Genomic DNA, 60,948 nt, shown 5'->3' with positions numbered 1-60,948 from the left:
TTATGGTTCACATATTCTTTGTAACCCTTTGAGTGGTTGTAGCTGGCACATCACTGTAGAACTTTATGTACTAATGCCCTGACGGCTAATCTTCTATGCATATTTCTGCGTGCAAATGTGCAAGAAGTCCATAATTGGATATGTATAATTATTTATTAACATTTAGTTGTAAATTATGTTCTTGTTCTATATTGTATATACTGTAAATACAAATGAATATTATCGGTAAGTGATAAGAAACAAAAATCTATCTTATTTACCAGAGCTTCTGAGAATTATGATACAGGTATGAATTATTTGGGAGTGTCTTGAGAAAAATCATGATATAGTGATACTTATTAATCATACATTGCAGAAGAAAAAAAATCGTATTTTTTATCAGAAGTATTTGTATCCCTCTTTAGAAGCCTGGTATATGTTTTTATAAGACTGTCATTAATGAAAATAAAAAAAAGTATCCACTCCTTGTTTTTTTATATAAATCCTATCTTTACAATGGACCATTATCTGAGTTTATGGCAGTTTTCTCACTAGAAATATTGTTTATGGTCAATCCTTTATCATTCTCCAGTACAAACTACAGCCAACTTATTAAAAAAAATTTAAAATCCAGTTTATATTTCATCACATGAATAGCAAACCTCAAAATAAAAGACCTTTTGTATGCAGAAGATGCAAAATCACATCTATATAAGCCAATCATTTAGACAAGGAAAGATTTCTAAACCTCCTCTTTACAGATACCTATTTACCATCACCAATTTTGTGTATAATCCTGGTGCCGTATGTGAATGAAAGGCATGGCAATGAGTCTGAAGGCTTGGGGTCTGAATTAGGGAGCCAAAATTCCAAAAAGGGGGACTTACAGGAACATGTCCATGTGCATCCTACATGTAAGCAGAAGCCACCCATATATTCTCCTAACAGGATGACTGAAATGACTGTTGTCATTCTGAGATGGGTTCAACTTTAAGATGACAACTGGTTTCAACATTTGGCAGTGATGCCTCATTACTACTAGCTACAAGCCTAGTTTTCTTACCCTGTTAGAAAAATTAGAATGAGGCCTCTCCTTTTGGAGGAGGAGAATTTACTACATGAACAGCTGGCAACTGCATGGTGAAGGATGGATGAAGTGACATCAAAGGCAGGAAGGGAGGAGTAATTGGCGAATGATGATAGCTTTGATTTTGAGTAAAAAATTTCATATATCTCTCCAAGACACATTATGCTTTCTGCATGTATTTAACATAACCTTGACATTATTAGTCTTGGGTTCATCTATCTCATCAATGAAATTACCTGGTGTAGCTCTTGAAATACATGATACTATACACTGTACAGCATATGATGGGTTGGCTTAAAAATGGGTTGATAAAGTATAGCAAGTGACATCAGGTATTTCCCTCATCAGGTGGGCTGGATCCCTAACCAACATGAGATAAAAAAAAAGGTTCTCATGGTTTTTGATATACCAAAAACTGATGGACAGTGGCCACAAAAATGCCAAATTATCTGTACTTCAAACAATTCAGCACACAAATCTTGCCATTACAAACTAGATTATGAAACTTCTCACACTGTTTTCCCTACCAGAATTTTTCCTGTGACTATAGATAATGAGGGCATTTAAAAGTACACAACTATAGGAAAGTGACATTAAATGTTCCAGGCATTAGATAAATTGTCTGTGCTAAATGAAATTAGTAGAGACAAATCTTAACATCAGATACTAGATTACAAAATTACTCCTATTGTTTTTTCCTTCACAAAATTCATCCTGAGTTTGGATAATAAGTGGATATTTCCCAATTCTAGATCCAAATTAGCTCAATTAGTACCACCCTGGGAGTTCATGATCCCATTTGTTACTAAGATATGCTATTCTGCATGTTCCATGACCACCATGGTACCACAAGACTCCTACATACAGGCTTAACTACGAGCACAGAATCCAGGGAAGGCCTGAATATGATTTCAAGGATATGTACTATGCAAACAAAATGGGAATGGGATCACAGACTCTCAGATGAGGCCAGTCATACAAAATTGGTCTTATCACAGAAATGTTTTAACATCTAGCTCATAGGACTATCCTGACAAAAGGAAAGATTTTTCACATTTCAACACACCATTTTTATGTGTATTTGGTATAATGCTGTTCTCATTAAGGCCAATAACAACTAATCATAAACAGCTGAATGTATGTACTGATACATACATTTTCAATCTGTAATTTTCATCAGAATGCAGTCACATACTGAAAAAGGGTTTCACTTCACCTGTGTATAAAGCAACAGATAATGCATATAGCAAGAACAGTAAAAAACAGAGCAATATTTACTATGGTATGCACATACATGTATTATATATCTGATCATTTCATCATGATTCCTATATGGCTTTTTTATCAAGCAGATTTGACAAGGATATACCAAATACTTATGGTATTTGATTTATCACAGTATATGCTAGAAGCAGTTCTTGAATGATTATTAGCATCTTTTTCATTACACAATAATTTCAGAGTGTCACATGTCAATGTGATGCCAGTGAGGATATGACAGCACATGCCAATATTTGTAAAAAATGATGTTTGTGTGCATGTAATAGCAATCATGTGCTCAGGACCAATAATGCCAATAACATAAATCAGTATACCTGCAATGCCAAGAATATAATTCTGTTTATGTGCAGAACCAACTGACTTTCTACATATCCATTTACAAAAGTATGCCACTTTCCAGGAGGTGGTTCAAGAAAAATATTCATCTTTATACAAATTACTACAGACAACAATGAAGCGAAGTGCAATGCCATACTATCATTGTCAAGTACACTTAGAATATTAATTCATGTTGATGACCAATCTCACACCCACACTCCCAAAACACTACTTTTATACCTAAGAACTGCCTTACAAGAATAATTTCATAGTGTAGAATCTAAAGTTTAGATTCTAGACAGTGAAATCATTATCTGAAGGCAGTTCACTGGAATAAAGTTTTTTTGTGGGTGTGGGTGTGAGATTGGTCATAAAAGTAAGACCCTAAACCATGTCATAATCTTATTGTATTAGATGAATAAATGGAAGGCATACCAATATGCAGTATTCAAATAATTACCATTTTCATCAGTATAATCTTAGATGACAGGCTATCAGATCAACTATCCCAGCTGATGTAGTCAATGGAAGACAACATCACAGTTTTTTACCACTACATGGGAGTATATGGGTAAGCCAGTAACAAAGGCCTTATGGGTAATAATGAGGTTATCTGCTGGATGGAGACAACCTTCTCCAGCCAACATTCTCTCCAGAACAGAAGATAACAAAAAAAAAGCTGAGGAAACATCATAAACTGTATAAACATGAACAATGAAATGTGGGATACAGGAAAAGGTACAAAGATCTTTAGCAGTGTTAGGCTAATTACAATACGAGATTAAGATGCAAATTGTGGTGCTGTAATGTGATTGCATCATGGAAGTTGCCATGTACATCATATTATGGAAGAACAGAGACAAAGTTAGACAGAGATTGGAATGACATAAATGACTTATCAGAAAAGTGATGATTAGGAAGTACACATGGGCCAACATTCACCATGAATATTTGAACAAATCATCTTGTGAAGGAGTTTTAAAAGGAAGGATACATATAAACATTTGGATCCTACCTTTTAAAACTCCTACTTCAAACGCAGTGAAAGGGTTAATGGTGAAAGATATATATGTATATCAACAGATAAGTAGCAGGGGGTCACATTTAAGAGTTGTTTTCCAAAGAGTGCACTCACCATACCTTGCAGTAATCAAGTGAATAAAACCAAAAACCAAAAAACAAGAACCTTCATTTAAATGAATTATATCTCACTTCCTGTTAATCAGATGAGGCTTACAGCTTCATCTAATACCATGAAGGAAGGGAACAGAAGGTGGGAGCAAATTAACCAAGAGCAGGTATATCCAACCTTCAAATACTTGATCACACAACCAAGGATATAGTTGTTAGGCATTCCTTTTGGTTACATGTGCACAAAGCATGTAATATCTTTAATTAACAGGTTGTTATTCTATGTGCTGACTATCAAAAGCACGAAGTGTATGCAAGGTAAATACTCGTATGATCATGATATGCATAATAACAAAATTATATAAAAACACATGAAATTGTTTAAGAGAAGGGAATGACAGCATTTTGAATACTTAAATGATGCAGTTTTCTGGGATGGAAGAATGGAGGAGGAAATAAGAAAAAGGATTGCATTGGATATGATTTAAGGAGAACTCTATGAATATCAATATGCAGGTGAGGCTGCTGGAAGTACACTTGCATTATGTGTGTCCTAGATAAGGAGGACGGACTGTGGAAAACAAATGGGTGAAGTGGTGTTTCATAGAGCAAGATGGTCATGCTAAGGTTGTATGAGGTTGTGGGATGAATGGAACAGTATTTCAAACAAAAACTACACATAAGAACTACATAACATGGTGAAAGAGTAAAAGGAAGGAGAGTGTAAGATATGATGTAATTACAGTATGTCAAGATAATTCTGTATGGACCACACCAGTACTGCACTCTGAAATGGCAATATAAGACAGGGAAAGGTCAGCCAAAAAATATCAGCACTATATAAAAACTAAAACTAATAACCAAAGTTTATACACCATAAGTATCTGACTAGACTACATATTCATACAGTACTGAATACTTAAATAATAACACTCTCATATTATTATTATCATTATCATATATATATATATACACACACACACTTACAGTCAGTAGTCAAACAGAGGAATGAAATCAATTTTCCAGGGCTTTATCCTAATAATTTCAAGTCCACACAGATATATTTGCACGTTTTAGCGTTAACAGCCTTTTATGAAATTGCACGGTTTCAGTTATAATGGCCTTTTATGAAAAGCATAAGTTCAGCACAATCTAGTTTTCTAAACACATGACTAAAAAGGTAAATTTTCACATTCTACCTCTACTGAGATATTGCTGAATCAATGTGCTTAACTACATCCAGTACAACATTTTACTCAAGCCTATCTATCAATCATCTTTTCGTCCATTCCCATTTACATGGGGTAGGTCAGGTGTATAACAATGAGCACTTATGCTTTTAAGAACTGATCACTCTCATTTTCTCCATAGCAATTTACCCATGCTAAATCAGGTGCATACAGCTTCTCTCTGAAGCTATATGTATCATTTATTTGAATAATTTTTGCAAACTGGTGGCCCAGCCCCTAATCCATATGCAGAATAATACTGTTGATACATACAGCAGTGGACAGTGATATTAAAACTTTAAAGAGGTATACATTATGAAGAAAGAATATAAAATAAGGTAAAATTCACTACCGCATGTCGACACATTTTTTAGCCATATCTAATAACATTAATAACTTTAAGATGCCATAGCAGCATTAATGTCCAAACTAAAACGTGAGAATTAGCAGTGAAAGTAACAATAATCCCAAATTCCTAAACTGTAACTGAATTACCTATGCAATAACCACTTTGTGACAAATGAAAAGGGTACCAAAATTACTTGGTAGGAGTTATGAAAATACCTCTGAAATGATCTCCTTTTGGGGAATAAAGTGGTCATCTGTGCATGAGGTTTCCTTGACAAGATATGCAAACATACATTGCAGGAAATCTTTTTTTGACAAAACTGATAAAGTTATCTTAACACCAGGATTAGTTAGCAACATAAGTACATTTATCTTTCTAATGACATCCATGCCATGTGATGAGTAAGATATACAAATGTTTGCTGTGATCTTTCTATGGGACTTGAAAATACCTAGGCACTGCTATTCCTTAGCAAATATGTACATATTCTACCTCTGAAGTAATCTTCCTGCAAAGAGAAGAAATTATCAGGGTAAAAGGATCCCATAGCAAGATAATTTACCTGTGAAGTGATCCCTTCGTGAATACATACAAGATTATCAAGAGACCATTGTCCCTTTGCAAGATACACAAATTCATCTCTGTATTGACTTTTTTGTGAAAATTCAAGAGGTTCCTTAAACATATGAAACCCTTAGCAAGATAAAGACATTCTACTACTAATACAATAAAAGTTCTAAAATAAGCACATAAAAACTAAAAAGCTCTAAGGAATCATAAGTAATTTTGGTGTATCTGTTCTATTAATCTCAGCAAAAAATACAAGTTTACTTAACAAGCTGAAGCACAGCAGGATTATTTTTCAGTCAAAATACAGAAAACTAGAGGATACAAAAAATAAAGACATCAGTAAACTGTTCCTTTCAACAAAACTTCAAGCAACATCATATTTCATGCAACTGCTTAGCTTGTAACAATCAGTAGGAAGTTTGATACTCATATACACTGGTCAGCCATAAAAGCTCTTCATTCAAACTTGCTGGTTTCTCTTGGTGTAAACTCACATCACAGATCAAAGTTGGATACTGTGAGATGCTGGATATTGTTGCGAGCTGAAAGTTTATGAGGAAAATAATTAAGGCTGTGGAAAAACAATATGTTGAAATACATCAATAAACCTAACAGTACCAACTCCTACAAAGATTATACAGTACACCAGAGAACAGTTCTAATCACAATAACTGTCATATAAAGGAAGTAAATCTCACTGATTAGTCTTCAGTGGAAAACTGAAGGAAGGCTAATTTTCTTGATCTATCATGTTATTTTCAGTGTTTATAATAAAACCCATAAAGACTCTATTCCAAACACCATTAACAGAATAAAGGGACTCATGCAGCTACATTTTTCACCTGGTATATATACAAGGCTAAGAGATGGGGGTAGCAGTAGTGTGAAAATCCATGACACATAAATAAAAATCTCATATTCATGCACAATCACCTCACGTATATTCCTATACATTTTGTCTCTACTTGTCACATCATTCTTTACTTGATCTACTCTCCTAACTATTTTCTACTGAAAAACCTTTGCTTGTGGGCACTGGTACCCTTATCAAGATTGGACCTGTTGAAGGGGTGTTGTGGGATGACCACCTACACCTCAAAGGAAGATATATGAATGCAAGAAAAGTATAAGTTAAACACTAGAAGAATACAGGCAGGCATTGAAGTGGTTACTGCTTAAATTACCAACATCCACACAATATCTGTGGTTTTAGGCCTACTGGGTGTTGCGTGACCTTGCTGAAACAGGAGGATCACAATCAGCCACCTAGTCACACACACAAATCTACTTCATACTAAAATCAAGGTGTTACTGAACTCTGCTTGAAATCATACTGCAAGTGAAAAGTCAGCTCTGGTGAGGCTATATCATTAAGAGTACAGACTTATCGAAGAACTTCTCACTCCAAAGGAATCTACATTTCCACTTGGGCTACAGAAGCCTTTAGATACATCGTGGGTAACACCAGGACTCTTTCACAGAAAATGGTCCTGAGGTTACTTAAATAATAATAACAAAACTAATAATAATAATAATAATGATAATGGCCATTTCTTTCGTCTGTTTCCTTGCGCTACCTCGCAGACGCAGGAGACAGCGACAAAGTATAAAAAAAAAAAAAAAAAAAAAAAATAATAATAATAATAATAATAATAATAATAATAATAATAATAATAATAATGATAATAATATATCTTTTATACATAATCACTGTTTCTTGCATCAGCGAGGTAGCACCAGGAAACAGACGAAGAATGGCCCATCCACTCATACACACACACACACACACACACACATATATATATGAGAGTTGGGGTGAGAAAGTATCATTAAATTTTAGGGAGAATAAAAAGATACTTTGGAAGGAGGTAAATAAAGTGAATAAGACAAGAGAAAACAAATGGGAAAACTGGTGAAGGGGGCTAATGGGGAGGTAATAACAAGTAGTGGGGATGTGAGAAGGAGATGGAGTGAGCATTTTGAAGGTTTGTTGAATGTTTTAGATGATAGAGTGGCAGATATAGGGTGTTTTGGTTGAGGTGGTGTGCGAAGTGAGAGGATTAGGGAGAATGATTTGGTAAACAGAGAAGAGGTAGTGAAAGCTTTACGGAAGATGAAAGCTGGCAAGGCGGCGGGCTTGGATGGTATTGTAGTGGAATTTATTAAAAAAGGGGGTAACTGTGTTGTTGACTGGCTGGTAAGGATATTTAATATATGTATGGCTCATGGTGAGGTGCCTGAGGATTGGCGGAATGCATGCATAGTGCCATTGTACAAAGGCAAAGGGGATAAAGGTGAGTGCTCAAATTACAGAGGTATAAGTTTGTTGAGTATTTCTGGGAAATTATATGGGAGGGTACTGATTGAGAGGGTGAAGGCATGTACAGAGCATCAGATTGGGGAAGAGCAGTGTGGTTTCAGAAGTGGTAGAGGATGTGTGGATCAGGTGTTTGCTTTGAAGAATATATGTGAGAAATACTTAGAAAAACAAATGGATTTGTATGTAGCATTTATGGATCTGGAGAAGGCATATGATAGAGCTGATAGAGATGCTCTGTGGAAGGTATTAAGAATATTATGGTGGGGTAGGCAAGTTGCTAGAAGCTGTGAAAAGTTTTTATCGAGGATGTAAGGCATGTGTACGAGTAGGAAGAGAGGAAAGTGACTGGTTCTCGGTGAGTGTTGGTTTGCGGCAGGGGTGTATGATGTCTCCACGGTTGTTTAATTTGTTTATGGATGGGGTTGTTAGGAAGGTGAATGCAAGAGTTTTGGAGATTGGCAAGTATGCAGTCTGTTGTGGATGAGAGGGCTTGGGAAGTGAGTCAGTTGTTGTTTGCTCATGATATGGCACTGGTGGCTGATTTGGGGGAGAAACTGCAGAAGCTGGTGACTGACTTTGGTAAAGTGTGTGAAAGAAGAAAGCTGAAAGTAAATGTGAATAAGAGCAAGGTTATTAGGTACAGTAGGGTTGAGGGACAAGTCAACTGGGAGGTAAGTTTGAATGGAGAAAAACTGGAGGAAGTGAAGAGTTTTAGATATCTGGGAGTGGATTTGGCAGCAGATGGAACCATGGAAGCAGAAGTGAGTCACAGGGTGGGGGAGGGGGCGAAAGTTCTGGGAGCATTGAAAAATGGGTGCAAGTCGAGAGCATTATCTCGGAAAGCAAAAAATGGGTATGTTTGAAGGAACAGTGGTTCCAATAATGTTATATGGTTGCGAGGTATGGGCTGTAGACAGAGTTGTGCGAAGGAGGGTGGATGTGTTGGAAATGAGATGTTTGAGGAGAATATGTAATGTGAAGTCATATCAACATATACATACATATATGCAGACATTACATACATACACATGTACATATTCATACTCGCTTGCCTTCATCCATTCCTGTCGCTACCCCTCCCCACAGGAAAACAGCAAACACAAAACATTGCCCTCTGTCTCTGCTGTATATCTAGAGTAAATCAAGAATTGAACAGATTGACCCAGATGATAAGCTTACCTTCAAAGTATGTGGTGTCCATTGCATCATCTGGTTGAGGGACAAATGGTGCTTGAATATCTTTCAGACTGGCCCAGTCAATGCAAGAAAAAAGGGGACTAGACTTGATGGACTCAAAATCTGCACGTATTTTTGGATCATATGCCAAGAGCTTGTCTATAATCTCAACAGCAGCTGCAGACAGTGCTTCATCACCCTTTGGCCAAGGAATGTCTAAGGTGGTATAATGGAAGTAAAGAGGATATTCAATTAGAGACCATTTGATATGACTTTCACAGCCAAAAAATTCAGGAACCGATAAGAATATAAAATCTTTAGAGCTAACATATCATGGAGGATTCAGTACTTCAATCATAAAACATAATATAAAGATGCTTACTGTAAGCACTGAAAATAGGCAGTTCTGGCAGGAAAAGGATATTGTATTGGGGACAACATAGATTTCATCTATCTATCTATGTCTCTGATACCTGTTCCCTTTAGGAATTACCCCAAGGGGGTGGCTAAAGCAAAAGAGTCACCATAAGTGGAGAACTCCAGTGGTGCTTTTTAGCCTTTAATGCCTCTCCCTTAACAGGCCACAGGCAGAGGGCAAAAATGCCTAAATACACTTAACAAACACAAATACTGGTTCTACCATCCACATATGTGCAAAATGTTACTGTAGGAGAGATGTTGCTTTATGAAATCATGTATGATTAGGCTCACCAAGAGGCAGGGATAACACAAAACACAAATTGATATGAACAGGACACAGAGATATAACTACGAGAAGTGAAGCCAGACAAATGACAAATTTTAGGCATAAGGGAACAAACCAAGGAAGGAGAGAATATGAATAGAAAGAAAGGACTCTTGATGCCCTATACAAGATGGTGGAGAAAATGAAAACCTGCAGCCTAGCACAACAGGTTTCTTCTGTCACCAGGTGTGGGAAAAAATGTCGCTCTCTTTAGTATTCATACAAAATCTATTACAGGTACAGGTGTATAACATCCACACCCCTCACTCAGCACTTTTGAATGCTCATCTATCTATCGTTTCATAGATTTTTTTTTCATTTTCCTTTGAAAATGCACATGAAGACAGACATCGAAAACAATACTGTTTTGTAAGGTTAAGAATTGTGGAGTCCTGTCTCAATCTTGCATACCTGGTTGTGAACAATCTTTCTATGACAGTTCAACTTAGTCAACAGTTTCTGCAGTTCTAATACTGTGTCTGCTACTAGAGCCATGTCATAAGCAAGGAGCAAGCAACTGACTCTCCTTTCAAGCCCACCCACTCCCAACAGACTGCAAACCTGCCCTGCTCTCCAAGACCCTTGTGTTTATCTCCTTTACCATACAATCTATGCACAGGTTAAACAGCTGTGGGGTCATCACATACCTCTACTGCAGGCCCATCTTAATCTGCAACCACTCACATTCCTTTCTTCCTACCCTCACACATGCCTTACCCTCTTGATAAATACTTCTCACTGCTTTTAGCAGCTTTCCTATACGTGTGATGAATGGTGGCATTACTAGACTCCAACTCCATGAGGTTATGCTATGAATGAAATGTCACTTTCAACAAGGTTGTAGGTATTGTCGTCAATGAAAGAAAAATATAAAATCTTGTTCAGGAATCTCTACCTGCAAAGGAGTTAAAAATTTTTCTGCTACTGGATTTTGCTCAGTCTTGAAACTGCAAAAGCCCAGTAAAAGGGATCTGGAGGTTTTACAATCAAATCATGTTATGATCGCTGAGCTGTAAAACAAAAGGTGACACAAAAAATACTATCAGTATGTTACCTCGTTGCAAAATATTATGAAAAACGGCTTCTGGTGTTTCATCATTAAATGGTGGAATGCCTGTCATGAACTCAAAAAGGCACACTCCTAGAGCCCACCAGTCTACAGCTGGCCCTGTCAAAGAAAAAGAATCAAATATAAAGTGAACAGAAAAAGCTTAATCATAACTCTACCTGTTTCCGGCAAAAGTCACTAGCACTAAGTGCATATATCTATGCACTAAGTACATATATCTATCATAATGATGAAACTTCATATGTACTTTCTGGGATATCTAACATGGAAAACAAGGTAATCTGGGATGTGTCCTACCTAAGGCATTCTAACCTAATAAGTGCAATTTTTCTTAGCTATCTTTAGACTGAACTCTTCTTAAAATAATTCAAATAATCTATGTACTATATCTTAAAATGTAATAGCACAGATAATCCCAGAAATTTCTCATACTCACATTTTCTAAGAAAATATGTCATAACCTGATATAGAAATGAGAAGATATCAAGAAAACAAGAAGCCTTTTATCACAAAAAACACAACACAAATGATAAGCATAACACTTAAGTAGTAGGGATTAGGGTGCTGACAATTTACTGGAAAAAGCTATGAAAGGCTTTATATTCCTTGGCATATCACTGTAACTCTCATTTACCCTGGGACCCACTTGAACCCACAAAATCTATATCTCTGATTCAGTTTGCAGCCTCATGAGCAACATCAGCAACAATGGTTTTCATTAGAGATCTTGTAAAATCAATGAAAAGTTCTTTAAATCTTCTCTCTTTTTTTGCTGAGTGTAATATTTCCTACATCCTTTCTCTTCCATACATCAAATATTTTCCATAACATGGTATTCTTCATTCTACACTGATTATCCTTTCTAATGGTAGCAATATTTTAACTGTGTTGGGTGTTGTGTCATTGTTTATGGTACTGTCAATAAAATCTCATTCCAATTATTAACAGTAATTAGATCATCAATCTCATTTCACTTCATTTTGTTGAAAAAGAAGTTAAAGTTGCTCAATCTGTTAATGTTTTCCATTTCTGTGTTATGTATAATATCTTACATTCATTGCTGTATCATCCTTATCTTCATCCATTCCATGGTATAAGCTCCACTTACTTCCATAACATTTTTTTTATTATTATTATCATTTTGCTTTGTTGCTGTCTCCCACATTAGCGAGGTAGCGCAATGAAACAGACGAAAGAAAGGCCCAACCCACCCACATACACATGTATATACATACACGTCCACACACGCAAATATACATACCTATACATCTCAACGTAAACATATATACACACACACAGACATATACATATATACACATGTACATCATTCATGCTGTCTGCCTTTATTCATTCCCATCACCACCCTGCCACACATGAAATAACCCACCCTCCCCCTCTCATGTGTGCAAGGTAGCGCTAAGAAGACAACAAAGGCCCTATTCGTTCACATTCAGTCTCTAGCTGTCATGTAATAATGCACCGAAACCACAGCTCCCTCTCCACATCCAGGCCCCACAGAACTTTCCATGCTTTACCCCAGATGCTTCACACGCCCTGGTTCAATCCACTGACAGCACATCGACCCCGGTAACCATATCGTTCCAATTCACTCTATTCCTTGCACACCTTTCACCCTCCTGCATGTTCAGGCCCTGATCACTCAAAATCTTTTTCACTCCATCTTTCCACCTCCAATTCGGTCTTCCACTTCTCCTCGTTCCCTCCAGCTCTGACACATATATCCTCTTGGTCAATCTTTCCTCACTCATTCTCTCCATGTGACCAAACCATTTCAAAACACCCTCTTCTGCTCTCTCAACCACACTCTTTTTATTACAACACATCTCTCTTACCCTATTACTATTTACTCGATCAAACCACCTCACACCACATATTGTCCTCAAACATCTCATTTCCAGCGCATCCACCCTCCTGCGCACAACTCTATCCATAGCTCACGCCTCGCAACCATACAACATTGTTGGAACCACTATTCCTTCAAACATACCCATTTTTGCTTTCCGAGATAATGTATTCGACTTCCACATATTCTTCAAGGCTCCCAGAATTTTCGCCCCCTCTCCCACCCTATGATTCACTTCCACTTCCATGGTTCCATCTGCTACCAAATCCACTCCCAGATATCTAAAACACTTCACATCCTCCAGTTTTTCTCCATTCAAACTTACCTCCCAATTGACTTGACCCTCAACCCTACTGTACCTAATAACCTTGCTCTTATTCACATTCACTCTCAACTTTCTTCTTTCACACACTTTGCCAAACTCAGTCACCAGCTTCTGCAGTTTCTCACATGAATCAGCCACCAGCGCTGTATCATCAGCGAACAACAACTGACTCACTTCCCAAGCTCTCTCATCCACAACAGACTGCATACTTGCCCCTCTTTCCAAAACTCTTGCATTCACCTCCCTAACAACCCCATCCATAAACAAATTAAACAACCATGGAGACATCACACACTCCTGCCGCAAACCTACATTCACTGAGAACCAATCACTTTCCTCTCTTCCTACACATACACATGCCTTACATCCTCGATAAAAACTTTTCACTGCTTTTAACAACTTGCCTCCAACACCGTATATTCTTAATACCTTCCACAGAGCATCTCTATCATCTCTTATCATATGCCTTCTCCAGATCCATAACTGCTACATACAAATCCATTTGCTTTTCTAAGTATTTCTCACATACATTCTTCAAATCAAACACCTGATCCACACATCCTCTACCACTTCTGAAACCACACTGCTCTTCCCCAATCTGATGCTCTGTACATGCATTCACCCTCTCAATCAATACCCTCCCATATAATTTCCCAGGAATACTCAACAAACTTATACCTCTGTAATTTGAGCACTCACATTTGTCCCCTTTACCTTTGTACAATGGCACTATGCAAGCATTCCGCCAATCCTCAGGCACCTCACCATGAATCATACATACATTAAATAACCTTTCCAACCAGTCAACAATACAGTCACCCTCTTTTTTAATAAATTCCACTGCAATACCATCCAAACCCGCTGCCTTGCCGGCTTTCATCTTCCACAAAGCTTTTACTACTTCTTTTCTGTTTACCAAATCATCTCTGTAGATTCCATAACTTTATGATCTAAAATATCACTTAATGTATTAACATTAATGCCTATGAAGACTGTCATACTGTTTGTATAAATAAAGGAAAACCACAGCATTGTTTCTTGTTGGTCTAAGGTTTACATGTTATGCTGCACATAATAATGCACCCCTAGAGGTGGGCAAACAGGGCAGGCTGGTATGCAATGGTTGCCACAGATGTGCCTCAGATGTAGCAAGCCTCAAAAACAGGTATGCCTCTGAACTATTCCAATGACACATCCTTTGCCTGTGTTGCCATGCATGGCTAGCCAACAGATTTTATAATGCATAAACATTTACATTAATAGTATCTAGACTGAGGACTGTGGCACCCTACTATGCTTGCCTCAATTAAGAGTGATTGCACCAGATAGGGTTAACTGTAAAACTACTATTGTGTTTCCAGTTCTTATGAGTTATGTTCTGCCTGTTCACATCACATTTTTCTTTTGTTTTATCTTTTCTAATTTTCTTTTATCAATATGATCACTGTATCTTTTTATTCTTTTATATGGATTTTGGCACTCGAAAGAGAGCAAAACAGAGGAAAGTTCCTGTAGTAATATGACACAACCTTTCAAAAACCCAAGAAACTTGTACCCACCATGTCCAGAATGCAATAATAGCTCAGGAGCCAAATAATCTGGTGTCCCCAAGATTCGGGATTCAGGATGAATAGGACGTGCTCCTCTTCGAACACTTTTGGGAGTTCGTAGTGGTGTCTGACCAAGCTCCTGAAGTGGCGTGCCTGCAACTTTCTGTAAATAAAGACATATACATGGTGAATGCTATCATAAATCATTCTCATGGACAGCTGTACGGTCTGATACCCCGTAGACTGTCCCATGTGCTATATGCAATTATAGAATAGATGTACCAGGTCTGAATCCCTCCTACAGTTCCCCCCAACTTAAAAAAAAAAGTTTCCTGCCCTTAGTCCTCATCTCCAAGGTTCTATCTTCACTGCCATGACCTGGTTATGTTACTGCAGGGTGAGAACCTCCAACAGCAGGTGATGAGGCTATGCACAGATGCTCAGAATACCAAAGGTCTCTAGACCCACATTTGGCAGATGATGACAGAGCAAAACAGGGATGTTCCATTATAACTACCTTTTTTCTATATATAATTAATCCAGTATGAAATCCTCACTCTTGATAGGTAGATGTGTCTAAATACCTCTTACCTTGTAAGTTTAGCCCTCCTTCTATGTCTACGATAGGCATCATGCTTCTAGTTAAAATGAGATGTGGTATCAGAGATAGTTAGAGAAACACTACGGAGTGGTTTGGTCTTGTGAAGAAGATGCATGTTTATAGGGTGATTTAAAAAAATATGTAAAAATGAGCTTGAAAGAAATAGAGAAGGCAAAGACAGCCAGCATCCTGAGAGGAGAAACAGAAGGAAAACATTGGGAAGAAACTTAGGAAGGTTTGAGGGGGAAGGAGCATATAAGGGAGTGTATCCTGCATAACTGGAGTCGGGAGACATTTCTGCTGTAGTGACCTTCCCCTCCGAGTCTCCAGGGGGAAAGAATTAGATACTGATAGACAGAAGGATACAGACTGACAGATATATAAAAAGATACGAACAAACTGAAAGATATATGGATAGATACACAAGAAGATGATAATGACCAGAAGAACTTGTGAACACACATGCACATTTAATTGCATTCAAACTGTAATAAATAGTAAATGATACGTTAAGCCCTTTCAAAAACTCTACAGTATCCTGAAATACCGCTGGTAATTTCTTCTCAAAATTTCCATGAGTTACATCTGTCTTTTTTCTCAATTTACTCATCAGCTGAGGATGAAATTCTCCCCATTCTGAAAATATTTATTATGATGTAAGCAGGTGCTAGCTGTTGGAAAAAAATATGATTTGGAGCAACCATTGATTCATTTAGCTATCATCTTTAACTACATTTCCATTTGCATGGGATGGATAAATTACAATATCTGCAGAAAAGTGAACCTTGGTATTTTTAAAAAAGATGTGCATTGACTTACAAGTAATCTAGATGGGGTGTGATAACTGAAGAATAGCTGTGTCTGGTGACTGTGCGATGACATATCAACAGGAGTAACAGGGGTGTCTGTGTACTTTGTCTCTCTCTCTGGAACATCAGTGATCATGTCACTTTCACTGTACCATCTCACAAGCTGCAACATATAACAGAAGGCTAAATCATCTGTATCTATGTTACCCATAGAAACTGGATAGTTATTATCTTCATAATTACTGAAAAATTTTCAAGCATCATAAAAACAAGTGTGTTAATGTATGTCTGAGATGGGTGTAATTACACTGTCATGTGCTCTGGCTGTAACAACTAAGATTTCGTATGAACTGTCATTCTGTACTGCAGGAGGTAGTATATTTCATAACATGTGGGAAAAGACCTGTCTTACTTTGCTGGCCGGGGTGTTGTCAGCTTGGTTTTCCTTCGCTGTGTGGGAAACATCGCTCTTACATACACTCTCTTTTATCTCTCTTGGAGAAGAATCCTGAATTCTCATTTCCCTTGGAGGATTGAGGGAATAATCAGTGCTAAGAATTTTACATACATCGAAATGTCATTGTCACTTCCTAAAACTAAATACCAGAGTATTCTTTACATAACACTAAAATAAATGCAATACTAAAAACAGCTTCAATATATCCTAAAACCCTTTATGCCCATGATGCAACTACCTTAATGAAGACAGAGCCATATCAAGTAAGTAAATGATGGCTAGATAAGTTTATTCGACATCAGAAGCTAAAAAACGTGAAGGTAATGGGAGAATTCGCCAGTGCTGACTGCAAAGCTGATGCAAACATCACATTTTTCTCTCTATGTTTATTGGTTCATTATATGTAATTTCTCCTTGTGCAAAGTTTTCATACAACATAAACTTAACATAAAGCAAGGGGTGGGTGTATACATATTTCTTCTGTCATACTTTTCTGTCATTTCCGGTGTTAGTGAGGTAACGCTACATTCACTCACTTTTATCTTCTAGCTGTCATGTGCAATGCACCAAAACCACAGCAAGGCCCCATAGACCTTTCCATGGTTCCCCTGTTCCTTCACATGCCCTGGTTCAGTCCAATGACAGAACATTGTCCCCTGTACACCACATAATTCCAGTTCACTCCATCCCATGGACATCTTTTACCCTCCTGCAAGTTCAGGCCTCAAGCACTCAAACTCTTTTCATTCCATCCTTCCATATCCAATTTGGTCTCCCCATTCTCCTTGTCCTTTCCACTTCTGACACATACATCCTTTTTGTTAGCATTCTTTACTCATTCTTTCCACTGTCCAAATCATTTCAGCACATTCCCTTCTGCATTCTTAACCACACTCTTCTCATTACCACACCTCTCTCTTTCCAACCTAACTTCACCAGACCACATATCCTCTTTCACCTCTAAATGTGTTAAGGCAAAATACAAAACTCATTAAAATAAAAAGAGCACACATACCTGCTTTCCTGATCTCCATCAGAACTTCTCTTCTCATTACTATGGTCTAGTACAAATTTCATTCCCATTTTGAAACAAGGACTCTTTTTCATGTTTTGCCTTTTAGGGGTCTGACCAACTACTTGCAAGACTCCAAAGTTCCTTGTGAGTCCTGTGGAAAGGGTAGTTCTTGAAGTATTTGCAGGAGGACTAGCAATGTTTGAACTTAAAGGACGTTTGATACCTCTTGCCTGAGACGGAATCTTGAAGTTTCCTGAGCTCTGACAGGTTGGAGTGCTACAACTATTTCTCTTACAGGGACTTGTATATTCCTCTAACTTTGTGCTTTCCTTTGGTCCAAAAGTACTATTATCTTCTTGCAACAAAGAAGGAAAATCTGATAACTTTGACAGATGATCTGAACTATATGCCTCCTTACTAGATATATCGACACAGTGTGTTGATGACCTCTTGGGTGTAGGTACAGGTAACCTACACTCATGTAATTCCTGGCATGCTGTGAATTTTCTTTGACAGGAATCTATACACCCATCACTTCCTGAATTTGCAGGGATAGGTGAACTTGTTGCAATATCTGCAGAAAATACAGTGTCAGATATGGCAGACAAGCTAGTAGGATTTCCCACAGGTGACATATGATGAGTAAGCTGAGATAAGGCACGTAATCTTGGATGATATTTGGTTGGACCTTTCAGGTTAGGGTCTTCTGGCTCGACTAATGGGGGAGAGTGCTTTGGTGCACAAGTTTTAAAGACGTCTGCACCATCAGTTTCATCAAAAGACATTTCCTCTGGGAAGACATCACTATAATCAGAGGAGATACAAATTCGTTTCCTGATTGTAGGTCCCTGCACATTCTCGCCATCATAACATATAACTCCTGTTTTCACAGTAGTTCCATCCTTAAGTGTTTCTAAACATTTGGAACCTTCCCTCTCAGTTCTGCAGTTCTGCTGATGATTATCATTGCATTCCTGCTTTGTAATATGATCATGCACCATCACATCAAAATTTCTCCTTGCGTTCATTTGTATATCAGCTGAATCTGTTACTGGTGAGTGAGGTCCTGGTATAAAATTTAAGTCACTATTAACAACTGAATTTTTTTTGGGTGAACTAGTGCTAATATTTGAGGTATCTGAAGATTTCAGTTCACTAGAAACTTCTTCCTTGATATCATCAAGACTGCTGTCTCTTGAAGGATACACAGATAGCGGATGAATCCCACTCTCATGTCCTATGTCACTAGACACAGAGACATCAAAATCACTAGAGACATCTCCTTTTGGTGAAGGGTACACTAACTGATCTCCAATTGGAGACTTACTAGGAGATCGAAACTTACGAGAGGTACAGTCAGATGGGCAAGTGTCATTCTTCCCCATTTCATTTTCATCGTGTTTTCTAGGAGTACAATCACTGCTGAAATGGAACTGTTTTCTCAAATCTGCTAAGTCTGTGGGAACATGGGTAGGTGGAGTTCCTGAAATAAAAGATAAAAATATCAATAAGAGCTTTAAATGACATGAGACTTCATTTTCCAATTTTTTTTATATATATTTGCTTGCCTTTCCTGCATCAGTTGGGTATCTTTTGGAACTGAGCTCTCACAGAAATATCCTCACTGTCCTAAAAGTGAAAAATAATGATTTATAACACAAAATCAGTAATCTAACTAGTTTTCAATATCTAATCATTGTACAGTCATTCTCTAATATGGTACTTGATGAAACATTTAAGATACTGCACTTTTCAAGTCCTGTAAAATTCTTAAAGGTAACCAAAGGTAGTCGGTCAACATCATCTGAAACTAACAACTGGTGCAATCAACCTTGTTTAAAAGAGAAAAAAGAAGACAACACTTCAAGAATTCTGGTCTTCAGAAATCTGTTCCAGTATGATTAATAAGGTAAGCAAAGATTTCCTAGATTATCACAGTACTGGTTTAAAAATTCCAAATCACTGAAAACTATCTTGATAACTAACATTATTCCAAATTAATGAAAACTACCTTGATAAGTAACCTTGCAAAAAAGCTAAGGATTTACCGATGATGGGAGTTAGCATAGTAGCAGGGTTAGGTATGCTACTCTTTTTTTCACTAGTGGAAGGGCTGATATATGAACCATCTGTCACATTAACTGGGGTTTGGCATGTACCTCCTGGAGTTCTGAAAAAAGAACGGCTATATAGTATGTGCATCATCATCATCACCATCATAAAAATAACAGCAAAGGTAATAATAAAATAATGATAATTATCATAATAGTAATAATAATGTAGAATGTGTGGAAAGAGAGAATGTTATCTGGGAGGGCAAAAATGGCTATGTTTCAATAATATCACACGGATGTGAGGCATGGGTTATACATAAGGATGTGTGGAGGAAGAAGGATGTGTTGGAAATGAACGTTTGAGGCCAATATGTGGTGTGAGGTGGTTTGATCTGGTAAGTAATGAAAGGGTAACAGAGATGTGTGGTAATAGAAAAGAGTGTAGTCGTGAGAGCTGATGAGGGTGTGCTGAAATGATGTGGACATATGAGAATGAGTGAGGAAAGACTGACAAAGTGGAGGGAAAAAGGAAAACTGGGAGACCAAGGTAGAGACGAAAAGATGGAGTAAAAAAGATTTTGAGTGATTGGGGCCTGAACATGCAGATGGGAGAAAAGCATGAATGGCATGGATTAAATTGGAATGATGTAGTATAATGGGGTCAATGTACTGTCTATGGACTAAGCCAAGGCATGTGAAGTATCTGAGGTAAACCATGGAAAGGCCTGTGGAGCCCTAGGGAGCTGCGATTTTGGTGCATTACACATGAAAGCCAGAGAATGGATGTGAGTAGAGCAGCCTTTCTTTGTCTGTTCCTGGCACTACCTCACTAATGCAGGACATGGTGATTAAGTATGAAAAAAGATAAAAACAATAACATTGTTTGCTGTTTCCTGCAGATAGAGGTAGCATCAAGTAGAGACAGAGAGGATTTGTTTGCTTACATCCACTCTCTGTCATGTATGATGCACCAAAACCAGTCACCCTATCCACAACAAAGCTCAGCATATCTTTCCATGGTTCCCCCTGACTGCTTCATATACCCTTATCGAACCTACTGACAACATATTGCCCTATACCATGCATGTCTCACGCCCTCTTTGCATGTTCAGGCCCGAATCCCTTAACACATATTTTACCCCAATCTTCCAATATCTCCACGATTCCTCCCTTCTTGTTCCTTCCACTCCTGACTGGTAAAGCCTCTTAGATGGCCACTCCTCACTTATCCTTGCTATATGTCCGAGCCATTTCAGCACAACTCCTTTACCTCTCTCATCCATACTCCTTACTAACTCTCTCTTATCCATCTTAGATAACACTGATGGAACTACACAGTACCACAATACATACCCATCTTACCCTTCACAAACAGTGACGTCTCTTTTCATATGCACCATAAATGCATCCCAGATCTTTGCTCCCACCTCTCACACCCTATGATTCACTTCAGCTCTTATGGTTTCACCTGATGTCATGTCCACTCCCATGGGCCACATGCATAGTGAGAATGTATGTGGTCTCTGAATTATCTTTAACATCAAAGGTATTAAAGATTTTTCTGTACATGGATGCAACTTACTTTGACAGCCTTAATGACCCTGGTAGTTGATAGGCCTAAGGCCCAAACAACTAACCAACCATCCATCCTCATTTATCTAAAACATTCTATTTCCTCTAGATTCTCTATATTCAAACATAAACTCAAACCAATCTGTCTCTTCCCCCTACTAAACCTAATAACCCTACTATTATTTACATTAACTCTTAATTTCCCTTTTTCACACACTTTCCCAAAGCCAGGCACCAGCTTCTGCAGTTATTCACTTGAGTTTGCCCCCAAGGCCATCTCATTTGAAAAGTGCAAATGACTCACCTTCCAGACACCCCTTACACCCATATACTGGAGACCTGCCCTCCCTCATTACCCCTTACATAAACAGATGAAACAGCTACTGTGACATTATACATTCTTGACACCTCATCTTTGCCTATTACCACTCATCCTCCTCCCTTCCTACTCATACCCATGCCATGACCTCCAAGTATGAACTCCTCACTACTTTTAGTAGATTTCCTCCCAAACTATATATTCGTATCACATTTAACAAGCCATTTCCATCGGCCCTATCATGTGCTTTTTTGCAGATCTTTGTCATACAAATTCCTCTCTTTCTTTAAATATTTCTCAAACTAAGTCTTGAAAGCAAACACCTGTTCATGCATCCTCTACCACTCCTAAAGCTAAAAATTGCTACTCCCCTGTCTGCTGCTCTGTGCATGCCATCACCCTCTCAGTTACCACTCTCCTATAAAACTAGCTAGATAAACTCTATAGACTTTTGTAATTCGAGCATCATGGTCTATTTTCTTCAATCCTGTTTTATGTGTAATGAAGCAGTGCTAGGAAATGATAAAAAGGGACCCATTCATGCACATCCATTCAACAATTGTCATGTATAATCCACCCAAATCATAGCCCTATCTACAGCTTCATATGCCCAGGGTAATCCTACAGACTGTATTTTGTCCCAGGTATACCATAATACTCTAATTTGCTTTATCCCATGCATGCCCCACATCCTCTTGCATGTTCAAGCCGCAAGCACTCAAAGCATCTTTTGCTCATCCATTCAAATCCTCAATTTCCTCCTCTTTTTTCCCTTTTTCTCCTTGGAGTGATGCAGTTTAAAGTGAGAAAAAACAGCCCATTCATCTGAGAAGCATATCTGGGGTAGACCTAAGACCAAGCTAGAAAAAGAAGTTATCAGGAAGCAGTAAGAAGTGATTCAAGAAGTAACAATTACCAAGTATGACTTTTGAATGAGGTTATGCGATCGTATCTCCCAACCAACAGATAAACTAGGAAGATAAAACACAACTTTGGTTACCTATTCACTAGACGACCAACAGTGCAACCTTTGAATGAAGCTCGTCGTACACTAACCAAACTGGATATGCTCTGATCACTTGCAGCTGGGCTGTCAAGGGTGCTGCTGCTGTCCTCTGACCTCTGGAATGCAATATAAATCAGGGCTTCAACTAGTATCAGAGTGAAAAGGACAACAGTCTATATATTCTAAAAGCAATCTAACTATATGTAATTCTGATGCCTGTTCCCTTTGAGAACTCCTTCAAGGGGGTGGCCTCGGCAAAAGAATCTCCATAACTGGCCAACTCAAGCGGCGCTTCTTCGCCTTTAATGCCACACCCTTAACAGGATATGAGCAGAGGGCAACTCTAAGGAAGCGTTTTCTGAGGTTCCAACATAATATTCCTACAAATTACTTCTCTCTGTGTCTTTCTAATGTTCCAAGCACCCACCTACTGTTCCTAGCTTCTACTTGCACCTGATCTTCTAACTAATGCTCCTGTCGAATGTTCCTTCTTACTACTTCTGTCTAATGCTCCTACCATTTTGCCAAATCTGGTATATTCTCAGATATTTCTGCACACTTTATAAGGTCTGAATCTTCATTGCTGAGATGCTTTCAAATCAGGTATAACATCTTTATTGCCCTTTATTTGCTACCATGCACAGATTATCATGAATCTTTCCTTTCTACACTGCAGTGTTTGAGTTCTTGCAACCTTTCATAATAGTTCACATGTTCCAGTCCCTCAATCTTGCATGTGAAGTATGTCAATTCTGCTTCTTATGTATAAGTCAAGAGTTTCATCATTAGCATCTTGTCGCTTTCTGTGAAAATTCTCAAGAACATGTCACTCACTACTAGACTTGGCTTGATAGTACTTACTATTGTGTTCCTTAAATCAAAGTTTCTCATCTATGATAAATCCTAGATTCTAAATGTATTTTTCAACTTTCCATGTATTTCTTAATTCAAAAGTTCACATTTATGATAAATCCTCCTTTGAAGGCTGCTGTTCTAATGTTCACCATACCTTTAGCTCAAAATTCTTTCCCTTAAATTTCATCAAAGACTCTTCTGCCTATTTGTACATTATATTCAGGTCAGGTGAGAAAGGACTTTTCACACCTCAAAACCTGCATATTTTCTCAGGTAGGAATTAAATCTTATGCTAATATATCCAGGAGCCATCCTACTGTCTATCATTATTGCTAATAGTCTCAAGCATAGTATACTTACATAACTACATATCTTTTGGTAAAACTTACTTTAAACATATATTCGAATACCCTAATTGATACTTTACGAAAATCTTCTGTTAGTATTTCTAATAAAGTTTTTCACTTTACAAGGAAGAGTTAAGCAATGTAATCTCTTGCATCAAATAATTTTTCTGTCCTCTTGCTTCCTGAATGAATAGCTTGAACAAGCTTATGAAACTGTGCAAAGGAAAAGCAGTATGCAGTGTTTGCAAGAGCCACCCTGTTATACAGTAAACTAGGATACATCTAACACAAAAAGATAAATATTCACATCAATAGTAATATGCTTGCATACTGAAATGTATTCCTTTCTTAAGACAGATTACTGATTACAACTTACAAATGAAAGGTGCGAAGTGAGAGACAGAATTTGGCCAGGAGTTCTCATATAACGCATCCCTGATCGAGTGGCAGTTGGTGTCACAGATGAAATATCTGAAAATTGCATGTTCAATAATAAGTGGATTGTGAATCATTAAACAATGAAACTGTATAAGTAAAGCAGGGTCACACATTCACATGGCAAAGGGACCATCAATCTATCTATATATCTATATCTCTGATGCCCATTCTCTTTGGGAACTCCCTCAAGGGAGTGGCCATGAATAAAGTCTCCGTAATTGTTGAACTCCAATGTCACTTCTTAGCCTTTAGTGCCTCATCCTTAATGGGCCATTGGCAAAGGGCAACTCTAGCACAGAGACTCCTACTTAATTTCCTACCAACTATTTCTACCTTATGTTCCTGCCAAATGAAAGACCAGTAAGGGGTGTGTTAATGTAATCCACAATAATTTGTGACATATGTTTATATGTTAAACAGGGGAGAACAGAAGCCAAAAGGTACCAATTAAAATGTTCAATATCTGTACTGGACTGTAAAATAATTCAGTAAAATACTTTACTGGATCTTGGCCATGTCAGTTTTGGTGAGGGTGGTGCCTTAATACCAATCAAGGGTTGCAGAACAAGAGCCAAGGTCCAGCCTGTCCAGGATCATGACCCTTGCCTAAACAGTAAAGTTCTTTCTTGTTTTCTTGGAAGACTAGGAGACAGATGCAGGTTGACAAGACACGTTGGAAATGTGATCAGACCTGATCTTTTGAACTGGGATCAGTTTAAAGGTTATGGCCTGTGTAACACAAAATTTTGGAGTAATCTAGTTACCTCATTGAAAAAACTTTGTAAGATAAAGTGTGGTGATGCATGACCCTGCTGTACTGTCCTAGTTGAAAAAAATATAAGTATAATTTTCTTTATGACAGTATTAAATAAAATATTGGTTCACTTACCTTGGTGGAGAGTGATTTTGCTCAACCCAAAGTCAGTAAGTTTGAGGTGGCCCATGTTGTCCAGTAGAAGATTGTCAGGTTTCACATCTCTATGAACTATACCATGACTGAAAAAGTTGTAAGACTATAAGCACTACTCAAAAATGTTAACTTACTCTTTACTGCAAACAGCTTCACTGATTTCATTCATCAATAGCAGCAATAATGTGGGATAAACATAAAAAAACAGTCGTGCTCCCACTGATGTAACTCTCATCTGGTCAAATTCATGGTGAAGTTTATTTGATGACCTGTTACATAATCTTAAACACAACACAAATGGTTTACAGATGGCTACTTTTGCTTTCATTATTTGCCTGTATTTATATTTTTCAGTTTCTATTCCCTTATGCTTTTCTACTTATGCAAGTACCTTTTTGTACAGTTTGGGGAGGGAGTTCTACACCTGAGGGGCTGCATCTCTTGAACTTTCCCTATATTTACAAAACTTTTTACACATTTACAGTCAATATTCACAATTTAATCACTATATTTCTTTCATTCACAACTCTGATACAGAAAATAACTCTTTACTGATGAGCTAATATTTTCACTTCTTCCTATGACTCCATTAGATGCTCTTTCTTTGCATCTTTCACAGAAGTGATTGATATCCAAAAAGTCAAAATTGTTTGGAAATGTGAAAGTTGAGATCAAGTGGGTACAGAAGTGGTAACAGCCAAAGAAGAGGTGAAATAATAAAGTGAGTATTTTGAAGGGCTGTTGAATGCATTAGATGAAAAGGTGGCATGCTGAGTGAAAAAGTCCAAGTGAAAGGTATGGAGAAAGGAGAGAAGGTAATGAAATCTATGTGTATGATGGAGTGTGGCAAGGTGACAGGGAAAGATAAGACTGAAGCTGAGATTCACAAGAATGGGGGTTACTGTGTTGTTGATAGATTAATTAGCCTATACAACATTTGCATGGTCCTAAGTGAGGTGTCTGAGAATGGGCAATATGCATGGATTATGCCTAAATATAAAAGCAAGGTAGACAAAAGTGAATACTCAAATTACAGAGATAAAATGTGTTTTCATGCTGGCTTCTCATAAAGAAAAATATTAAACAATTATCTCTATTCCTGGGGTATGTACTGTCAAACAGTATAGCATTACCTGTGCAAATAGTCAAGGGCCAGAGCTAACTCTGCTGCATAAAATGTAGCCATCAGCTCGTCAAAGTAGCCATATATGGTTAAGAGAGATTTCAAGTCACCACCAATAAGGTATTCCATTACCTGGAAACAAAATAAGGACTGTAAAACATAACACATATCAGATAATACAGTGTTATTGGAGATCCTTTGGGTAAACAAAGAAAATTTGGAGTATACAGCAACAAGATAATTCATGAAGATATGTCCTCAACCAATCAAATAACGAGTGCGGGTGTTCCATTTTAATAACAAATGGAATTTGATCCTTATTCATTCTCTATATCATATCCAAGTTTAATCAGACTTTACTATATTCAGTCAGAAATGTGGATAAATAGATTTTCAGTGATCCTTATCTTCTGCAATTACATGTTTCCTGTTATTCTAGGAACAGGGAACATGGTGAGTGCACCTGCACAAAACATGCAGCAATTACAATGAGTGCAGCCAAATTAAACTTGGAACTTAAATATCAAGTTATATAAGTAAGTTCAACATGCCAAGTACTTCTGTTCCATGTTCTCTTGCATGCTCCAGGTTTCCAAAAGGCATTCCATGTTCACTGGGAGGTAGAAGAGGAGGAGAAGGAAGTGAAAAGAAGAATGAAAAATATAAGCAAGGTTAGCAATGAAAGAGCCCCTAATTCCTTAAGGAAGAAAAATACTAATTAAACAGTATCTTCTATGGGATTTTGTAATGAGGCAGGCTACCATATGTTACTCTAAATATATGTTGCTTGTTTAACATCACTGTTATTCTCTAATGCCACAAACAATGCATATATGCCACCCAGGGATTCACCTTGCATGGTTCTCAGCCACTTGTGTACTTTTCCTTTAAAGGTTTCTGTACCCACTAATTGTATTTTCTTTTTATTCTGCACAGCAAAACAAGGAAGTCTCTCAATCATTCTTTCTCGGCCCTAGTGCACTTTTGTTTGGTGACTGTCTAATGTATTCCAAAGCACTGACCCCTTATGCCCAAGGTGCAAACTCCACAATGAACATCTACTCTTTAACCTTCCTGTGTTTAATCTACCTGGACAAAATTTCAACATCACCGCACTTCATTACATGTGGTCTTGGCCACTGAAAATTACTGACTTTCTGTCATACTTAACAGACTTATTCCCCTGTAATTGCTACATACATTCGTAGCACCTTTTTCTTTGAATAAAGGAACAATAATTGTTTTCATACAATGTCTAGGATCAACATTGTTTCCATGCTAAATTACATATCAAATGCATTCACTCTTACACACTTTCTCCTCTATACTTCAACATTTCAGCCATAATCCCATCCACTCGAGGTGCCTTTCCTGCCTTCAACCTCATTACTGCCCATTTCACCTTCCTTCTTGCTACAAGTCCCTGCACTTGTATCCTTTTTCAGTCCGTCCTCCATACCACTGCCTGTAACAAAAGTTGCCCCTTTCTTGAAAAATCCAACTACAATCCAATCCACTCCTGAAGCTTTATCACATTTCATCTTCCTCAAGGCTTCCACTATCTCTTCTCATTTTTATCATCTTTCACTATCACTCAGTCTCACTCTGCATTTTGCCCTGTCCCAAACACACCACATCTGAAACCTACTTATCTAACACATTCTGTGGTCCTTCAAAATACTTACTTCATCTCTTCAAAATATCTTTAACATTTTCTTGTTTCTTCTCGCAGAAGTTTATCAGTGTTTTCTATTCCCATTTCTCATTTGCCTTTCTTTCAGCTTGTAGTTTCTCTTGATCTCCTATCATTCTTTTCTGGTACACCAGCTTACCAAATACAAACAGGTATAGGGAGACTGTCACATATGGGTAAAATCTATGTTCTTTCTTCTTTCATACTTGTCTGCAATTTCCCTTGTTAGCAAGGTAGCACCAAGAACAGATGAAAAAAGGTCTTATTCACTCACATCTATTTCTGTGGTTTCCCCTAACTGTTTCAAATGCCCTTGCTCAGTCTACTGAAAGCACATCACCCCCTGTACACCACATCACTCCAGTTCGCTCTGTCCTGGGCTCGTCTTCAAAACTAATGTGCTCACAATAATCTTTTATATACCTACATCAGAAAGCACTAAATAATGCACTTTACCTACCCAGATATACCACATGCTTATGTGAGAATATCAAAGCAGCTTTACCACTGACCAGGAAAACATTGGACATCGTCTGAAGAGAATAATACAGCTGCACACAGAAGGGGCTCTTGGTTCTAGCCAGTGCATCCCTCTCAGTAATCACTGCAGAAGAAAAGCAATAATTTGAGCAAAAACTTTAAAAAAACCTTAAAATAAGGAAATCAGTAAAAATTCTCAATTCAGTTTTATCAAAAATGCAAAACACAGCATTTAAAGAAGAAAAACAGGAATAAGATGAAATGAAAGTATAGTGGCCATGTTCAAGGAAGGAAAGCTGGAATGTGAAATATAGCTCAACAAACAGCTTGGAACAGCCCTCATACAATTCACAGAGTTACAGCTTAGAAAGGCAGTGTTTCACTTAATGACAAAAACAATATGCATAAACTCTTCAGTAAATGTTTTAAACATTGTCAGTTTTAAATATCACTGCATAAACTAAGGTGCCCTCATGCTTTTCACTTAATTCTTTTGTGGTAATCAGCTATTTGACAGATCAAATGAGAGCACCAGTATGAGCGATTCATCAGCCGATGTTTGAAATGATACAGTTCAGTTTTCACCATCTAAGACTTTTTTTAACAGTGACCTGGTGAAAAGCTTGGAGGACATTACACATACATCATACTGCTCCAAATGCAGAAAAAGAGAGTCAAGGTTAAGTTATCTGTTAGAATTCTGAGGGGTGGAAAAACTGCTAGAACTCTCATGAAAATTCTGAGAGTAAGAAGCAGCTTGTATGCTCAGTTAGAAATCTGAAAAAAACATCAAAAGGGACTTACTTGATAAATTGACTAACAGCATAAAGTAGAAAGGAAAGAAGCACTTAAATAATTGTGAAAGTTAATGATCTCTTTTCAACATTCCTTAGCATTCTACAAACATAGTAAGCTGCTGCCTTCTCCCTGCTTGTGGGCTATAAAGTCATAGAATGACACAGCAAATATCCATAATAATGGCAGAGATATGCATAATTCAGTGAATGAGCTCTGGTCTGTAAATAAATTAGTATGGCAAGTGCCAGTGTCTTATATAAGGCCAGTGTTCTATTCAAATGTTTTCACATTCAACAAAGTGATACTCTGACCTGTTTGCTCTAAATCTTTACAGAAAAGGAACACATCCTTTAATGCACCTCCATAGGACAAAAGCAATAAATAAAATGATTTTGTTCTAGCAACTTTGAGGTTCAAGTTAGCAGTTTAATCAATACTCTTATTCATTCCAAACTAATTCATAACACACTATCAAGATATATTCAACAGACAATAGTCATGTACTCTCCAATTAACTCATCCATGAAACAGACTGAAACTTTGGCATGCAGTAAAACCCTGGCTTTAGTGACATCAATCATTTACTTTGAGAGTTCCCTGTACTGCTATAATGCGAGTATAAATTTTGTCCAGTGACTCAGTTGCAGATAACCTGGCATATAAGGTGGGTCCCTGTAACTCACAGATACACTTCCAACATTTCATCTGTACTTACAGTGACTTGAGCATTATTCTACTGGGTTTATAAAACATTAATACCCATTACTTATCAGTCAAAGAAAAGCAAATGCAACATTTGCAATACAAACCAACTCGTAAACATGATAAAAACAAACAGCAAATGTGCATTGCTGAGCAAGCATTGCAACACTAATGGCCTCTGAGGTGCATTAAATATCACAAATTCATTCAAACTCATCTTTTATGAATGGTTTAGTGTAATTCATGCTTCTGTGTACAAAAAATTCTAACTCATAATAAGGCCCCAGAGAGGATGGCAACCACAGAAAAACAGTACTAAAAAGCTACAGGCTGGAAGGGACATGACCTAATTCACTGCTTGCATGAATACACTCACCAAAGACCTTACTGTGAGTCTGCATAAAAGCAGACACAGAGGGCGCAAAGTGGTATAATGTTATTTACTGTCAATTATAGGTAATGAGGCGGAATCTTTTTAATAATGTACTTCAAATGATGCCTACTTATATTTGGTCATCCATGGCAATGGTGAAATCAATTAATCTGATGTCTAAAATTAAACTTTAACAAGGAATTAAACATATGTTGAAGTTTGGCACCAGGTTAAAAAATAATGATTCAGATTCTTCATCCATTGTGCTTCATGTGGATTTAACTGGTATTCGCTGACAAGTTAACAGGAATGAAGATTCCTGTTGTTAGGTATGGATAATTTTGGAAAATTTAAATATCACAAGAACAACTGAGTAATGCTTCTCCACAGTACTCCTTAAGCAGTCTTAACTTTCTCTTCAAAAATTTTCTGTAAGTAATTTGGTGACAGACCACTGACAACAAGTGAAAAAAACAGAGAAGCAATAACAAATCCAACAGAACTAACGAAAGAAAAAAAAAAAGAACCATCAGGTATGGCAAAGTTGATGGGAGGAGAATGAAACTACCTCAAATGCACACCAGCTGCAGCCAAACATTTGGCTTGTAAAAAAGTACATAGCTAACAGGGAATCTAGAAACAGGCTAATGCATAGAATGAAAAGAATTATATTAAAGTATACTGTGTGAAGGGCTTTTATGGTAAATATAAGTGAAAAAGTGCAAAACTGTATGGCAAAGGAGCGTGAAGAGATTGTATATATAGAATGATATAATATGATCAATATAAATGGTAGCCAGGGAACAGTTAAATGTAAGGTGGAAGGATACAAGGGGCATTACTGAGAGCAATTTGGATCGTGAAGTGATCAAAATGTATGGACAGAATTGGGCAGAGGCCACCATATGATGTGGTATAATCATTCTATAAGGGTATCCAAGATACAACAAATACTGATGAAGATTATCATTCAAAGTATGAATATGCTAGATTCTACTTTACTTGAATCCTAATGACTGCTAATAATCATATACTTACCCTGTTCAACCATGTTCTTATTTATAATGTCAGATTTTTTAACTACTTTGATGGCATACAGCTGATTTCGATTATCCTTCTTGCATCCCAAAAATACTTTTCTGTAAGAGGGAGAGAGGATTAACAATAATGATAGTTACAATAACAACAGCAATAATAAAAATAATAATATTAATAATGATAATGATAATGATAATAATAATTTTTTTTTTTTTTTTTTTCAAACTATTCGCCATTTCCCGCATTAGCGAGGTAGCGTTAAGAACAGAGGACTGGGCCTTGAGGGAATACCCTCACCTGGCCCAATTCTCTGTTCCTTCTTTTGGAAAAAAAAAAAAAAAAAAAAAAAAAAAAAAATAATAATAATAATAATAATAATAATAATAATCACACTTTAGAAAACAAGTTTTGATAAAATCTGTCTACATTAATCTATTCATCATTCACTGTTCCTAATTCTATATGGTGAATTGGGGATACGCAGTCTCTGAGTTCAATGATACTTTACACATGATCAACCCATGTCCCATGTGTGACAGTGAAACAGGACCATCAGCACTAATTAATAAGAGTTCCTGTCACTTTTCCACTTTGCATACTAAGCTGACTTGTCAACTGTGACAAATTTCCATTTTAAACACAAAATGCTTTTACTCAACTTGATTCCAACTTATTTCTTCAGTATTATGACCTTAAATATCTGTATCTTTAGTCAACTTCCTCAACGCATCTATCTACCTCTTCTGTTGTCTATTGCTTCCTTATAATTTCAGTTGCAATACTATATGTCTTCTTGACCAACCTAATCTTAAATGCATTTTACATGACCACACATTCCTCAAAGAAGAAAGTCTTATTCATATTCCTCTAATAATTTCCTCACATGAAGCACCCTTTTTGTATCTTCATTTTCTACTCTATCTATTCCCCTAGTTACTATACTAAGTCATCCTTCATGTAAAATTCTGCAGACTGCACACTTAAATTCATGCTGTTCATATGAGCTTACAGTACACCTTCAACTTTCCTTCCTTGCAGCATTTATGACCAACTACAAGCACATACCTAATATGATCAAAACCAATGAATGAGGCTTCATTGGAGGACAGTCACCTCTGGTGATTCCGGTCCAAACTGAGAATGTTTATTGGACTTGCAACTGGATCTGGTGAGTGAATACAAAGTAGCAAATTGTAACAGCTCCTGTTGCAAACAGGCTTATTTCCAGACTGAATGCTCATGACCAGATTCACTAAAGGGACCCAATCCAGGCCCACTCTGTAAAGTAGAAATAAAGTACCAACTCTTGGAAGTCGCTTCCACCTGTCAGTGAGGGCCATGTCCCCAAACATGGACACCCTTTGGTTAATCTGAGCAAAGTAACAAGCTGTCAGCTGGCTAGGCCAGTCACAGCTGTTGTTCTTTACCATAATCAAATTCTGTACCCATTTACATAACAGTTGGAGAAAGAATGAACAGCTGAGTAAGCTTCACACTGTCTGTCCATACCAATGGATAAGCAGGCAGCAGTGCCAACTGCATATACTCATGACAGAGCCTCTGCTGTGAAAATTCAACTCCCTTCACTTGAAGTGACATCTTGTCATTGACATGGGCTATGTTCAGAGGATGGGTCTATTCTTTTCGCTGCTTTATTTCCACATATGTATGGAAGTCTTATCTTTCTTGGGAATCAAATTCAAGTCATCAGTGATGGCAAAGGAGCCAACCTTTTGGCTGAGCCACCTTTTTCATGTTGTATCTTAGCTTACTTCTTACTCATTTCTTGAGCAATTCATGAACCTCTCTGCTGAGCACTCTCTTTTTACATATTTCTTGAAGAGCAAGCTTGGTTTCTGATCCCTCTGAATACTTTTCTTACTATATCATCATCCTCCAGCAACATCTGACACCTGGACCAAACACACAACAGAAGGGACTCAGTAGTGTGGTTGCAGTCTCTCTCCTACTGCCTACCCTACTGGCAGGGGCAAGTCTTTTTGCAATTGTCTTCTTTTCAACGCAAAGGAGTTTCCTTTGCCTTTTCTCTTAAAGCTATGACGATGTCTCAGGCTATAAAGCCTCTCCCTTTGTCCCAAACCCAAGGTGACTAATGCGATATTGGAGTGACGAATCTTGCATGAAGGGAGGTTCTGACCTTGTTTGCATTAGCCCAAGGATGAAAGCATTTTAAAAGGAATATTTCTAGAGAGGTTCTTTAGAGACTGTACTCTTAATAATGCTACCTTGCTAAGGGCAACTTTTCACTTGTGGTGTAACCTTGAGCATGTAGTCTATTAACATATCTATGTACTTACAGGTATACCTATAATCCACACATATATACACATAAAATTGCAACCATCTCTTTTTTAAGTACTTTTATAATAATCAAACTGTCAAAAATAGCCCCTTAATTCAAATGTACTATAAATACAAAAGAGCAAAAAAGAAGCTAGCATTTACAAACATGTTGGCCTACTGACATCAAAACGTAAAAGTAGCATTAGCATTTACCCAAATGCTCCACGGCTAATTGGTTTCAAGAACTGAAAGTCCTCAATATCAGGCATCTGGAAAATACAAAATACATTAGACAAGCACCTAAAACATTTAGTATAAACATACATCTATCATAATAAATAACACTTAAGTATGGTAAGTGTAATATAGATCTGAAAAATGCTATACCTCCTTCAATACAGTATTATCCCTGTCATAATGAATGTCAAAAACTCTATATATTATTTGGGCATAAATGCAAAAGTAGATAATCAAAAGATCAGTGGATGATAAAGAAATCTAATTTGGTCAAAATCTTAAGAGTACTGAACCGGAAGAAGAAAGATTAAGGTTTAAATTACATAAAGAAGAGCTGAAACAATTATTCCTTGATGCAGTCTTCTTGCACTCTCTATATTTACATATTCATCAAGACTTTAAGGAACAGCTCCTTAAAAAGTTGGTATCATCTCCATTTCTAACCTAACAAAGCATCACTTTTAAACAACTAAATTCATTTAGAGCCTCCACTTTTTTTGCAATTCACAATGACCTGCTAATACTTTTAAAAACAAGACCTTTCTTCTCATAAGCATTTATCCTCATACTCCGGATGGAACACAATATAAACAGGACTTACCATTTTGCCCACTTCTCTAACTTATTTGTGAATATAGCAATACCAGCATACAGCATCTATGACAGCTTCTATCCTGTTCCATCACTGCTTTACAATATTCTGCAAAAAATGCAACTGAGGCATTTCAAGTAATGCTTCAGACATAGAGACAATCCCCATAGTCATATTCTCCAGGATTTTCAGTAGTACTCTATCACAATTTTTCAAATTGTTTAAATGACAATTCCTTGTGCAGTATTTAGAAAATCAGACACTTACCATGAAGGTGGTGTTTGGAACTGTCTTAGCATTTTCATTACATACAGAGCTCCAAGTCATATGTTCTAAATGATACATTTAAGAAACTAGGAGCTTTGGGAGAAATAACTGTAGATACGATATTAATTCTTTATCATTCTAAGTGACGGTGCATGTATTATTGTGACATGAGTAGAGGACAAATACATTAAAATATGAAGCGCCAAATCATGATTTGGTGCCTGGATTGGCTCAGCATTGCTATTAGTGTAGAATACTGGGTTAGCTTGCTCTGCAAAGCTAATGTAAAGTGTAAATAATACAATAACACTTTTGGAGCATTATTCCTATTCAAACATTGTAAGGCAATACATAGGTTGTGTATATCTGGGCATATGTGGGATCAATCAATGTAAAAGTAGATAATCCACTTGTGAATTATCAACAGGATATATACAGGCTACACCTAACCTCACTTAGTTGCTGAAATGATGGTAGAAATATACTAATATAAAATTCGTCTGCTACAGGGCATTGCAAGGTCACTTGCTGTCATTTGTATGGTCACATCCAGCCTCATGTTGGCAGTGCATATTTTGACTAGAACACTGATATAAAAGATTTTGCTGGGAGATTACGTGATATCTGTTCAATTTCTACAAGTATTTTCCCTACTTTAACATAAAAATTTCCGATATTGTACCAATGCATTGCCTTACTCAAATTAGTTTTTCATACATTAAATATACATGTACAACCAACCTCCAAAGTATTAGACTCCAACCCTCCAAACAATCACCCATTAGAAACCACACTTCCCAGACAAATATGAGTCGCAACTTCCTGCTTATGCTCTGAACATCATCCATTACTGCCACACCACAAACATCATTTGAAAGTATCCCAAGACCCTTCATGCCCATGATGCAACTACCATAAAGAAGACACTGAGCACTTATTACTCGTGCCCCAAACTTTCTGCATATGGACGCATGGCTAAACTGATTATGAGAGATAAATCTCAAGAGATAGAGGAAGTTCACAGGGATTTCATTGGTTCTTTTGATTTCTGCAAGTCTTTAACTTTTACGTTCAGTAATCCCATATCTTTTTTTTTTATCTTCACAACCCTCACCCCATCCCGTATCAAATGCCGTTCGATGAAAAAAAGAATGCTCCATCTCATATACCACATATCTAAACTTCTGTAAAGTATCAAGAGTCCATTGATATGTGTTTCATGTTATTCTTGTCCTTAGATTAGAACGTTACACTATTTTCTTATCACAATACCAATATGTTTTTAGTCTGAGATGCAGAGAGACACGTAAAACATTAACAGCTTTACGTAGGGATGACATCATGTGCACCGCTATAGCTTACCTTCTTGCTTGCTTTCACTGTCATGTCGACACTCTTTCTATTCTTCCGTCCTAAGATATTCTCCTTATTTTCGCTCTCATCCATTTTCATTGCATTATGAGGCGGGTTACGGTAAAAATGCCAGGACTTCCTCTCCGTTGAGCCACACGCTGGTTTTAAATCTTATGTTCTGTTTGTTTACATCCTGGACGGGTATACATCTTACAATAAAGAATAAATTTTTGATAACTTCTTCAGGAAATAACCTATTAGAATTTTGATTGTCATCATCTTTGCAATTAAATTGGTATATGATATATAGGAGAGCCATAAATTGATTTCACTTGTATGTTGATATTGTTGACAGCAGAACTCTCTCAAGTATGGATATATACATGTGTATTTATGCATATGTCTGTGTATGTATATGCATGTATACGTTGAAATGTATAGGTATGTATATGTGCGTGTGCAGGCGTGCATGTACATACATGTGCATGTGGGTGGGTTGGGCCATTCTTTCATATGTTTCTTTGCGCTGCCTCGCTAACGCGGGAGACAGCGACCAAGTATGATAAAATATAATATATATATATATATATATATATATATATATATATATATATATATATATATATATATATATATATATATATATATAGGCCGATATGGCACAGTTAGAATTATGCTCTAATCATGAAAATATAGAATAAGATTTGTGGGAAAAGCAAAAAATTAATCTCTACTCTTCAGATGTTTGTAGATCCGACTCGGAAAGGTAGGAAAGCTCTGGGATTCAATATCGCTGTTCGATGGAAAAAGTAAATGAGAGAGACAGATACCGCGAGACCCTATAGTCCGTGATGAAATTATTTGCAGTTTTATCCTAAATCGTGCGAGAAAAAGAATAAAAAAAGAGAATGAGGTATCATATCAGTCAATCTTCGTGTGAATAGTCTCTACATGTAAACTATGGGAAGCTGCACATAGACATGTGTCTATAAAGCTTGGTGAAATATCTGCTTTCAATCTTAGGGTGATAACAGCAGCCAAACATATTCTCTTCCCCCTTTTAAGCGGGGTTATACTAAGAGATAGATAGATAGATAGATAGATAGAGAGAGAGAGAGAGAGAGAGAGAGAGAGAGAGAGAGAGAGAGAGAGAGAGAGAGAGAGAGAGAGAGAGAGAGAGAGAGAGAGAGAGAGAGAGAGATTTAGAAGAGTTACCCTTTAATAAAAGGATTTTCTCTTATCTATAAATAAAATTTTCTTATGAATGGGTTAACTGCTACAAACATTTTTGGCTCCTCTTGATGAAGAATAGAAACTGAGATTTCAATTTTCACACCCAGAATTAGAAATTTCGTAAGTTGTTTTGCTGTCTTATATTTACAATTACCTTTCCAAGAGCTGATTTATAGAAATCTTACGGTAATAAAGCACATTATTTCTTTTCTCAAGGTAGGGGATATCTATAACAGAATACATACAATAAAGTTAGTTTTATAAAACCTGAAGCTTTTGACATATCAAGAAGCTAGTGAACATTGAGAGATTTCTGTGTGTACATATGAAATGTTCTGTCCACACGCTTGACTATAACTGGAAGGCAGAAGGTTAACATTTCATTTGATATTCATAGTGAATTTATGCTTTGCTTTATCAAACTGAGTATCTTTCATGGTGAAAATACATAGTCACTGTGAACATTACACCTGTGTACAGTTGGTAAAGTCTCTGTTCATCACAAATAAGTCTGAGAGTTGAAGGTGAATGATGGTTGAACCCGAGGAAAGAAAGAAAAAACAACTGTGGTGTGTACAGTAAGGCATGAAGGAACACCAAGTGAAAGGGGTTCATCAAATTGGTGGAGGAAGAGTTCCCCCTCTCTCCACTACCCCAGGCAACCTCCTTATTCTTCAATATCCTCTCAAATATGAACTAATCACATCCTTTTTTCGTCCTCACAATTTTAATTAAAAGAAACCCACCATGTTCCGCTAAACCCCAGGATCCTCTGCTGCCCTTCTTCATTTCGCCCATGCGCGCGCTTGCGCACGTCCTTCGTAAGCTATACCGCCCTTTTGAGATGGAGACTGAATAAAGAAAAATACCCTTGATTTAATATACCAAACATAACACTAGAGAAGATCTTAAGAAATCTCAGTAACTAGTTGGTTAAATGGTTAACTGGGTCATCAAGGAAAGCAGTCACTGGGTCTCCTTGCTCGAAACTCGACCAAAAAAACTCGCTAAGACGTTCCAGAAGGGGAGCAAAAATAACAACGAATCTGATACTAATTTCTAATCAGCCGCTAAATTTCAAGATATATCGTTCTACAGCAATGCTAGATATATCATTATAGCTAAGAAAACGACATTCAACGACGCTAGAGTAACTGATGGTTTATTCTACTCTTTCTGACCGCTGTCATCTAGATTCACGAATATATATGTATCTATTCAATGATGTTAGTCAAATGATTCATAAATGAATGTTCAGCCAAATAGTGGAATTCTGTATTTTTCCTCACATGAAGCACCTATGATTTTCCTCTTGAAATCACGATTAAAACGCAGTGACATTAGAAAATAAAAAACATATCTTGCAGACGAAACAATGACGATTGCTAACGCTGTGTCATCATGCAACAAAACCAAAATCAACCTACACTGTCGTGTTTGCCACATGTGACTATCGACGGCGCGTTAACTGTGTGTGGGAATCGGCGTCTTGGTATCCCAATTTTCCTTGGTGCAGGGGTAACCTCGCGAAGTCTTCTGCCACACCCAAAGCCTTGGGGAATTCTCAAACCCTCTTGTTCTCTACCGAGTACAGTGTGCTTCCCAGGGTCGATGCAATAGATGATTATTAGCTACAGGATCGATATTGATGAATCTTGGCACGACCCGATTTTGGTAGCTTGGCCGTTGTTAACTTGATACTTGAGATTCATCTAGAGACGAACTTTTCCTTTAATTAAGTTTGATAATTTTGAAGTTTGCTGTACGTAGGCAGGGCTTATTATGAAGCTGGAAATTCTTTGGGGAGATTAGAAGATATTAAAATAGGAATATGGACAGCAGCTGCGAAAACCTCATCTAACGTTCCCGAGAGAGAGAGAGAGAGAGAGAGAGAGAGAGAGAGAGAGAGAGAGAGAGAGAGAGAGAGAGAGAGAGAGAGAGAGAGAGAGAGTTGTCATGGTTTCGGTGTTATAGCAGAGACAGGTTAATGCCTTCCTCCTCTTCATTTAGTGCTGCCATTGTAAACAGGAGCGCGTTTACATGAAATAAAAAAAGCAAAGCTTGTTGAATGCACCCTTATATACCAAGACCATACATATAATAGCCTACGAATGAAAAACGTCAACAAGAGTAGCATTTCTCACAACAACAACAAAGAATAAGACTTAGCGAAAATATCAACTACGACAGAAGCCTAGTCAGATTCTCATAAATTCTGTCCATTTATTCAGTCATGTTTGTGGTTCTTTTATGTCATCTAACCCCAGACTTTGCTTCTTCATCCCACACAACACACACGTCCACCTAAGCGCCCAGTAAACAACAGTTACACACGGGCCGACCCGTGACAGTAATGGCACCCCGAGCACATATGCCCGGGCAGTGCCGGTAATGACACACCCGATAACGTTCTGGCAATAACAAGAGCCCGTGTCTTACCCACGTTCAAACCCTTTGTTCGTACAGAAGCAAGTTGTCCCCTGGCTATTGGTCGTCTGTGCCTCATGATAACTGTCGTGCTTGGGGATACAAGTAGCACCTGTGCTGCAAAAATCAAAGATTGTCTCGAAAACTGAAATCCTCGTTATATGCTAACACGCAGGGCTAAAATTAAGACGTATATAACCAGAGAGACATGTCATGAGATACACGTAGGACTTAGCTAGGCTTGAACATGACGAGTCTCTCTAACAATAACAGCAGTTCCTATATTCTTCATCCAGTCCGTTTGAAAAGAAAATATATGATGGAGAGAGAGAGAGAGAGAGAGAGAGAGAGAGAGAGAGAGAGAGAGAGAGAGAGAGAGAGAGAGAGAGAGAGAGAGAGAGAGGACAGGAGGAAAGGAATGCAAATTAGAACTTGATAGAGTTCACATGTTACCCTATCTACAAACCAGACTAGACAATATATGTAGGTTGATGATAGTGTGTTACACTATCTACAAACCAGACTAGACAATATATGTAGGTTGATAACAGTGTCCAAAAACTACACTTTTCGCCTACATCATATGTCTTGAACACAGAGCCAAGAGAAAGTATGGGTGAAAAGAAATTCTTCCAGCATGATGTAGTCAGCGAGTCGGGCAAATTTACTCAAAGCAAAGGCCTTCTCGGGTGACAGAATTCATGAATAATTTTCCAGGAGCCATTTTCGAGAGCACCTCAAAGTGTTGCCAGTTAAGCCATTTTTTTTCAACGAGCGAAAAAGTTGCTATGAAGTTTCCGCAACTTATATGAGGAACATGAGACCTGTGGTGCTTCACCAGGCGGGGTAAAGTGAATTGCATCGCCTTACATTGTGGACCTCTGAGTTGTACGTACACACGCTGCCCACAGCCGTATATTTTGTCCTGCAGTTCCATGTATTCTTAAAATTCTGAAATTACTTTCCAATCTTTTTTTAATGGCCTTCCTTGTAGGTCAATGGCCGCTTAACCAAACAACCATCTTTCTTTTTTATTTGTTCGCCGTTTCTCGCGTCAGCGCCAGGAACGGACTAAGCAAAGGCCACATTCCCTCACATCCTCTCCCTAGCTGATCATGTGTTTATATACCATAACTACAACACCTTCATCCATCACCAGTTTATAACAATGTGCAACAACAGCTCCAGACGGGGCCGCCCTGTGATAGTGATGGCACCCCCCAAGCACACAGATCCTACCTGTGCCACACACACACACACACACACACACACACACACACACACACACACACCACACACACACACACACACACCACACACACACACACACACACACACCACACACACACATACACACACACACACACACACACACACCACACACACACACACACACACGCAGAGGATACCTGGCTTCGGCTGGTATGTGGGTATGCATACATGAATAGGAGTAAAGATATATATATATATATATATATATATATATATATATATATATATATATATATATATATATATATATATATATATATATATATATATATATATGTATATATATATACAAAGTTAAGAAAACAGGGCAACACGAGTATAAAACTCTCGGTCCGTCACACACAAATAGCAATTATAACTAGCAGTCATACACATCGTCTTTCATTTAGAGTCACCATTGGACAGACAGAACAAATTTCCCGGCTGTCTCTCTGGTGGCCTCCAATACGTCCCCTAATCTCGTAGATTTTTTCACCCCCCCTCCGGAGCCCCTGACTGCCAGACCTATATTGGAAATTCCTTAAATGTTATTCACTCAAAAACTGGAAAATATCCGTCGTTCTTATTGTTGTTGTTTGAGATTAAACCTCCCTACAACTCAGGAGGTGCGGGCCCTAGGCTCTAGGGCGGCCCTCTGGTGGTGAGGGGCCTAAGCAGTGGGCGTAGGGTAGGGGGTTGGGCTTGTTATCCCACCAGGCCCCCACGAGAGCCAGGCTCCCTCTGAAATAATTCCTCCCCTCAATCCACGGATCCCATCGGACAATATCCTTAAAAAAAAATGATGTAAAAAAAGTTACTGAACAAAAATATGGAAATATCGTAACAGGTTATAACAGCATCTATTGTTATATTTCGTATAAGCTGTAAAAAGGGTTAATCATCACCCATGAACTGAGGGTTGGACAGAGAGCTGAGGAAGAGCCGCACACACACACACACACACACACACACTGGTCGTGTCTATGTGGGCTGGCATATATGATGATGTCACTCGTGCACCGCGAGAACAGTTCGCTGAGAGAGAGAGAGAGAGAGAGAGAGAGAGAGAGAGAGAGAGAGAGAGAGAGAGAGAGAGAGAGAGAGAGAGAGAGAGAGAGAGAGAGAGAGAGAGAGAGAGTAATGGCGGAAACCAGAATTCTTAGCCTAGCTTGCTTCTCTTGATCCTACGTCGGTTGATTAATTGAATATATTTGACCTTTGATCCCTTATCATCTGCCTGGACCCACTCATACTATCAACATCGAGGCATAATCACCTAAGGAAATATATACATATATACACCAGGTTTGGACGTAGCGACTGTTTATACACACCCACACCCAGTCATTATCCTCGACTCACGGAGCGGTGGGTGTCCTTTGAAGCAGTCGAGTGTAAACAGTAATAACTTGAAGATCAACTCCAGAGGTTGGCTGGAGTGTGAGGTCAAGATCAGGAGCGAGACTCAGAGAGAACGGCTCGGACCGTTCGTTCCCCCAGGAGAACGTCCGAGAGATGATTGTGACGAGGCGATGGTGGCGGCGGGAGGTCAGGGCCAGACACCGTGGGCTGCCGAAGGTTGGCAAGCTGTAAATGGTTATTGGAGCACCTGATTTGCATTTGGGAAAATCCTCGGGGGGGGGGGGGGGGGGGGGGCAGCCAGAAATGGGGCAGCCAGGCCGCAAATGGCGTCAGCGGTGCAGAAAAGCTTTTGCATATCTGATGCGTTGTGTGTGAGGTTCAGTTATTGCCTTCTCGTACGGACGGTCCGTTCAACAGGCAGACTTCTCCACTGCTTCTTTTTTGTGGAGCATCAGTGATCGCTAGCACGGCCGCTCTACCTGACACACAGGATCCAGGTCGTGTGGTAATAATGTCCCTCTGATGGTGGAATGAACGAGCGTAAAAGCTTTTGAGACACTAGTGTGACCTGGGAGACACACAGCTCCACACACAGTCAGTAGCAACCGCGACGGTCCTCTGTATCGTCGTGTCCTGAAGGTGAGGCAGCCAGCGTCGAGTGGACGGAGGGTCCGTGTAACACATACAAGACCAGCCTTGGTTGTAGAGGCTGATGGTGGGCGAACGCTTCCGAGGTCCTCTTACTTGTCCTCCGGCTACCACCAACGTTCTCTTGATCACCGCTCTCTCAAGAGCCGTTTCGCAAATCCCTCCCAAATTCTTCACCTCTCGAAACTCGTTTCTCCAGTCAACACTCCACAGAACCCTCCAACATACCCCTTCCTAGAGTCCTCAACCCTTCAAATACTCCTCTCCAGTCAACACTCCCAGAGGGCGCCCAACGTACTCCTCCCTGATATGGTAAACTCTCACTACCTCTATACCTAGAACCTGTCCCTCGACCCATTCCACCCGGAAACCTTCCAGCAAAATTCCCCACCAGTCTCCTCAGCTGCCAAAGCCAGTCCCTCCGGAAAGTCGACAGTCGATGGATGTATTGATAGCTATATCTCCAGCTCCCTGGACCTGGACAGAGCGTCCTTCCTCGTCACCTTGTGAGACACGATTCATTACCATCAATTTCCTCCTCGGGTTCCTCTGTGTGTGTGTGTGTGTGTGTGTGTGTGTGTGTGTGTGTGTCGTCGTCGTCGCCTTTGTATTGGTACAATTGGCTGCTATTCTCGTCCTGCTAATGTCGGCCAGAGGGACACCTTGTGGTTGCCGAAGCTTCTCATCCCAGGAAATGCCACTCACTAGGTAACACCTGAGTGCTGGTCAAGGACACGTACTGTTGTCTTAATCTCTCACTCTCTCTTCTTTTTCTGATAATCTACAACCACTGCCGATAATCTACAATCACTACCGACAATCAACAACCTTTACTTATAATCTAGAACCACAACTGATAATGTACAACCATTGCTAAAAATCTAAAACGATTACCGATAATCTAGAGCCACAACTGACAATCTAGAACCCCTGTTAATATCATAAGACTTCTACTGATAATCTACAACCATTATTGAGGATCTTAAACCACTACTGATTATCGCCGACCACTACTGATAATCTACAACCACTACTGGTAATCATATACCCGTCGGGGAAATGTCTTAAATTATTAGAAATAGTATGAATCATAATTCACCACTTCACTTGGCTTATCATCCTACACCACTTTGCACCACTGGTGTCCAGCTGTGACCACACAGTCGTGTGCTGTGACCCCACACAGGTCACTAGTTCCAGTAGTAATGGCCCCACCACCAGCATAGTCCTAGTACACCCCAGATCACATCAGCTGACCTTTAGTGCACTGGTGGGACTGGTACAAGACACCAGTACATACCACACATTTCCTCAAAGGACCACAGGCGTCCATATAGCAGTGTTTCGACACCTTGTCAATACTAGGATCTGATCCGCATTCAACTGGTCTTCAAGACGACACTAATGAACCTATAATCTGAAGGTCCAGCGTCCCAGGTTATGGCTCGATGGTCAATAATATCACCCCAGGCCTTTATCCTTCCTTCCATACTAAATTGAAAAGAGTATTTACTGTTTTGTAAATGACAACAGCACTGATACGCTGACCAACTTACTCCATTCACTTTATGAAAAAAGATATATTTAACACACTTCATTTAGCTTTAAAAAGCATGTTTATACACCCCATTTAGCTAAGGAGACTATGGTTGCACAGTCGATTTAGCTTTTAAAAGTATGGTTACCCAATCCATTTAGCTTATGAATCATCTTCATGACTGGTCTGAGGTCGGTAGCATAGTGTCCTTTCAGAAATTACTTTTTTTTAACCACCAAGAACAATGTATAATAACTATACCTTCATGCCTCAATAAGCGTCTATACATGCCACATCTACAAGAATACACTGCAAATAGAATCACGGAACGGAAGAAATGAAAGTTTAGCTGCATCAGTCCCCAGTTCTCGACAACCATAAAACATGAAGCAGGTTTCAATTTTTCACAACGATTTATAAAAGCTACACGAAATAACATGTCATGAAATCTATTGGAGTCAATAGCTTTTACCTCACTGGAATCTCTTTGGCAAGGATCAAAGTTGAAATCTATTACAAAGCGCATTTTCTGTGATTTATCCTTTATCCTCTACCTGCCATGTAATCCTGTTATCAATATCTGGATATATGCACTTTGATTGACATTTATATCATAAAACCTTTTCTTTGTGGGCTATTTGATGCTTCCCTTCACAGAACTAATTAACGCTTTTTAAAACAGACTACAAGGGATTATTATCGCACAAATTTCGAAAGCGCAGCGATATTGCTTTTAAGGGATGAATATCATGAGGCTTTATAATAACTACATAGTATCATTAATTCAAAACATTACAAAGCTAACCCTGTCTATGAATAAACGTTTTTCTATAGACTATTTAGTACTATATATTTGTTTTCCGGTATGCTGACTCTTCTGAATAACAAGGTTTCGAATCTATGACGCTTCGAAATGAATTTAGTTACCCCGTATATGTCGTTAAAAAGAATTTTCGATGAATAAAATATGCTTCTGGTACCAATTACAATGGCTAAAAGTGATGCGAAGTATACTGACAACAAATGATCATGGAACGTACAGGAAATAACAGTGTTTTGCGTTTGAGAATGTTCATCAAATTGCATTTAATGGATGTCGATATTTACAGAGTCCTCAAGCCAAACCCGTCCTCCATGTCAGACATACAAAATAATGTTGGTCTTGTTATTGCCACGTCCAGGTGGCTGGCTATACAAAGCTACGAATATCTATCATTATACTTATCGCTGTTTCCCGCGTCAAGCGAGGTAGCACCAGGAAACAGACGAAGAATGGCCCATCCACTCATATATACGTATGTATCCATAAACGCCCATACACGCACACATACATACGTATACATATCAACATATGCACATATACATACATATACATATACAGACGTACACATATATACCAATGCACATATTCATACTTGCTTGCCTTCATCCATTCTTGGCTCCCTTCTCTGTTCCTTCTTTTGGAAAACTAAAAACGAGAGGGGAGGATTTCCAGCCCCCCGCTCCCTTCCCTTTTAGTCGCCTTCTACGACGCGCAGGGAATACGTGGGAAGTATTCTTTCTCCCCTATCCCCAGGGATAATATATATAGTAGTGTGTGTGTGTGTATGTGTGTGTGTGTGTGTGTGTGTGTGTGTGTGTGTGTGTGTGTGTGTGTGTTAGTACAAATGCAAATACAATGACATTCATGTTCCCAGCTCCAGAGCCTCTATAACCACTACCTGTAGCCATACATAACCATGAGTGTGTATTTCCGCCATTTAGATCTAGGTTAATGACGTCCTCCCCACCCGGAAGCTGGCTAAACTCTATTTACATCTATTCATGTGAATGAAGCTGTGGAATCATGTGAATGAAGCTGTGGAATCATGTGAATGAAGCTGTGGAATCATGTGAATGAAGCTGTGGAATCATGTGAATGAAGCTGTGGAATCATGTGAATGAAGCTGTGGGATCATGTGAATGAAGCTGTGGAATCATGTGAATGAAGCTGTGGAATCATGTGAATGAAGCTGTGGGATCATGTGAATGAAGCTGTGGGATCATGTGAATGAAGCTGTGGGATCATGTGAATGAAGCTGTGGGATCAAGTGAATGAAGCTGTGGAATCATGTGAATGAAGCTGTGGAATCAGGTGAATGAAGCTGTGGAATCATGTGAATGAAGCTGTGGAATCATGTGAATGAAGCTGTGGAATCATGTGAATGAAGCTGTGGAATCATGTGAATGAAGCTGTGGGATCATGTGAATGAAGCTGTGGAATCATGTGAATGAAGCTGTGGGATCATGTGAATGAAGCTGTGGAATCTTGTGAATGAGGCTGTGGAATCATGTGAATGAAGCTGTGGGATCATGTGAATGAAGCCGTGGAATCATGTGAATGAAGCTGTGGAATCATGTGAATGAAGCCGTGGAATCATGTGAATGAAGCTGTGGAATCATGTGAATGAAGCTGTGGAATCATGTGAATGAAGCTGTGGGATCATGTGAATGAAGCTGTGGAATCATGTGAATGAAGCCGTGGAATCATGTGAGTGAGGCTGTGGAAACTGTTCCTCATTCCCACATAGACGTCAATAAGCAAAACGAAGTTTCGCGTCTTATATCGTTTTCTGTTCCTAGGAGGAATACTTTTGAGACATCTTATCTCTGTCTCCAAGGTTTACGTCAATAAATATTAAACAATCTTCTTTTTTCTTCTACAACCTCTAAGCCTCTCTTGATCTCTTCACCTCCTGGAACCCTCTGAATAAATCCCTCCCAAAAGTCATAACTTTCTACAGCCCATTCATTCATTCATTTAGTCATCATTCAGGATGATATTCATAATTTCATTTTTCTGTTGTTGCAGCGTTGCCAGCGAATGAATGAAGTCGGACCTCCAATGCTTCCAGTGTCACCAATATTCCCCGAGGTAGAACAGTGTTCAGACAAATGCCTCTCGTGAGAGAGAATCCAGTTATCTAACGACGTGAGTCAGGCTGCCTGTGTCCCCTAAATGCATTCATTGATCAGACGGATCCGAAAAGTTAGGATAGGCTCATTGGACTTGGCGAGTCAAGGCGATTGGAAAATCTTTTGCTTTCGCGAAATTTGTTGAAGTTGTTTTCTTTAAGAGTATGTGTTGTTGGTGGTGTGGTGGTGGTGTGTGGTGGTGGTGTGTGGTGGTGGTGGTGTGTGGTGGTGGTGTGTGGTGGTGGTGGTGTGTGGTGGTGTGTGGTGGTGGTGTGTGGTGGTGGTGGTGTGTGGTGGTGGTGTGTGGTGGTGATGGTGTGTGGTGGTGGTGGTGTGTGGTGGTGGGGTGTGGTGGTGATGGTGTGTGGTGGTGGTGGTGTGTGGTGGTGATGGTGTGTGGTGATGGTGGTGTGTGGTGTGGTGGTGGTGTGTGGTGGTGATGGTGTGTGGTGGTGATGGTGTGTGGTGGTGATGGTGTGTGGTGGTGATGGTGTGTGGTGGTGATGGTGTGTGGTGGTGATGGTGTGTGGTGGTGATGGTGTGTGGTGGTGGTGGTGTGTGGTGATGGTGGTGTGTGGTGTGGTGGTGGTGTGTGGTGTGGTGGTGGTGTGTGGTGGTGATGGTGTGTGGTGGTGATGGTGTGTGGTGGTGGTGTGTGGTGGTGATGGTGTGTGGTGGTGGTGTGTGGTGTGGTGGTGGTGTGTGGTGGTGGTGGTGTGTGGTGGTGATGGTGTGTGGTGGTGGTGTGTGGTGGTGATGGTGTGTGGTGGTGGTGTGTGGTGTGGTGGTGGTGTGTGGTGGTGATGGTGTGTGGTGGTGATGGTGTGTGGTGGTGGTGTGTGGTGGTGATGGTGTGTGGTGGTGGGGTGTGGTGGTGATGGTGTGTGGTGGTGGTGTGTGGTGGTGATGGTGTGTGGTGGTGGTGTGTGGTGTGGTGGTGGTGTGTGGTGGTGATGGTGTGTGGTGGTGATGGTGTGTGGTGGTGGTGTGTGGTGGTGATGGTGTGTGGTGGTGGTGTGTGGTGGTGATGGTGTGTGGTGATGGTGTGTGGTGGTGGTGTGTGGTGGTGATGGTGTGTGGTGATGGTGTGTGGTGGTGATGGTGTGTGGTGGTGATGGTGTGTGGTGGTGGGGTGTGTGGTGGTGTGTGGTGTGGTGGTGGTGTGTGGTGGTGATGGTGTGTGGTGATGGTGTGTGGTGGTGATGGTGTGTGGTGGTGATGGTGTGTGGTGGTGATGGTGTGTGGTGATGGTGTGTGGTGGTGATGGTGTGTGGTGGTGATGGTGTGTGGTGGTGATGGTGTGTGGTGGTGATGGTGTGTGGTGGTGGGGTGTGGTGGTGATGGTGTGTGGTGGTGATGGTGTGTGGTGGTGATGGTGTGTGGTGATGGTGTGTGGTGGTGTGGTGGTGGTGGTGGTGGTGGTGTGGTGATGGTGTGTGGTGATGGTGTGTGGTGGTGTGGTGGTGGTGGTGGTGGTGGTGTGGTGATGGTGTGTGGTGGTGATGGTGTGTGGTGTGGTGGTGGTGTGTGGTGGTGATGGTGTGTGGTGGTGATGGTGTGTGGTGGTGTGTGGTGTGGTGATGGTGTGTGGTGGTGATGGTGTGTGGTGGTGATGGTGTGTGGTGTGGTGGTGGTGTGTGGTGGTGGTGTGTGGTGGTGATGGTGTGTGGTGGTGATGGTGTGTGGTGGTGATGGTGTGTGGTGTGGTGGTGGTGTGTGGTGGTGATGGTGTGTGGTGGTGATGGTGTGTGGTGGTGATGGTGTGTGGTGGTGATGGTGTGTGGTGGTGGTGTGTGGTGGTGATGGTGTGTGGTGGTGATGGTGTGTGGTGGTGGTGGTGTGTGGTGGTGGGGTGTGGTGTGGTGGTGGTGTGTGGTGGTGATGGTGTGTGGTGGTGATGGTGTGTGGTGGTGATGGTGTGTGGTGGTGGTGGTGTGTGTGGTGGTGTGGTGTGTGGTGGTGATGGTGTGTGGTGGTGGTGTGTGGTGTGGTGGTGGTGTGTGGTGGATGGTGTGTGGTGGTGATGGTGTGTGGTGGTGATGGTGTGTGGTGGTGGTGGTGTGTGGTGGTGGTGTGTGGTGGTGATGGTGTGTGGTGGTGGTGGTGTGTGGTGGTGATGGTGTGTGGTGGTGGTGTGTGGTGGTGATGGTGTGTGGTGGTGTTGGTGTGTGGTGGTGATGGTGTGTGGTGGTGATGGTGTGTGGTGGTGATGGTGTGTGGTGGTGATGGTGTGTGGTGGTGATGGTGTGTGGTGGTGATGGTGTGTGGTGTGATGGGTGTGGTGGTGATGGTGTGTGGGTGGTGTGGTGTGTGTGGTGGTGATGGTGTGTGGTGTGTGTGTGGTGTGTGTGTGGTGGTGATGGTGTGTGGTGGTGATGGTGTGTGGTGGTGATGGTGTGTGGTGGTGGTGGTGTGTGGTGGTGGTGGTGTGTGGTGGTGATGGTGTGGTGGTGATGTGTGTGGTGGTGATGGTGTGTGGTGGTGATGGTGTGTGGTGGTGGTGGTGTGTGGTGGTGGTGGTGTGTGGTGGTGGTGTGTGGTGGTGGTGTGTGGTGGTGATGGTGTGTGGTGGTGGTGGTGTGGTGGTGGTGGGTGGTGGTGGTGTGTGGTGGTGGTGGTGTGTGGTGGTGGTGGTGGTGTGGTGTGTGGTGTGTGGTGGTGTGGTGTGGTGGTGGTGGTGGTGTGTGGTGTGTGGTGGTGATGGTGTGGTGGTGATGGTGTGTGGTGGTGGTGGTGATGTGTGTGGTGGTGGTGTGGTGTGGTGATGGTGTGTGGTGGTGGTGGTGTGTGGTGGTGGTGGTGGTGTGGTGGTGATGGTGTGTGGTGGTGATGGTGTGTGGTGGTGATGGTGTGTGGTGGTGGTGGTGTGTGGTGGTGGTGGTGTGTGGTGGTGGTGTGTGGTGGTGGTGGTGTGTGGTGGTGGTGTGTGGTAGTGGTCAAGCGTTTGGTCTGGACCAGAGCCTAAATCCTGGGAGGCAGGTGGACCTGCTGACGGGTTTATTGCTAATGGCATGGAGAGGGAACACTGGGGTGGGACGATAAGCAGCCAGACGGACAGGAAGTTGAGAGAGAGAGAGAGAGAGAGAGAGAGAGAGAGAGAGAGAGAGAGAGAGAGAGAGAGAGAGAGAGAGAGAGAGAGAGAGAGAGAGAGAGAGAGAGAGAGAGAGAGAGATGGGACGCCCCCTTCGGCACGCCAGTAATATCACTGAGCGCTCAATAAGACTCTTGGGTAAGACAACCTCACCTTTGACGTTGGCTTTTAATGGTTAGACTGAAGTCCAGGCCATCATACTCAAGGGTCGTACTGATGACCTCATGTACCACAGTGGTCAATGGTCGTACTGATGACCTCATGTACCACAGTGGTCAAGGGTCGCACCACAGTGGTCAAGGGTCGCACCGATGACCTCATGTACCACAGTGGTCAAAGGATGAATCATTTCTGGCATACACAAAGAGGTCAACTCTCCCGCTGACCACTTGGCCCTGAACCCTAGCTCTCCTCTCGTGTCCCCACGTCTTTCAGAAAGAATATAACGTAAAAATGTGAGTATAGTGATGACTACTCTGCCCAGATATGAACAAAGATAACTTTCTTGCTCTCTTTTCAACACAAGACCGAGAGAATGACGTAGCACGATACAGTCATTTGTTACGCAACTTATTCTAAGAGATGGTTAAGGGATGTACTTAGGGCAAGTGACCTCAAGCAACATTAAACTAAGGTCCACGCGAGATGGCAGTGCCGGACGCGAGATAGAGATGGCTGAGGTCAGAGACATGCTGGACTTCTCGCATTTTGAGACGTTACACTGAGGTCAGTTCTGCCTGGATACTGGCACGAACTCACGCCACTTGTTTGGTTATGGTTGTAGTCGAGGTGTTGTTGAAGCTCTTCGTGAAGTAGAATACATTGAATCTATCCTATGTGGCCACTACATGTGGTGAAGGAGTCCTCCTCCTCCAGTCTCTCACACAGCACCCTGAGCCCCTACACCACCCACCACACTCTCCTCCCACCTACGTATTACCTTCACCTACACATGTCACCCATGTATATTCCCTCGATCACCATTTCCCTCACACCAATCATCTTCACTTGCCAATACCACCGTAACCAGACATATCTCACCATATTGGTTATCGGTTGGCCAATACTGTACCTTTCTCTAGTAACCCCCACCAACCCCCCATGGCCTCACGATATCCACATCCTTCATCCCATACCCAACTCACGAGGCGCCAGCCAACCAGCCAGCCATCATCCCCCACCTACCCCCAGCTACCTAGATCCACCCGGTCATCAAGCTCTGTACAGTCGATCCATATATCACGTTATGATGATATATCAACGCTGACGAAAACCACTCCCTCGTCAGCCTTTATGACACGCTCAGTAGTTCCTCCTCTCTCCCCCCTTCATTAATTTCCCAGGCGGTACATTAATTTCCCAGGCTGTAAGCATTTTCCCTAGGCTATCTCTCTCTTCCCCGCCCCAGCTCTTCTTCCACCGTCGTGCGCTGATGGAGTCGTTATATTTCCTAAGTTATGAGCTATTAAGCCGTAATGTACACATCCCGGTAACTCATTTCAGACAACCAGCCAACTACTGGTTGCTCTAATCTCCCGACGTTTATTCTTACATACGACAGTGATAAAAACAATTAACCTTTTTTTTTTCCTTTTTTCTTAAACGTCCACTGATGGGGATAGACGAGGACTGAAGATATACAGCATCTACGGTTGATTAATTTCATACTAAGACGGGAGACAAGAACTTACCACAGAGAACGGGAGGCGTGATTCAAGGAAGCACTTCCTCCCTCTGACTTGCCAACTCACTGTCTGCATCATCTGCATACACCAGCGTCCTTACCTCGCTCCTCTGTGGGTGAACAAGAAGACAGAATCTAAGCAGAGCAATGATGATTTAAATGTGAAAGAATATATATATATATATATATATATATATATATATATATATATATATATATATATATATATATATAATATATATATATATATATATATATATATATATATATATATTTTTTTTTTTTTTTTTTTTTTTTTTTTTTATACTTTGTCGCTGTCTCCCGCGTTTGCGAGGTAGCGCAAGGAAACAGACGAAAGAAATGGCCCAACCCCCCCATACACATGTACATACACACGTCCACACACACAAATATACATACCTACACAGCTTTCCATGGTTTACCCCGGACGCTTCACATGCCTTGATTCAATCCACTGACAGCACGTCAACCCCTGTATACCACATCGCTCCAATTCACTCTATTCCTTGCCCTCCTTTCACCCTCCTGCATGTTCAGGCCCCGATCACACAAAATCTTTTTCACTCCATCTTTCCACCTCCAATTTGGTCTCCCTCTTCTCCTCGTTCCCTCCACCTCCGACACATATATCCTCTTGGTCAATCTTTCCTCACTCATTCTCTCCATGTGCCCAAACCATTTTAAAACACCCTCTTCTGCTCTCTCAACCACGCTCTTTTTATTTCCACACATCTCTCTTACCCTTACGTTACTTACTCGATCAAACCACCTCACACCACACATTATCCTCAAACATCTCATTTCCAGCACATCCATCCTCCTGCGCACAACTCTATCCATAGCCCACGCCTCGCAACCATACAACATTGTTGGAACTACTAATCCTTCAAACATACCCATTTTTGCTTTCCGGGATAATGTTCTCGACTTCCACACATTTTTCAAGGCTCCCAAAATTTTCGCCCCCTCCCCCACCCTATGATCCACTTCCGCTTCCATGGTTCCATCCGCTGACAGATCCACTCCCAGATATCTAAAACACTTCACTTCCTCCAGTTTTTCACCATTCAAACTCACCTCCCAATTGACTTGACCCTCAACCCTACTGTACCTAATAACCTTGCTCTTATTCACATTTACTCTTAACTTTCTTCTTCCACACACTTTACCAAACTCCGTCACCAGCTTCTGCAGTTTCTCACCTGAATCCGCCACCAGCGCTGTATCATCAGCGAACAACAACTGACTCACTTCCCAAGCTCTCTCATCCCCAACAGACTTCATACTTGCCCCTCTTTCCAGGACTCTTGCATTTACCTCCCTAACAACCCCATCCATAAACAAATTAAACAACCATGGAGACATCACACACCCCTGCCGCAAACCTACATTCACTGAGAACCAATCACTTTCCTCTCTTCCTACACGTACACATGCCTTACATCCTCGATAAAAACTTTTCACTGCTTCTAACAACTCTATATATATATATATATATATATATATATATATATATATATATATATATTAGCTGATCAATCTCTGTAGTCTTCTCTACGTTTACAGAAAAGATATACACACACGTGTTCAACCATAATTTTCTACTGTTTTTGTTTCATGCATCTTATTCATTCGTTCACAAAACCTTTAATGATACATGCTTCTGTACGTGGGCATGACCTGTGCTGGCCTTAGCTGTGTGCACCTACCCTAGGGTCCTCCCCCCTGCAGGTGATGGGAACAATGCGAGAGAACAAAACATCACATTTTTCCTTTTCATCTTCGTATGTTGTAGATCATGATACCCATCATGGTGAGAGAAATGGATTGATTCTTTTCTTTTCTTATTTATCGTATTGATAAGTATTTCCCCCCACCCCCCCACCTCTCCTCTATATATGTGTGTCGAGTTGTGAATGAAGTTTTGAAATCATTCATAGATTTTGAGTGAACAAGGACACAGGATATTTTTTTTTCTTTTGATGTTTGCAGAGTGATGGCATGAGGCCTGACTGGCTGCTGGAGGGGTAAATCATGAACTGTCGTCCTTCGACGATCACACACACACACACACACACATGTTCATAATATGCTCCCTGACAGCGGCCCGTTATGGCGGATGCATGACAACCTCACATAATACAATTATGTCAATCAGGCAACCGACATTAATCTCTTGTGACCTCTTGTGACCTTATGTGACCTTTCAGAGGTCAGAGGTCAGGGATTCCAGCAGGTAGAGTATTATGATCTTCGCTACAGGTGTTATAAAGTCTCTGGACTTCCAGGAATCATCGCCCTTCCTTACCTCCAGGTGGTCATTGTCATTTATACCTGGACTGCCGTCACTCTCCGCCACACGTGAATACCCCCGGCAGCAGCCACCTGTGTAGGTGAGGCAGTCAGGCCCACCAGCTCTTGCACACGCAGGCGCGTTTGTGAGTTATGGTCCATCGGCTCTCCTGCAGGTATTCATCCTCTGATGCCTCTTCTTCAGTACCCGCGACACCACCACACCTTCGGCAGGACTCCACCAGGACGTCTCCAGTGTCTGTGTGTCTCTCTCTAGAAGCAGCTTGACCTATGGAACCTTCGGCCACACCTCCTGAAGCACAGAGCGCTAAAACTTCGGCAGCATCTCCCTCTCTTTCCTCCTGCAGGAGCACCTCGAGACCCCGGCATCCGTGCAACTCTCTCCCACGGGACACCTGCCCTACATCCCCTGCGTACTGACGCTACACAACGACTCCCACTCGACGACTCTCCTGCAGCAGCAGAACCTGCCTCAAGCTCCTGCACCCTACACCAGTGCCGCGGGAACCCTGACTACATCATGTTACCTCTCTTTCTTACCTAATCCTGCACCACCCGGAGCGTCTTGCCTCTAAGCTACCTCTGTACATTTCCAGTAAAGCGCCGTGTTCCTCCTACTCGTGTTTCCGCACACCTTTGCCTCAGTCCTCACCATCACAGAAGTTCGATGACATGACCACCCGCTAAACATTAAGCGGCCCTGAGCACCATGACCCCCTCCCAAGACGACCCGACCACAATCGCGTTTCCAATTCGGCCAAAATACTATGTCTTCTGCCTCCCCATACGTCAGCCCTGTCAACAAAAACCTTAGTTTGCTTTCCGAATGTCTGATGAGGGGAGGTCCTCGTCCATCCTCCCCTCCACCTGGACACTGAAATGCTATCTGCAGTGGACCACGAGAACATACGAGCTGTCTTTATGACTCTAGTTGTGTTGTGCAGGAGTAACACGCCGGTCTGTTGGACAAGAGCAAATGTAACTGGGGGAAACCTTGCGTTATATGGTCACTGCTCAGTTGAAGCACAGGTTATGGGGGGAGACGAGTCTGACTGCTATGATAAGACAAGGCAAACGTTCCCGTTAACTACTGTCAATAGCAGGAGGAACCACGTGAGTCGACCGTGTGGCTGGGAGCGTGTGTGATCAACCCGTGTCAACACACAACCTCCCCTGTGTCAACACCACCGACCCATCTCAGCCAACCGGTGGCTCGTTTAGGTGAACCTGGTACTCCCCAGTGGTCAGCCACTGGCCTATTTAGGTGATGAAAGGGGAGGCCTAGTTCTACGCGAGGGCCAACCAGTGGTCTGTTAGGGGGTGATGAAGGGAGAGGTCGTTGTACCTCTGCAGGATCAACTGGTGGTCTGCCAATGAGGTCCTCTGCAAAATACATAGACATCAACACACGACTGTGTGTTGCAGTTTGCCTGACTGTGCTGGTCGACGGTACACAGGAACAATCCACATCTTGGCTCAGGGAACACCAGATACAGGCGACAACGTCCTCGAAATCGGCAAGCAGGACACCGCCAGTCATACACTGTGCTGTATCTAGCAAGTTTAGTATGACTTAAGGAGACATTGCAGGATGTAACACACATCCCAACCAAACGTAGAGAGGCTATATAACTTTTGTGGTCTCTCGCTTGGGTTCCCAGGGTCATCATGACCTGGTCAAACATCAGGCACCATAACCTACCTTCCTTGTGACCCGATCACAACCGTTTGTGACCTGTCGTACTCCCTACATGTCACCTCTACGTTTTTATGCTGTGAACTGTCCTCAAAAAACACAACAGCAAACATCCTTGAAGATATGAGTGACTGGTAATGTGTTTTTCTTATAAGGATAAGAGTTCTATCTATTTCGCTATGAGTGAAATTGATTTTCCACATCACTGAAACAGTTGAACAAATTCAAACATAAGTTACACGTAAGAAGAAAATGTGAATATCTAAGACATAAGATAAATGTTTACACAACTGACGATACGAGGAGCCACTGATGTGTACGCAGTATGTACATCAAAGTACATTCCTCCAGCACACTCATTCAAGATCTCTCAAAAGCTTCAGGTGAGAACTCAGGCTTTCCCTGAGGCGGAAACTTGTCTGATACGATTATCACTTACGGTGGAAGAAATGCTTTTATAAGTGTGGTGAACGAATGGAATGGAGTGACTGGAGGAGGTGGCTCGTGTGGCCAAACATAAATAGATTTAAGAAGTTGTACGACAGTAGAGGATGTTTTGGACGTGGGGTCTCTATGAGTGTAGAACTCTCTTCCCTTACACTATCAATGATTGCAAATACATGATGACACAAACGCGCATGCGCACTAGAAAAGATGTATACACATATTGTCCCCCGTTCTTGTTCTCTCCATCTGCCTGTCTGTCTGTATCTCAGTTCAGTTAGCGTCTTTCTGTGTTTGATTTTCTGTTACTGCCCTGCCCTGCCCCTGTCTGGGTCTGCACTCTGTCTCTATCTGTCCTACGTGTTCCCTACTACCTGTCCTACGCGTCTTCCCCACTACCTGTCCTGCATCGTCCCCACTACCTGTCCTGCATCGTCCCCACTACCTGTCGTGAATCGTCCCCACTACCTGTCCTATATGTCTCTACCCCCCCCCCCCCCCCCCATCCATCACCTGTCGATGATAATCGCCTCTGATGTCATCTCACTCACTGACACGGACGGACAGGTGTCAATATTCCTCCGCTCACCTGAGAGAGAGAGAGAGAGAGAGAGAGAGAGAGAGAGAGAGAGAGAGAGAGAGAGAGAGAGAGAGAGAGAGAGCGCACCCTCTCAGGACACTGATCGACAGGGACGTGTTCAAATTCCTCTCTCTCTCTCTCTCTCTCTCTCTCTCTCTCTCTCTCTCTCTCTCTCTCTCTCTCTCTCTCTCTCCCTCCTGTGCCAGACTGAGGCTGTGTGAGGAAGGGCGTCGCCACACGGGGCCTTGCGAGACATGTACAACAACGTTCTGGCCACAGTCGTGTCATCACCTCACATCTGTGTCATCTTTGTCAGCCTGGCGGTGTGGGCTTGACTTGGGCCCGCTCAAGCGCATGACCAGGACTAGAGGGGCCTCTGTTGCTCTACCGTGTGTACAAGTACTGTTGTAATAACCTCCTTGTGTTGTTTTTGTCACTTTACATCTTCAGGTTGTGATATCTTTAATGATAATGATACTACTACTACTGCTACTACTACTACTACTACTACTACTACTACCACTACTACTACAACTATTACTACTACCACTACCATTACTACTACTTCTACTGCTACTACTACCACTACTACTACAACTATTACTACTACCACTACCATTACTACTACTTCTACTGCTACTACTACCACTACTACTATTACTACTACTACTACTACTACCATTACTACTACTACTATTACTACTACTACTACTACTACTACTACACCATTACTACTGCTACTTCCATTACTACTACTACTACTACTACTACTGGTACTGGTAAATCAAAGATTGAAGGAAAAATTATCATATTCTTGGGTCTTTGATTTTTTTACATATTCCTAGACCACACTGTGCTGTCCTTACACTTGAGAATGTGACAAGAGTCACGAAATGTTGTGTTGTGTTCTATGGTTTTGTATTGTGTTGTATTGTACTGGATTGTGTTCTGTTGTATTGCATTGTGTTCCGTTGTGTTGTTTGTATTGTATTGTGCTGTGTTGCGTTGTGTTGTGTCATGTTGTGTTTCTGTTTACCTCTGAAGAATTACACTTCTGGTTTCTACACGATAAGTTTCCAAGTGCACTTTCGCGTAATAATCACATCATCAGGGGAGACACAAGAGAGAAATATAACAGTCAGTTGATATACAACGAAGAGACATAGCTAGGACGCCATTTGGTAAACATGCGTTTGGGAGGCAGGAGTGTAGGATACGGCGTAGCAATGTCTGAGAAAAGTGTTTAGAGGAGTATATATGGGTGTAAGAGGTTGACATACTGGACGGAAAGGTGCACCAGTGTGAGGGAGTGTGACGCGTGTGAGGGAGTGTGACGCACCCTGTGTCAGAGAGGGTGTGTGAGAGTTCTCTGAAGCTGGGACAGTTGTGGGTTGTCATGGCGACAAATGTGACAAGATCGATGACTATATATAGAATACAGGATATGAAGACTCGATCGTTCTGGGGGATTTTCGTCTTCCTGGGGACAAAACTGACAAACTCTCTCAGTTGTGGGTTGAGAGGGACTCTGCTAAACTTAGCAACTTTGTTGAAGACGATTGTCTCTAACGAACCCGTCATCGAGCAGGCGAGGGGAGGTCATATACTGGATTTAGTTCTTGCATCTGAGGGGGTCATAGTTACTGGTATTAACCCGTGCTGGGCAACGTTTGGGTACGAGAGACCATAACATCGTTAACTTCGACGTAAATCATCAAAACCGACACCCCCCCTGAAACCAGTACTATTACCATTAACTTTAAAAAGGCGGATTTTATTGGGTTGCTCGACGCATTAAAGAGTCTCATCCTTGTTGGCTCATACCCAGAAGAATAATGGGCCAGTTTTGAGAGTCAGTTTATGCGCCAACAACAACACACACATTCATTCCCATGCACGAGAGAAACAATAAAGCCAACACCCACCTTGTATGATGCTCCCCAGATATCGCAAGAGCCATACGACGCAGAGATAGACTCCACAAACTTAACACATCAGAAAATGAGCCCAGTATGGCAACGCAATATAACACAATTACGAGAGACATAGAGAGAGACTTATATATATATATATATATATATATATATATATATATATATATATATATATATATATATATATATATATATATATATATATATATATATATATATATATATACCTAGAGAGAGAGAGAGAGAGAGAGAGAGAGAGAGAGAGAGAGAGAGAGAGAGAGAGAGAGAGAGAGAGAGAGAGAGAGAGAGAGAGAGAGAGAGAGAGAGAGAGAGAGCACGAAGTGAATGTTGCAAGAGATAGTAACAGAGATCCTAAAAGATCCTCTAGATATATGAATAGCAAGAAACATATAAGGAGTGGGACAGGACCCTTAATATACGAGGACGGGGAAGCCATTGTGGATGATGAATGCATAACAACAACCCTGAACACCTCATTATTGTCTGTTTTTACACTAAAAGCAGCGACATAGATTTTGAGACGGTGGTGAATAGCGAGCGCTCACACGATACCAGAACTTTCCCACACAGTTAGAGAAGTACTGACACATACACAGATTAGCTGAAGATTAATAATAACCCAGGTCCTGATCGTCTCTATCCACGAGTGATTAAAAACGTTAAACACGAAATTGTCTGACCGTAAACCCATAGTTTTAGTAACTCTCTCTAGGATGGAATAGCCCCGCAGGACTGGAGACTAGCAGACGTCACTCCCATGTACAAAAAGCGAAGCCGCGTATTACCTGGTAATGACCGTCCAATTAGCCTCACATCAATCGTATGTAAACTTCTGGAGTCGATGATTACTAGAGATTTAATCATAGCCTCTCTGGAGCAACACAGTCATATACAACATGATTATAGAAGTCATCCTTCTCAACCACCGATCTCTCCCTGGCCAGGTTGTGGTAACATACCATTAGCCCACGTCATCTGCTTTGAGAGAGTATGTAAGAATTACTGTATCCTTCTTGAACATCAGGGATGATATAGGTATGGTAAGTCGAGAGGCTGGAGCTCAAGTTTATCCTTACTATCGTCTTTAAAACAACGAAATAAAGGAATGGATGTCATTGGTAATGGGGTGTTTAACATATTCTTTTTCCTTCTACCTTACGAGTTTCCTATAGAAATTTCCTTCAGGCATTCTAATCCTGGAAGGAATATTTTTTTAATCCGTTTCCCGTCCGGCGTGTTGTTGCCGGAGGGAGTTGAGGGAGTGGAGGGAGGGAGGGAGTGGAGGGAGGGAGGGAGTGGAGGGAGGGAGTGGAGGGAGGGGAGAGAGAGACTTTGCTTTGTTAATCTTCTCTGATTCTGGTTTTAAGGGATCGCATCTTTGTACATTATTAGTAATGTTTAGGCCAGACCACCTC

The 60,948-nt window shown here is 40.5% G+C and overlaps 1 protein-coding gene across 1 annotated transcript; it reads right to left on the bottom strand.

Annotated features, from left to right (window-relative positions):
* Window positions 1-457: 457 nt before the first annotated feature.
* On the bottom strand, window positions 458-36,510 carry gwl (serine/threonine-protein kinase greatwall). Its single transcript, XM_071690952.1, has 16 exons — window positions 36,346-36,510; window positions 34,101-34,156; window positions 31,584-31,684; window positions 28,705-28,796; window positions 26,510-26,631; window positions 25,356-25,462; window positions 24,405-24,499; window positions 22,821-22,942; window positions 19,924-20,045; window positions 17,876-19,358; window positions 16,816-16,954; window positions 16,414-16,566; window positions 15,003-15,156; window positions 11,240-11,353; window positions 9,444-9,656; window positions 458-6,486 (listed from the first exon to the last, which is right to left on the bottom strand). The coding sequence occupies exons 1-16, from the start codon at window positions 36,433-36,435 to the stop codon at window positions 6,440-6,442; spliced, it is 3,210 nt and encodes a 1,069-aa protein (XP_071547053.1). The 5' UTR covers window positions 36,436-36,510; the 3' UTR covers window positions 458-6,439.
* Between the last annotated feature and the right edge of the window lie 24,438 nt (window positions 36,511-60,948).

The sequence above is a fragment of the Panulirus ornatus genome, chromosome 4 (assembly GCF_036320965.1).
Source record: "Panulirus ornatus isolate Po-2019 chromosome 4, ASM3632096v1, whole genome shotgun sequence".
Lineage (NCBI taxonomy): Eukaryota > Metazoa > Arthropoda > Malacostraca > Decapoda > Palinuridae > Panulirus > Panulirus ornatus.
The sequence above is the reverse complement of the archived record's forward strand: the minus strand, read 5'-3'. Positions and strand labels throughout refer to the sequence as shown.

Coding starts and splice junctions, on each gene's coding strand:
- gwl (XM_071690952.1), bottom strand. CDS start 36,435: ATGAAAATGGATGAGAGCGAAAATAAGGAGAATATCTTAGGACGGAAG. Junction 16,955..17,875: donor GATGGAGATCAGGAAAGCAG/GTATGTGTGCTC, acceptor TAAAATTCTTAG/CACTGATTATTCCCTCAATC. Junction 15,157..16,413: donor ACACCCCATCTAGATTACTT/GTAAGTCAATGC, acceptor CTTTATTTACAG/AAAGTTGCAGGCACGCCACT.